This window comes from Thamnophis sirtalis, unplaced genomic scaffold (assembly GCF_051295495.1).
Source record: "Thamnophis sirtalis isolate CommonGarterSnake01/CBP01778 unplaced genomic scaffold, rThaSir2_p1.2 scaffold_2, whole genome shotgun sequence".
Taxonomy (NCBI): Eukaryota; Metazoa; Chordata; class Lepidosauria; order Squamata; family Natricidae; genus Thamnophis; species Thamnophis sirtalis.
Window position 1 is genome coordinate 113,443,336 of NW_028261382.1, and position 67,954 is coordinate 113,511,289.

At 40.1% G+C, this 67,954-nt stretch overlaps 2 protein-coding genes across 4 annotated transcripts; both read left to right on the forward strand.

The window, feature by feature from the left end:
- The first annotated feature begins 3,232 nt into the window (after positions 1-3,232).
- ATAD2 (ATPase family AAA domain containing 2) lies at positions 3,233-39,694 on the forward strand. The gene is made up of 28 exons (XM_087706716.1): positions 3,233-3,516; positions 8,666-8,817; positions 9,618-9,667; positions 11,345-11,513; positions 12,860-12,956; positions 13,391-13,475; positions 14,104-14,214; positions 15,731-15,848; positions 16,693-16,800; positions 17,040-17,148; positions 17,410-17,525; positions 19,468-19,642; positions 19,719-19,807; positions 22,387-22,546; positions 22,945-23,035; positions 25,544-25,858; positions 27,912-28,032; positions 28,623-28,809; positions 29,694-29,879; positions 30,337-30,484; positions 30,573-30,769; positions 31,732-31,891; positions 32,500-32,622; positions 33,147-33,299; positions 35,439-35,828; positions 36,785-36,918; positions 37,746-37,874; positions 39,056-39,694. The coding sequence occupies exons 1-28, from the start codon at positions 3,298-3,300 to the stop codon at positions 39,092-39,094; spliced, it is 4,131 nt and encodes a 1,376-aa protein (XP_087562842.1). The 5' UTR covers positions 3,233-3,297; the 3' UTR covers positions 39,095-39,694.
- A 5,195-nt stretch (positions 39,695-44,889) lies between these two features.
- Positions 44,890-60,157, forward strand: ZHX1 (zinc fingers and homeoboxes 1). Of its 3 annotated transcripts, none has more exons than XM_014054091.2 (4): positions 44,890-45,035; positions 50,376-50,607; positions 52,754-52,911; positions 57,011-60,157. In XM_014054091.2, the coding sequence occupies exon 4, from the start codon at positions 57,225-57,227 to the stop codon at positions 59,820-59,822; it is 2,598 nt and encodes an 865-aa protein (XP_013909566.2). In that variant the 5' UTR covers positions 44,890-45,035; positions 50,376-50,607; positions 52,754-52,911; positions 57,011-57,224; the 3' UTR covers positions 59,823-60,157. The 3 variants fall into 3 exon arrangements, with proteins under 3 accessions (XP_013909566.2, XP_013909567.2, XP_087562844.1); XM_014054092.2 differs by having other exon boundaries at positions 52,754-52,905; XM_087706718.1 differs by lacking the exon at positions 52,754-52,911.
- The last annotated feature ends 7,797 nt before the right edge of the window (positions 60,158-67,954 follow it).

A 67,954-nucleotide genomic window follows, 5' to 3' on the forward strand; every position in this document is an offset into this window, starting at 1 on the left:
CCTCAGTTCTAAATTGCTTTTCTCCTTGATTAGTTTCCACCCATTGCTTCTTGTTCTACCTTCAGGTACTTTGGAGAATAGGATTCTGTCCAGTTTGCCCCTAAAGGGCGAGGCCAAATCTTTTATTAGGGCAAAGACTTTCTTAGGCGAAGGCAGAAGCTGCAAATTAACAAAGTACTTTATAGTTTTTGAGTTAGTGTCAGTTAAACTAATCAGAGAGAAGCATCCTGGAATTAAGGAGAAACTTCCTAACAGAACAATTAACCAGTGGAAAAGCTTGCCTCCATAAACCGTGGACGCTGCTCCATCACTGGAGGTTTTTAAGAAGAGACTGGACAGCCACTTGTGTGCCATTGTATAGGTTCTCCTCCTTGAGCAGGGAGCTGGACTAGAAGACCTCCAAGGTCCCTTCCAGCTCATTCATTCTATGGAGCCTGATTTCCCCACCCCCCTTCCCTCCCATTTTATTGCAACATTATTTAGAAGTGCTCATTTCACTTTAAATAAAGGTGGGTCTGTTTTCATAATTATATCTCTCCAGTCATGTGTCAGTGCTGAAGTTATAAGCATAAACATCAGACCTCTAAATCCTCCTTTCTAAGAGTATTGGAACTACAATTTGCAATCAATGGCTTTCCAGGAGACATAAAGGGCGCCAAGTCGGAGATATTGACACTTATTTATTTTATTTTATTTAATTCTTTAGTTTGTCACTCATGTACAAGATAACAGGAATAGGAATAAACATGAATAAGAGCGCAGGAAATGGGTACAAATAAATGGGGACAGTAGGACAGGGACCTTAGGAATGCTGGTGGACTTATGTACACCCCAATTGACTTCTTAGGAATGGGGTGAGGTCCACAGTAGACAGTTTAAGGTTAAAGTTATGGTTGTTTGAGGATGTAACAACAGAGTCAGGTAGAGCATTCCAGGCATTGACCACTCTGTTGCTGAAGTCATATTTTCTGCAATCGAGTTTGGAGCGGTTTACCTTGAGTTTGTATCTATTATATGCTCGTGTGTTATTATGGTTGAAGCTGAAGTAATCATTGACAGGTAAGACACTTGCCTAGGAGTAAAATCTCAGAAATACTTCTGAATAGTATTCTGTGGATAACCAAGAAAACAAACCAGTGGATTGTTGAACAGTTCAACCAGAGTTCTCATTGGAGGCACAAATGACCAGGCTCCAATTATCTTTCTTGGGATACATTATGCCAAGATCCAGCTCTCTGGAAATGGTTCTAACGCTGGGAAAGGTAAAAAAAGAGTGAGATCCCTTGCTTTTTCATGCTTGCCAGCTTTTAGCTCTATGTTCTATAGGTTTTATAATAATTTGTTAGCCACCCACAGTTGTTGAAAGTTTCGGTAGTTTAATTCATCATCACCTTGGAAAACCCAATGGAAAAGGGCTTTTAATTTTCAGGAGAATCTAAAAATGTGTAAAATACAACCCCCAAATAAATATTTGCTGCTGTTACTATTAGTACATCATGTATATAAGCCATGTAATTCCACCTTTTAAGTATTATGTGGGGGTGTTGCTTCTGTGTTTTTAACAATAGCTGGCTATATAGAAATCAAACAGGTGAAGCTTTTCCTGGCAAGCAGGTAAAGTGATTAGCCAAGTCCCACCTGTTACCTGAAAGAGAATATAAAGCTCTTGGGGTTGTAGAGAAGAGTCAGCTTTCTGATCAGCTTAAGAAAAATCATTCATTTGGGAATCAATGTTCGTGACTCCATCAACGTCTCTTCAGTAAGAAAACATTTTAGATTATTTTTAACTGCTGTGGGAGGACTGGTTAGGAAATAAAATTAAGGGGATACCCCTTTGCTAAAGGGACATATGTCAGGACCTACTCAGCATTAGTGCCCTGATTCTAGTCCCTTGGATGCAAGCTATACTTGGCTCCATAGGAGCAGTAAGGAGTCTTAGTAATTCCAGTGAACAAGGGATCTCATGGTGGCACTGTATATTTGGAGAGGAGCTGGCTTCTCTTTTTTTAAAGCAAAAACTTAACTTTGATGGGCCACCTTAGTCCAATTCAGCGCTGTGTGCCATTCCACTGTACTGCCAAGAAGCACAATTATTTTGACTTTTCACAAGCCAATAGGGAAGTAGGTCCTCCTTATACAAAAGAGTTGATCCTCCAGCTGATTACAATCCCTGGTGCAATTGTTAAAAAGAATAGATAAAATGGTGAAGACAAAAGGAAGAATAAGTGTTTTTATTTTTGCAGCAGAACCTGTTTTTTTTCTAGATGTAAACTGTTTTGGCACCTTTCCTTTGCGGTTAAGGATTTCATTCTCTCCCTTCTGCTCCTCCCACAGATGCAAAATTATATGGGAAATGCATTTTTTTCTTCCATTTTGGTGATGTCGAGGAAAAAGCTTAAAGCATGTACGTGTTTAGTTCAAAATGCCAAGAACCGCACTTAAAAAGGCATGGTTACTTATTTCCCTTTCCGTGGGATCGCCTTTTATATGGCCAAAAGAGCGCAAATAGGCTTCCTCTGGTAATGGATATATTTCTATTAGGTCAGCGGGCAGGAGATTGCAGCGAGTAGGGCTTTGAAACCCAGGTTGGAGAGAGGTTTGCTACAAACTTTAATCCGGTTTGCATAATAATGATAATTCTTTATTGTCCGTGCACAACATATGTACGAGATTAGTTGATTGTTCCATAAAATTGTTCCACCAGAATAGTGGCGTTGTTTTGTCTTGCCCATTGGGAGTACATCACATACAAGTGCAACTTTATATGTATTCTTAAGAAGATTTATACGTGTGAATTTCAAGGCGTTTCCAAACATAAGAGTGAGCTGGTTGCGTTGATACAGAAAACGCGCCTTTCTCAAAGAGTCGTGCAAAGTTTGAAACATTCTCTATTTGAGAGCTTCGCGGGCAGTAGCAGCAAAACACCGCGCGCCAGAGCGCGGACCAATCAGAGCGAAGGAAAACAAGCCGCACTCCAACTTGCCCACGCGCCAAAAACTTTTAGGGCGCAGGACACGCGTCGTGTCCTTCCGCGGCGGTGGATCTATTTAACGGGAGTGGGAAAACTAGCGCCGAGACAGAAGTGCTCCCACCGAGCGTAACCTAGTCAACGGGGGCAGTCCCAGCAAGCCTCTTGAATCGGGACGGATCGCTGAGGCGGCGGCTTGGATGAAAATTAAATCCCGCAGGAAAGAAGGACGGCACGGCGGAGGGATCCGAGGAACGGTTGGTGACGAGATGGCGCTCGGGGTTGTGGCGCCAGAATTCAGAGGCAGTTGAGGAGAGGCGGACATCGCCATGGTGGTGCTCCGTAGCGGTTCGGGTGGCTCTGGCCGCCCCGAGCCTCAAGGCGGGGCCTCTTCCAGATCCCCGCAGTCTCTCTACGAAGCGATGGAATCGAGTTCGGAGTTTCTCACTTTGAGGACCGCGGCTTCGTCTCGGAGGAAACGCTCGGTGGAAAGTCGATCCCTCGGACCGGCCAGCGGGGATCCACCCGCCGATCGGAAAGCCCGGACGGTGAGTTTGGAGAAGGGGTAGAACATAACAGGAACGAGCGCGGGGTTCAAAATACAGGCCGGGGGACGATGACAATCCTCCGGTTGAGTTATTGGATACAAAAATGGGTAATATAAACAAAAAGAATATAGTTTAGTCTCACTCTTAGCCAATCTGGTGCCAGTCGGTTTGTCCATCTCCTGTAGATGGGTTCCCATGAGGATAATTGGAATGAATTTCCATTTTCCTGAGCGCTTTCTATAGTTTAACGCAGAGGACTTCAAACTTTGGCAACTTGAAGACATGTGGACTTCAACTCCCAGAATTCTCCAGCCAGTGACTTAATTTGGGTATTTGGGGGCTTCATTGCCACAAAGCCTTTTCTAACATCTGGTTGAACATCTGGCATCTTCCTTTTCCAGTTTCATCTCATCAGCCGTTGGGTGGCCCTAAGCATTTCTCTGCTAGCTTGTGGAATTAAGGATATTGTATTTGTAACCTGCATTTATGGCTTTGGGGAGGTGGGGATGGATATTGATAGGTGTAGTGATGTCAGCCTCTTCCCAGGTAGACCAGTTCTGGAAATTGTCCATAGGAAGACTAGAACTATATTTTATTGACATAAACTGTAATAGCCCCCCACCCCCAACACAATTACTGGATTACTGCTGAACAAGTAATTACTATTAGGTCCTATTACCTAATTTATCCCACTTATGACTGCAGGATTGTAACTTTGTTGCTTGTATCCTTACTATTGATATTGTTTCCTGATTGCTTATTTGTACCCTATGACTATCATTAAGTATTATATCTTATGATTCTTGAGGAATGTATCTTGTTTTTTTATGTACACGGAGACATATAAAGACAAATTACTTGTGTTTCCAATCACACTTGGCTAATAAAGAATTGAATTCTATTCTATTCTAACAGAATTCTGCAGGTCTAATTGTGATATCCAACTTCTTATATTAGGTTGAATCAGGGAGGCATCTGCTTGAATTGCTTCTGAATATTATGTCCTTTCTCTGCACTTAAAAAAGTGGTTCAGCCCCCTTTGCATAGATAATGTTTAATATTTCCATCAAGGTCTTTTTTCTTACTCTTTATAGCTGACCTTCCAAATTGTTAACCATTGTGGTGTTCTCCAGATTTGCTGGCATTGTTTGGTTAGAACTTTTACTAACTTTTCTGTTGCTGGCATTATTTTTGTAGCTATTCATCCGCTCCTGTACTCCTCCAACTTGGGTAATAGCTGGAGTGGTGATTCAGTCTATAAACTTTTTTTTCTTCGGTTTGATTTTAAATGAAATACTACTGCTGGATATAAAAAAGAAAGAGAAGGGATCCAATATTTGTTAGGCTACAGAAGTACTGGATTGTAACTTCCTTATTTGAAGAATTTTTCATTAAGAATATAGGTTTGAAAAGGGGTTGGGGGTAATGTGCCTCCAAGCTGCAATTGAGCTGCAGTTGTTTCAATTTACGTGGTTGTGTGAATCACTAAAGAGCTTTAGCCATGCAAATTTGGGTTTTATTGGGTACACACATCTTAACTTGTTTACCTAACAAAGAGATATAGCCTTAGTCTATGGACTGAATTGGTATGTTTAGAACTTTATTGTTCCATCAGGGAACTTGTGATAATCATTAAAACAAGAATGTTTTTATCGGGAAGTGCTAAACAGCAGCCAACATAATTTGGTTAGCCAAAAATTACAGCAGCCAATTATTCCAACTAATTTTATTGTGAAGGGTGATTGCATATAATAGAGTTTGATACATTGGCTTATAAAACATCCCACAGGAATAACACCCTTAACATTTAACTTTATTTTACAGCTTTTAAGAATTGTCACCCATCCACTATTCCTCATGCATAAAGGTACACATCAATTCATGGAAGTAGTAAAATAGACACATATTTTTAATCTGTGAAGAAAAGAGATTAATTTCTGACCTCTACAATTTTATAATAAACTTTATAGGTTGCAATTTTGTACACACTATACTGAAAGTTAAACTTCCTAGCACCACAAGGTTACATGGTTTTTAGAGTGCCAAAATATTTTTCTATATTTTCTATATTTACTCCATAGTATCTGCTATGGAGTTTGATGTTAAAATATTAAATACTAACAAGTAATAAATGATATGACAGGAAATCAAATTTATATATCTAGGAAAAATGAATTCATCTTAAAGCACTGTGATTAAAAGTTTTTATTTTCAGCAACTTATAGTATGACAGTGTTAAAGTTAATTAGAAATTTGCAATGTCTTGCACATATGAAATTTTGAAAAAGCTCATGAACAGATTTAAACAGTAATGCATATGCAATGGTACCTTTAAAATTAAGCACAGAACATAATTGGGAAGCTAATTATAAAAAAATACTGCTCATACAATTAACAAATGTTACTTTCTGAAATTTTTAATACACATTTCTATTTTAGAGAATATTCCAACATATTTTATTTCTAAAGTTATTAAAATATAATGTCCCAGTTTGCTATCTGCCTCTAGGAAGAGATTATTTCAGAAATTGAGTAATCTACAAATTCTTGTTGAGTAGGAGGACTGAAGAGTCATTGTGTAGTACTATATCATACTCTAGAAAAGGTTGTAGTCAGAAATATATTTTATAAAACATGCTCTACTTAAGGACTACTTTGAGTGAAAAATAATTTGTAATTATGAAAAAGTATAATTGTTAAATACAACAGAAACTAAACATGTCATTTGTGATGGAAAATTTTATCAATCAAATTTTAATTCTTCAGTTGATAATATTCTAGAAATACATATTCATGCAGATGCTTCTAGTTCTTTAAAAAAGTAATTTAAGCACTTTCTGTAATTCATAAAAGGTAAAAGTGGTCAAGCATATTTGAATACAATGTATCAGAGAAGCTACCATAAATTATACTCATAAATGTTGCTGAAAATATAAGTACATAAAGATAGTCTACAGAGATATTATTTAAATAAATCTTTTGAGCTCATTCAATTTTAATAGATATATTTTCTGGGTAATTTAGTTTGCTGATATATCTAAATAATGTATATTAAATCTGAATAAAGCAGTTTTTCATCAAAATGTACCATATTTTTTGAAGTATAAGAAGCACCTTTTTCCCTCAAAAAAGAGGCTAGAAATTTGGGTGCATCTTATACACTGAATACAGCATTTTTTGCCTCCCGAAACTGCGCCCCCTTCACCAAAATGGCCATGCATAGCTTTTAGAAGGCTTTCAGAGAGCTCCTGGGGGCTGGGGGGGGCAGAAATGGGGGGGAACGGGCCATTTTTTGCCCAGCCCCCAGCAGCACTCTATAAGCTTTCTAAGGGCTATACATTCCCTTTTTTTTAAAATGAAAAACGGCCGTTTTTTGCTTATTTTTGCCCCCACCCCGCAGCAGCACTCTACAAGCCTCCTAAGGGCTATTCATGCCCTTTAAAAAAAATGGGCCTGTTTTCGTGAAAAATGGGCCATTTTGGGAGGTTTGCAGAGTGCAAAAACTTTTTTAAAAATTTTCCTTTTCAAAGCCTTGCTGCGTCTTATACTCTGAAAAATACAGTAAATAGAGTTGAAGTATCTTTTCTGCTGTTTTGCATTTTTTCTTTTAAGTAAGGGCATTTCTCACAATTTTAAATATTGCTGACTAGTTTTCCAGTGTATTGTTACAGTTAATCTGGCAGCTGACAACACACTGAATTATTTATTGCATTGCACCATATTTACGTGAATTGGGGAAAAGGATGTTTTTCCCCATTTTACAACTTTTCTTGCCACATTTGTTAAGTGAATCACTACAGATGTTAAATTAGTATAACAGTGGTTTAAATGAATCTGTTTTGGCATTCTGAATGTAAATCACGTGACCATGGGGATGTTGCAAGGATCATAAGTGAAAAACGGTCATAAGTCACTTTTCAGTGCCATTGTATGGTCACTAAAGGAACTACATTAGTGGACTACTTGTATTGTAAACTGAATCATACTGGTCACTAGCCAAGGGCTCAAACTGATCCAAACTATTCCCAGCTTGGTCTTTCCCATCTCTGAGTCTTGGTAAAGTAAGGGATTATCTATTCTTTAACTCCCCCACCTGCCTCTCTTCCCCCACCCCCTAATCTAACCCTTTTGGCCTCCTTCCACTCTGCTGCCCTTGCTGCCCTGTGCTTCTTGGCCCTGGTAGAGCTGCAGCCCAAACTGATCCTAGCTGTCTTACTGCTTCTGTTGACAATGCATACCCTGCCCAGCTGTTCAGGAGGCAGCTGCTGGCTATGCTGGTCATTTTTCCAGAGGCTGTTCAGCCAAATTGTGTGAGGGCTTGTTCAAATGACATTCAACCTTTTCATGAGCTTTTTGAAATTATGGCTCTATAACTTGAATGGTCCCTGAATGATCATAATTTTAGAACTACCTGTATGTGTATGAAATGAGGTAGTGTCAGAATGATACATACAAACATACATACATACATACATACATACATACATACATACATACATACATACATATATACATTTTGTATTCAAATGCAGAAGTGAATTACAAATATAAAATAAGTTGTCATATTCTCAGATAATGTGTTACGTTCATTTGATGTTGGCTAACAAATGTTTTACAAGAATATGGAATTGAAGGTTCTACATTGATTACCAAACTTGCTTTTAATGAATCATTTTTATCTGTTCTGAGCCATCCATTGTCACTTAGATGAGATGCAAGTTGCATAAATAAATGCATAAATAAAAGGTTGGTTGTCACATTCAATAAGAAGTGTATAATGGTGATAAACTATGCATAAATGGAATTCTTGGTGAGTGGTTCCTTATTCCACAGGACATAAATTGTCTCCTTGTTTAATGAATTTTTGGATAATCTGATAAGAATACTTATGGAAATACCAGAGATATATTAGTTGGAGTTGTGAATGTATATATACAACCTAATTTTGTTTTTGTCTTTTAAAACCTAAGCAGCTTAAGACATCATTTGATGGATCACTTTTGCTATCTACTTTGTTTTAATAACTTACAGAAATATTAAATCAGAATTAAGGTGCATAAATATTTCAAATTAAAAGAAAGTTGTTACACATCAGAGTTAGAACATAATTAACTATGCAATCTTAATTATCCTTATTGTACTGCTTCAGGAGTTCTCTTCAGACAAAGAATGTGGGCATTTTACAAGGCAGCACACCTTAAGATCTATGAGGAAAAATAATCCGCATTATTCAAGCCCTAGCTTTGACAAAACGATGTCAACACTGAGTGAAAATGAGATTAACAGGAAACATTTTACAAGGTATTTTTTTTCTTTTACAGATCACTTGATAAAATTATGTTATACTTGGATCCTTTAGAGCAGTGGTCTCCAACCTTGGCAACTTTAAGACCTGTGGACTTCAACTCCCAGAGTTGAACGCTGGGAGTTGAAGTCCACAAGTCTTAAAATTGCCAAGGTTGGAGACCACTGCTTTAGAGCACAGCAGTGTTATAGGACTTGAAAATGATTTTCTGATTAAAACCTTATTTTCTAAGAAAAGCTTACAGAAATAAAAAAAAATAAAAATGTTTATACCAACAGAACTTATTAGAACTAAGAAAAGCACAAATGTTTTTAAAGGGTGTTTGGAAGACTAGCAAATTAAAAAGATAATTCATATTTTATCTTCTACAATACTGTTAGAACATTTTAATTTTATTGTATCCTTTGAAAAACCAGCCAGGAGCTGCATTTCTTTCTTTCTTTCTTTTTTCAAATTGGAAGTCAATGTTCTGCAATACAACTGTAATTCAGTGAAAACTAAAACTATATAACCAATTTTCAGCATGTTTTTTTAATAAACAAAAACTACCCCCCAAAACCAAAAGACTCTGAAAAAACAATTTAAAAATATATATATAGTAGAGGCAAGGTAACAAAGCAAATAAAAAAATGGAATAATCATAAGTAAGGAAGTATATAGAAACTGAAACAGCACAAACCATTTTTAAGTCCACTTAATTTTTCTGATACTAAATCTTATTCTAGTACTGACCTAAATAAAAGCTATTAATTGAACGTCAAGCTGATAAAAACTTGATATCTTTGCTTCTATGCAGACAACTGGCTAGAATGCAGGCGGGTGGAAAGAATGAAGATGGTGAAGAAGGTAAATCTAGTAAAATATACATTCTATTGGTTGTGGATAGACTGCAGAGGCTCAAATATATTGACTGAAATTTCTAGTTCAGAGAATTGTTGTTTATGCAAAACATCCTTGGGTTTGCTTTTACAAAGGTGGCCTTGGTGGCTTGAGGTTTGAAATATGCAAAATATTCTATTTCAGCTAAACCATGTTCAAACTGGGGTGGAAATATACATTTCCAGTATTTTAGTTTCAATGAAATATAACGGCTGATTTTTTTCCAGAAGTTGGGTAGCAAAGGAGAGAGGAAAGGAGGCCTCTGGAAAGATTGGAGACATGGTGTGAGAGCAGTGGTTGAAAGGGGGAGAAGGAGATGCCCCCCAGCATTAAGGAGGGGAGACAAGGAACATTTGTACTTCAACTTTGTCTCTCCTTTCTCAGCTGGATGTTGTTTCATCTGAAATCTGGAAATCAGCCAAAACCTCTTGGGATTTGCTTGGGCCAAAATTTATCAGTACATTGGTTAATAATCAATCTACATGCTATTCATATTTTTGGGTGACAGGCTGGATGTTTTTCTTTTTTGTCCTCTCAAATATCTTACTGTGTATCATTTTCAGCTTCTTGCATCAAAGTCTATACCTTAGAAGAGTATTTCTTAGTTTGGTCAAAGAACCCTTTCATGCTCTCAAAGAGATTCAAATTTCAAAATTAATTGCCAAGTATTGAAGTTATTTGCAAAATTTTAAAACAATGTCACTCTTCTCATTTTTATTTGATAATAAAAATGTTTTTTAAATAAAGAACACTTATTTTTGATAATTTTTTATGGTTCATTAAATACATATACAAATGGATGCATTTTAATATTTAATGTGATAAATATCCATAAATATAATCATATAAGCAAAAAAATTGGGATTCTCTATAGTTTTTAAAAGTAGGAAGGCACAAAGTTTAAGCAAAAAGTTCAAGAAATACTACCTTAGAAGTTTAGAATATATTAATTCAATAGTAATTATGCGAACAAGTTTCTGAAAAGGAATATTTCAGAGAAACTTCACAGCAAATGGCCAAAGTAGGAGAGATAATTAATACTGTGGAATGGAAACAGTCATGTGGAGATGTGCAGCTGAAACTGAAGGGTGAATATATGTATGTCTATTCCTACCTGTACTTCTATTCACATAGTATCAAGCTCCTAAAATTTTCTGATTTCCTACCACCATGGCAACCTTTAATGCCTTGTGCTATGTCATTTTTTTATTTTTTTATTTTTGCAATCAGGATAAGTCAGCTTTGTGAAAGGTTAGGTAGAAGTGTGCAGTAGAAAAAAAGACACTGGAAAAGAAATGTATTTTATATAAGTATAATCTTTATTGTCATTATACTTAAATACAACAAAATTGGTACAAAGTTACTTTATTATTGTGATAAATAACAAAGTATTTTTGTTTCCATTGACAAAGTTACTTTTAAACAAATGTTACTAATTATATGGATGAGATTTGTGGGTGAAGGATGCTTATCAAATTTACAGGCAATTCAGATATTCTGGGGAACTATCCTTGAACACATAAAAACAGTTTTAAAAAGATCTCAACATAAAGATTGAAAGTGAAGTGAAATTTAATTGACATGATCCTTAATTTAGGAAACAAACGGAAGTGCAGCAAAGGAAAATTCTTCATTTTACTTTAGGAGCTGTAGTTCCTGTTACCAGATCTCTGAAGAAAGGAGTAGATGGGAAGCCTGAAGAACATGCTGCAGAAGAAAATGGGGATGTTGAAGTCCGTCGTAGTTGCAGAATTAGACGAAGTCGCTATAGTACTATGAACCAGTCGGTACTCTTTGACAAACTAATTACAAAGTAAGGTTTTATCTTTTTATTTCCTCCATAATTGATTCCTTCTATAAAAAATAGGAAGCTCCAGTTGATTAATGGCTCTTCCTTTTTGTATACTGGAAGTGGCAAGCATTTTGGAAGACCATAAATTAAATAGGGTCATATCTCGTGTAGGGGCAGAGCTCTGCCCCCAAGGGACAGTTCTTTGCTTCTGAAACAGACACTTTTAAGAACTAAATACAGGTAGTCTTTGACTTACAACAGTTCATTTAGTGACTGACAGTTACATTGAAAAAAAGTGACATCATTTTTCATACTGCAGCATATCCCCATGATCATGTGACCAAAATTCAGGTGCTTGGGAATTGCTTCATATTTATGATGGTTACAGAATCTTGGGATCATGTGATCCTTTTTTTTTGCAACCTTCTGACAAGCAAAGGCAATGGTGAAGCCAGATTCACTTAACCAATTGTGTGACTAACTTAACAGCTGCAGTGATTCACTTAATAATTGTGGCACAAAGTGATAAAAATGGGGCAAAATTCACTTAACTCACTTGGAAACAAATTTTGGGCTTAATTACAGTTGTAAGTCTAGGACTACCTGTAGTGTGGTTCCTACTGAAATTGGTTTTTTCACAAGATGTTTGATGTAGTATATCCTTGCACCATCTATCTTAAATAAGATAATAAAATAAAAATCAAGAGGATATTGGAATGCTGCATAACAAACACCAGTAGCTGCTTTACTAATTTGAGCATGGAATATTCTGGATACCTCGGGAATATTCCCCCATTACCCACTGATTATGTTTTTCTGGGAGAAGTTCAGCACTTTTTAAAACTAAGTTCTCTGACTAGGAATTAGTTGGAGATATCTGGAAAGTGGTTTTAGAATGTCCCTGAGTTTTGCAGATCCACATTATTTATTTTCTGGCAAAAGAGTGCTTTATGACTAACCATACCTGCCTGATAATCATTTTCTCAGAGTACCTACCAACATACTCTAAAAATTCAAAATATACCTGTTTTGGAAAATATTACATGCACCTACATTACAATCTTAGTGTTTGTTTTTTTTTCACTCCAAAATGGTAGGAAATTTTGTATTTGGTGGTGTGTTGTTGTTTTTATGATAGAAGGAGCTCCAAGAGTAAAGAAAAGGGCAAACTTTCTGGAATGGACAACATACAAATGAAAAAAGAAACAAACAAGTAGGGACATTATTGCTTGTCTGTTGATATACACAGGATTGGACCTGCTTTTATTAATAGTTCTAGCTTTCTATGAACTGAATATTGTGGCATTCTTTGTTTAACTGATTCTTTGTTAACATTTTGTTTAATTATACGTTGCTTACTTTGTCAGTACTGCAGAAGCTGTACTACAAAAAATGGACGATATGAAGAAGATGCGCCGTAGACGAATGATGGAAGACCTTGTGGTGTTCAATGGTAGAAAAGGAGTAAGTGCACATTCATTATTGTGGAGGTATCAATATTGCTTTTGCTTTGATAATTTGAACATAACCTGAGAAAATTCTATGTAATTCTAAGATGTACTTTATAACTGCAGGAGATATATTTCTTTCCAAATCATTAAATTAGAAGTGCTGTTTGTAAGGCTTTGGAAGTGGCTGTGACCTGTCTCTCTGCATCCTCAAACTAGATCAGGTCAAAAGCCAAACACATCTGCAAGCACCAGTAGCGGCTTCCAAAGCAATTGAGTAAGATAAATACAGCTCAGAAAGGTGTGCATCTGTACTTTATGAAAGATCTTTTTCAACAGATTTGCGCAGTCCAATAATTGTACTGATTCCATTTACTGAATCTACTGAAATTGTCACCGAAGCATCATGTAATGCTGGATTACTTGAATGAGATTTTATGCTATTTCCAGGGAAACCTTGATATGTACTCTGGAGGGAAACCTGCTATCCAAAGGACAGATGAAGAAACCTCTGACAATCAGGATGGAAGTGCAGGTTGTTGTGCTGCTTTTACTTTTTAGAACTGTACTGTTATATATGAAAATTTGAAGTATGGAGTATGAGTGAGGGATATACTTATGGGTAAATTAATGAAAGATGTTTTAATCAAAAACCTCTGAGAAGTGTTTGGTGAATGTTGGTCATATGTCCGACTGGTCTTATGAATTGATTATCCAGAATTTTCAGGTTAATCTCTGGTGGTCCTCTCAGAAAATTCACTAAAACTCTTCTCTTACTATATTGTACTTTTGCATATGTGTACCTACACCTATTTTCCAGGCAGTTTTGACTCCTGGCAACTGCCTGGACCAGGTCTCTGCAGTTGTTGGATGGTATTTTCAGTGGTTGTGGGCAATGTTTTCAGAAGTGATTTGCCCATTACCTTCTACCAAGGGTTGAAATTATCTGTTTCCTTCAGATCATGATTAGAATTTTGAGGTAGCTTCAAATTGGATCTGGTTTGATATGGACATTGAAACTGCATTTTTTCTAGCAAAAAATAAAACTGATAAATGTGTATGTTTCTAGCTGAAATAGAAAATAAAGCTACATGTAGCAATTGTGAAATTTGTTATGGGTTCAGAAACTATTAAAGCTAGAGCAATTTATTTTATTTAATTAGAATCTTCAGAAGAAGTTGAGGACCATGAAGATGAAGATGGAGAAGAAAATCAAAAGCGCTATGATCTCCGACAGCGAAAAACTGTTGTACGTTATCAAGTTTCAGCAGAAAGTAGGTTTCTTTTATACCATTCCTGGAAATCTCGTTTGTTTATTGTAAATTTTCAAATTTCCAATATCAAAATATATACCGTATTTTTCGGAGTATAAGATGCACCGCAGTATGAAGCACCAAGATTTTGAAGAGGCAAATAAATAAAAAAGTTTTTGCGTTCTGCAGACCTCCCAAAAATGGCTAGTTTTTTGCGAAAACTGGCCCATTTTTTTTAGTGGGCATGAATAGCCTTTAGGAGGCTTGTAGAGTGCTCCTGGGGGCTGAGGGGGGGGGGGAAATTGAGCAAAAAACAGCCCGTTTTTCGCTCATTTCTGCCATCCCCAGCCCCTAGGAGCACTCTATAAGCCTCATACAGGCTCTGCATGGCCATTTTGGTGAAGGGGATGGAGTTTTGGGAAGCAAAAAATGCTGTATTCAATATATAAGACACACCCAGATTTATAGCCTCTTTTTTGAGGGAAAAAGGTGCATCTTATACTCTGAAAAATATGGTATTTAATGTGTGTTGATATCCAATCAAACTCCTCATAAACATTGTAAGTTGAAGGCAAAAAGAGGCATTTTATTCCATAAAATAAAGGTCCATGATTAGTTCTTTTTTAATGTTTTTTCTTATTGAAACTTTCAAAAAGTCATTAGTCAATAAATCAGTGACAGATTTTATCCCTTCTCTACTTGGAATTAGAGGATTGGGGAGGCAGTTGGTTAAGCACATATAGTACTTAAGGACTGAACATACTGCTTTGATCATAAGAAAAAAAATTTAATTTCTCTAGTAAATTCTGCAGTTTTCACATTTCTGGAAGTTAGAGATTGTGATTTGTAATGTTTTGTTGTTCCTGTGTGGTATGCTTTTTTCCCATGGAAGATTTCCAAGTGCAAAAGCATAATATACCTGTGGATTTCATAAAGATTTACTGGGCTTTGTCTTTGCAGGCCTGATTAAATGCAGAGCCATATATTGTGCAACCATGTTAATTAGGAAGATGCTTCAAGCCTTTAACCAGGGAATTTAGGTTTTGCTTTTATAACCTTGATGATGGCTGCTAAAATTAACTCATTTGGCTCTTTGTTTGGTTCTGTTCTATAATTGTACAGATTAGCCGGGTTGCTAGAATCCATTTAATTGTTGCTTATGTTGTTTGGTTGGAATTTAAAAAAAAACATTCTGAGTTAAATTTGATTCATATGTCCTCTATTTGTGGTTGTGAATATATTACTTGGAAAAGTTACTTTTTGCTGCAAATCTGCTTTTGTTTTGCTTTGGGTGAGGGGCTGCCATCTTAACATTTCATGCAGTTGTACATCTTTATTGTGTAACTTTTCAGCCAATGTTGCCTGGATTTGTTTTCTGATTGTCTTTCCAGGAACAAAGTTAACAAATGAACTTTGTACAAGTTAAAAATTAGGCTTATTGTAAACAAATGTTTTGCTACATGTTTTCTCATTCTCTATCATAGAAGCAAGAATATTAGCCTACTTTTTTAAAAAAAATGTTTGATATTGTTAACAGAGCCCAGGCATCAGAAGAAGCCTAAATTATTTTATGATGATGCAGCCTCTCCAGTAAGAGGGAGTTTCTCTTTTAGCCCTGCAGGACCACGGAGTCCTTTCTGTAAAAAGATAAATAGGTATGTTTTTGTGTGTGCAACAGATACAGTTGTAGCAATGTTTCAGATGCTGCTTGTATCCCCCTAATGATTAATTTAGCAAAAGTTTATTATAATTTATTATAGAATAAACTTTACTGTCTGATCTCCTGACCATGGGACACTGCAGTGGTTGTAATTCACTTTTTCAATGTCATTGTAACTTCAGCTTATTCAGCTCCATTGTAATTGAATGGTTGCTAAGTGAGAACTACATGTACAGTATGTCCTCATAAATGTTGTTTTCAAGAGAGATTTGGTTTACATAGTATGCAGAATCAAGTATCAGCTTCTTAATGTAAATTAAAATTATGCTTTGCTTGTCAGTCTATGTTTGTCAGAGTGACTAACCATAACTATATATCCAGCCAATGAGTGGTCGGTTCCGTATCCCGTTCCAACTAGTACGGTTGGAACGGGCCCGGCATCGTCCACATGGATGCACACAGTGTGCGCATGTATCTTGCCATCCGGTGATGTTCCAGTTGTGCAGGTGCTGTATGCACCATGCACAGAAGCGCTGAAAACTTTAAAGACAGGTAAGGAGGGCGGGTCGGCCCTCCAGAGCACCCTACCGATGTGGTACCCGGTGCTGCGGGCAGGCTCTGGTACGCCCGTACTGGGGTGTACTGCCTGTAACCCACCACTGCAGCCAATGTAGATTCATGGAGGAAATCCAACATGGATTTTAGCTACACTTTCTCCTTATTCTTCAACCGTTTTTCTAATCAACCACTCATATCTACACTCATTCAGCATATATTTACTAATACATTAATATTACCACAACAAGCATTTTCATACTTATTTTTTTTAAAAAAAATAGGCGAAAACATGCAATTCATAATAGTGATTCCACAACTTCGTCATCATCTGATGATGAAGAACGCTTTGAGAGACGTAGGAAAAGAAGTCGCAACAAAGCATTGAGCAGGTATTTATTCTAAGTGGGTAGTGTATTTTTCCCAGAGATTACATTGGGGGGGTTCTGTCTAAAATATTGTCAGTGAAAAAAGGTAAATTCTGACTTTCCATAATTAAATGTTACCAGGATTTAACATTAACTATGAAACTACTGTACATCTATTTTTCTATTCAGGGTTTTAAATTTTGGCTAAATTAAATTCTACTTTTTACTTCAGCACTTTCAACAACTATTAATTCTCACTTTAGATGCCTTCCGCTGAATTTTCAAAAAGATGAGTTGAAGGGAATCCACAGAGATCGAATGAAAATTGGAGCAAGCCTGGCTGACGTTGATCCAATGCAAATAGACACTTCAGTAAGGATTTGATGTCTTGCATTCTGACATAAAACTTGAATGTAGATAACCTTATCTTTAAAATTAATGTAACTATTCTTTGGTTATTCATTATGTGACATTGAGTTATTGTTGATTCCTGGATACCATGTAGATTGAGCTGTTCTTTAATATACTGATAATAAACTTAAAAGATACTTTTGAGGACAGTGATAGATAATATTTAGCATTTACTTTGGCTATGATTTTTATTATTTCCATTTGTCAACTCTCCCTTTTTAGGTGCGATTTACTAGTGTGGGTGGACTTTCTGATCATATTTCAGCTTTAAAGGAGATGGTAGTTTTCCCACTACTTTATCCAGAAGTGTTTGAGAGATTCAAGATTCAACCTCCAAGGTAGTACTTAAAATTATTTCCTTTTACTGGATGTTAAAGTCGTTTTAAAATTTGGACTTTCTTGGGATAGTTTCTTAAGACCTTTAGACAACAAGATCATTTCTTAATAAACACTTTGATGCACTATTTAGATCAATTTAAGTAGCAAGTTAAAATTGACAAGGTCATAGTCATAGTAGTTTATAAAAAAAATATACATGTGTTCTAACTTTATATTATATTAATTTATACTATATTATATTAAGAAGTACTCAAACCTTAAAGGAACCTGAAGGTGTCTTTGAATTATTTTTGTATACATTTTTGTAATTTCAAATTAATATATTATTATAGCTAGGCTTCCACAAGAGATAATGCAAAATATAAACAAGTCCGAATTAAGAAAGAACAAATTAAGAATTGGGAAATAAGAAATTACATTATTTACAGAGGTTAGAAATTGAAATAATTATTAGAGCCAAGAGAATGTAAATATAGCAGCCAATACAAAAGCACCAAATATAGAAGAAAATAACCATTAAAAAAATTGGACGAAGGAACAATCCTAAATGCTATCAGTTTTGTCAGAAAATGGTTTAGAATAATTTTAGCTGGAAGGATGGGCCAGTCCTTTGCTATTTCTGGGCTGGATCTAAGCACCCCGAGTGCCACATCCGTCCCGCGGTTCTTGAATTTGACACCCCTGCTCTAGAGGGAAATCATTCATGTTGCCTCCTTCTGAAGAGCTACAGAGATTCATTAAATGCTGCTGCCAATTGATACTTTTGGTTTCAATTCATTCTATCTCATGTCTGCATCTTCTCCTAGAACTCCTGAAATCAGATAATTGATGCATATCAAAAACCTGTGGGTTATTTCAACAACAACTTTAATATTTTGAATAATTATCTATTAATGCAGAAGGCTTGTTAAGAAAGGATAACACATACAAACATTTCAGAAAATTGAAATGATGATATGTAAGATAAAGATCATTAAAATTGCTACCACCTTTGTTCTTGGTATCATGTACAGTCCTATTGTTCTCCATTATCTTTCATGATCATTTCTGTAATTTTAGAAAAGGGTTTATGCCCAAAAGCACCATTGCCACCTCTGAATTTTGACCTCATATGAGAAGAAGTTCACAGAAAATTCTGCATCAGCATTTGAGTCCATAATCATGGACAAAAACCTGCCTGTGGTGCCTGGCTTGGGCAATCTATAATCTAGAAATTTGGGGATCTTTTACAGGAAATTTGTAGGTCCTTAACTACAATTTTCAGATTCCTTATGGAATTTCAAGTGGAAAAATTCTGAGATCTCTTGGTTATGTACATATAAAATTAGCATTCTGGGAAATTTTTGAATAGAGACATACTCAGATAGCTTCACTGCTGAACTGGTTACTTTTATTCTTTCAATACCAAGATTTCTACACAATCTAATATCGATTTGTTCTTCAGTCGTTTGTATATCTTGCCTATATTGTTGTTTGTTTATATGTGGTTTTAACTGTTCGTTATGCACTGCCCAGAGTTGCCTTTGTGAGATGGGTGGCTGTATAAATATGATAAATAAATGTGACTGACTGCTCCACAGTTGGTTTGTGGTATTCCAGAAGTTAAACTTCAAAACAAGAAGTGAGATTTCTTTGTTAAGATGAGTAACTTCTGGAAAATAGCTGGAACAATAGTGAGGACATTCTTGTGTCTGTGAGGAAATATGCCCTGAGCCTCTACGTTTTGTGACCATTGAGGATGATTATTAATTAGCATGCTCATACCTCCAAATTCATAGGCACCGATATTGATAACTAAGAACATCAGTGTAATAAGCTCTGTGCCTTTTGTGTGCTGTTTGTAGGAGGTTTTTCTTAAAAACCTGGTTGCCAATGTCTTAAAGTGATTGGGTAGAGTATGCTGAAATGATTACTTTTAACTGCAAATTTGAATTCTTCCAGGGGCTGCCTTTTCTATGGTCCACCGGGGACTGGAAAAACTCTTGTTGCCAGGGCACTTGCTAATGAGTGCAGTCATGGAGACAAAAGAATAGCATTTTTCATGAGAAAAGGTGCTGATTGTCTCAGTAAATGGGTGGGCGAATCTGAGCGACAGCTTCGTCTGCTGTTTGATCAGGTAAATTTGCTTTCTTTGTGTCTTGAGTTCTGCACAACTACTTTGAATCATAATTAATTTGAACTTCTCTTTTTAGGCCTTTCAGATGCGTCCTTCAATTATATTCTTTGATGAGATAGATGGCCTTGCTCCTGTAAGGTCCAGTAGGCAAGATCAGATTCACAGGTATGTGCTTTGTAATTAAAAACTATAACTCTTCAAAATTTATTTGCACTTCAATATGACAGATTAAATTCAAAAGATTGTAAAAAGTAATTTGACCTTGAATCCATTCTATTTTGAGAAAATTTGTACAGAGATGGTTAAATAAGCAAGGAAACATAGTATTTAGTTATTTGCCTACATAAATAACAGTACTTTTGATCAAGTAATATGCATATTTAAAAATCTGTAGGTTTTCTTTGATTCATTAAAAATAGTAATAAAATAATGTTGCAAAAATACATTGTCATCACCTTTATAGTCTAATATTTAATAGCAATAGCAGTAGACTTATATACCGCTTCATAGGCCTTTCAGGCCTCTCTAAGCGGTTTACAGAGAGTCAGCATATTGCCCCCAACAATCTGGGTCCTCATTTTACCCACCTCGGAAGGATGGAAGGCTGAGTCAACCCTGAGCCGGTGAGATTTGAACCGCTGACCTGCTGATCTAGCAGTAGCCTGCAGTGCTGCATTTAACCACTGAGCCACCTTGGCTCATATAATATATAATAACAATTATATAAAGTATTTTTCCATTGTAACTAGCCCTAAGAAATATGTAGTTTAATAAGGTTAGAGTCGCCTCCTTCCACTTAATTATATTTAGACTTTGTTATTATATCAACTCAAAACCTTTATTTGAATTTTAATCATACTACTACTTTGTATACTTGAAGTAACTTCCTACAATCTTTTGCTTATGGATATATTTAATCTTCCATGAACATACTTCAACTGAAATGTTCCCTAACTTTTCTCTTACACTTCACTATTTCCATTCTATTGAACAATGTTTAATAAACTCTTTAGGTCAAGCATGAAAGTATAAAATATCTGAAAACATTGCAGATTTTAACTGAGGTGCCTTTTATCTGCAGATTATTATATATTTTCTAGCTTTCTCTGTTATGGTGTTATTAAAAAATCTGATCTCAGCTGTCCTTTTTATTTCTTTTCAATGAAATCCAGCAGTTTCATACAGGCTTTTGTGTACAGCTCTAGGAATCCTTCAAAAAATGATTGAACTGCAGTTTTCTACACCAACTTATTAGTAATGTAGAAATGCAAAAATGTTTATTTCTGGAACATCTCTTTCAGAAGGGACTAATTCGGGTATTGTGGAGCTTGTTTGTCTGTTTTGGAACTAGATTGTGTCCAGAAAAAAAAATTTTTTTGTTACAGATAATACACTTCCAGAAACATGTTTGTTTATTGCTTTTAAAGATTTGTGTATTTGTTCATATTAAACAATTCTAGGCAACTCACAACAGCAATAAAACCTAATAACTCTAAAACTTAACCATCAAACAATCAAAAACCATAGCCCCATATCAACTCCTTAGGACAGCTCTGGAGCTGCATGTAGCTCTTTCATCCCTCTGTTGTGGCTCCCTGTCTCCAGTCAGTGCCACAATTTTGAGAGGACCTTCCGGTTGAGGGAGGGGTTAGCACGGTACGCCAAGAGGTTCTGTGGCAACTAGCAGGTTCTCTGGTTGGGTCCACAATTGATAGGGCTTTCAGTTGGGACAGGTAGATTAAAAAGGGGTGCCAAGCTATGGTGGGGGAAACCGGACTTCCAGTCAACTCCAGAATTGAACGGGGAGCTTCTGGTTAGGATCTTAGTGGCTCCCTGTGTTTTCTGTGGGAAACTGGTCCAAATGGCTCTTTGAGTGTTTAAAGTTGCTGTGCCCAATCTTAGGATGTTCCACAGCCAACTTTAATTGCCTTCAGTCCATCCTATCCTATCCCAGCACCTGGGTGAAAGGGTATTCATAAGGTAGGGGCGGCCATGGAAAAGGCATGCTTCTAAGGTCCCTCTAGGTCAGGATTTCAGGGAGGAGATCTCAAGCTTGCCTACCTTCTCCAAACTGGAACAGGCAGATATTCTTAGGGAAAGGCAGTCCCACATATAATCAGGTTCCATGTAGGGCTTTAAAGATGATAACCAGCATCTTGGAATTGCACCCGGAAGAAACTGGGAGCCATTGCATCTTGCATAAAGAGGTGTAACATGGCCAAAGTTAGGAACACCCAATATTGTTGCTCCATTGTGGACCATTTGTAGCTGTAGAATAGTGTTCAAGAACAGCCCCCATATAAAGCATCTTGCATTCATTCAAGCAGGAGTGTGTAAAGCATGAGTGACTGGGAGCAAGGACTCCTGGTCCAGGAAAGAGCAAAATCCAGAACTGCTCTGCATTGTCAGGTTAAGCAAAAGTCAGTTTCTCTTCATCCTCTCAGCCTCCAGAGATACCAGTACTGCATCAAGGACCTATACTTGAAAATGAACCGAATAATTAATCATATTAGCAGCATTTATTTATTTATTGGTACATACTTCATGTATATTTTATGTTTTTGCTTTATGTCATTGTCTTATCAAAGACAGGAATCCTGAGGTGCACGTTAAGCAAAACATAGTCCTGAGTCTGAAAAGGATTGTGAAGACCTGCTGTAAAATCACTTTTCTCAGGCATTTAAAACAAGTCCTGTGGATTCTACCATGTAAAGGATAACATATTTTAAATTTTTGTTTTTAAGCTCAATTGTGTCTACATTGCTTGCATTGATGGATGGCTTAGACCATAGAGGTGAGATTGTGGTGATTGGTGCTACAAACAGATTGGATTCCATAGACCCCGCTTTGAGACGACCTGGACGTTTTGACAGAGAATTCCTATTTACATTACCAGATAAAGAGGTAAGAAATTCTACTACTGATGAAACAATCTTAGGAAACAATCTTATTGTTCATTCTGTAATTCCATCCATCTCTATACCACTGTGGGTCGCTAAATACTGTATTTTTTGAAGTATAAGATGCATCTTTCGCCCCAAAACAAGAGAGTGAAAATTTGGGTGCGCCTTATACACTGCATAAAGATAAAAATCACATAAAGCTTACACTGTTACCTTTTTCCAAAGTTATTTTGTTATATAATTAGAATTATGTTGAGGAATTGTAATAATGAACAGTACAGTAGTTTTGTCTATATAAAAACTGATGTTAATGTAAGCATAGAGCATTCATGAATGGGAACTGGAATATTGGATATCTTAAATTAAGAAATCTTAAAAACCTTTTTTTTATGTTTCTAGGCAAGAAAGGAGATTCTTAAGATCCACACACGTGAATGGACCCCTAAGCCATCAGAAATATTTCTACAAGAGGTTGCTGAAAAATGTGTTGGTAAGAACAGGAATTCAAAATATTTTGCACAATCCCTTTCTAAAGAGTATTGTTTTGTATAGTTGCTTGGAAATATAGCTTTACATGTTTTGTTTTGACCTGATTTTTGTAATTATTTAGAACGTGTGCAGGTACTTCATTATATACTTGCACACGTTAATGATTAGCATCATCTCTGAGCATCTATTTTTGTGCAGTGATTAAGATGCTGGATCAGAAACTGGGGGACCATAAATTCTGGTCTTCCCTCTAGGCATGAAAGCCAGCCAACTTTTGGCTGTTTTTTTCCTTAGCCCAACCCACCTCACTGGAAGGATGGTGGTTTTGAGGACAATAAGAGGGGAAAGCAGTATGTCTTGAGTTGTACAGAATAAAGATGGACTATAAATATAACAACAATAATAACTGTTGATTCTCCTTAAATCCAATAATAAAAGACTACTGCTGCATAAGCCAGTGTTTTTCAACCTTTTTTGTGCAAAGGCACACTTTTTTCATGAAAAAAATCACAAGGCACACCACCATTAGAAAATGTTAAAAAAATTTAACTCTGTGCCTATATTGACTATATATAAAGTAATTTTCCCACGGCACACCTTACACTATGTCACGGCACACTAGTGTGCCGCGGCACAGTGGTTGAAAAACACTGGCATAAGCAATTGGTCCCACTCTTGATCTCCTTTTGCTGTAAAGAGTTTTCCTAGTATTAGCTGGAAACTAGCCATGTGCATACAAAGCTCAGAATAACTTCTGCCACGATTTATAGAAGGGTATTTTTTTTAGCAGAAAAAAAATAGGCAAGGGACACGGGTAGTCCTTGATTTATGGTCATCTATCCAGTGATCGTTCAAAGTGACAATTGGCCCCCAAAATTTGGGCCCCAGCTCTGCACTTTTGGATACCTTACACTTTGCCACAAATACTGCTGCTCCCCAACTGACTTTTGCCATCTTCTTCCTTCTGATGATCTGGGATCCAGATGCTGGGTGAAGGTGTAGCTCTGGCATGCAGAAGGTACCAACAGATGAAGGTGGATGCTGCGTACTTTTCCTAGTAAACTAAACATATTAAGCAGAATACAAGGAAGAATTGGCTTTTCCAGCAAACCGGCCTGGCCTGAACAAAATAAAATAAATGATTGATTATTGTTAATTTTAATTGAATTTTAAAAATGTTATTGTTAATCTTAATTGGGTTTGTTTTTTGGATACTCTATCTAATTTTTTTTAACTTTTGTAATATGTGTTTTTTTAATGTATGCTGCCCTGAGTCCTTTGGGAGAAGGGCGGCATATAAATCCAATAAACAAACAAACAATTTCTAATGTATTGCAGTGGGGTTTTTTTTTCACTTTAATTGACTGCCAGGAAGCAGTGTATGAGGGACTGTAAATTATATATAAATAATGCTTATGAAATGATTATATATAAATAGCAGAGCAATTTGACACATGTACTTAATATTGGTAGAATGCTTACCAAAGAATGCTAAATCCCATGAGACCATCTTTCTACTCAATTTATTATAGTGAAATGGAAGTTAGATATGTTAAGGGAACCATAAAAATGACTTGTATGCTGATGGCTTGGCAGATATAAAAAGTGGATATCGTTAAACAAGGGAATCGTAAAGAAATGAATGCTAAATATGAACTCTGAATACAAATAGCAAGTGACTAGTATAAAATATTTGAAATATTCATTATTTAAGAGAATAAATTAGGATTGAATTGCAAAACATATATGAGGGAGGAATGAAGATCAAGAAGATAATAATTGGGGGAGTACATGTGTTCCTTGGAAGTTTTTAAAATGCATTGTGGGAGCAAAGATGGTTTGCAGGAGTAATGGACACTGTAGTCAGTATAACTTTTTTTCTTTTTCTTATCATCAAGGTAAGTGGGGAGGTGTTTACCTAGTAATCTTCAGCTGTTTTTTTTTAGTCATGTTTTGACTCCTCACAGCTGCCTGAACTAGTCCCTGCAACTTTCTTGGCAAGGTTTTCAGAAGGGATTTGCTCTTTCCTTTTTTCATAGGTCTAAAAGAGAGAGACTGGCCCAAAGCCACCTTAGGCAGAAAGCTGGCTTTGTGCCTAAGGCAACACTCAGAGTCTCTTTGTTTCTAGCCTCATGCCTTAATCATCATACCAATCTGGCTGTCTTACATGACAATGCTTATTCTTATAAGAAGTGGCATGATAGATATGCATATACCTATTGTTTTTGCATTCATTCACAAATTTATATATTTATTTTTTAAATTCTCACTTTTTATGCCTGTCAGTTACCCAGTTGGGAAATGCCACTTTAGAAACTTCTATAAAGCATAATGCCCAGGTGGGTTTAAAAAAAAACATTTCTGTGTTCAGTTGTAGGTCTTGTGATGGTAGATTCTTTGTTTCAGGGAGAAAATAACTCTTCCAATTTCTTACATGGCACATATATCATTAAATGGTTTTAAATGGCTTCTTTTAAAGATATTTTAATACAAATGTTTTTCTTTATAGGGTACTGTGGGGCTGATATTAAATCGATATGTACTGAGGCAGCCTTGTGTGCCTTGCGTCGACGTTATCCTCAGATTTACACCAGCAGCGTGAAGCTGCAGTTAGATATCTCTTCTATTAACATAACCGCTAAGGATTTTGTGGTTGCTATGCAAAAGACTATACCTGCTTCTCAGCGGGCAGTAACCTCACCTGGTCAAGCGCTCTCTACAATTTCAAAACCACTGCTTGAAAATGTACTGCAAAGAATTATGGAAGTTGTACAAAATGTATTTCCACATGCAGAACTGGCACAGAAAGGAGGGAATAAATCAGGTATTTAAATTTCTTATTTTCTGAAACAGAATATTTTATCTACCGTAAAATTAGGACTGATAGTTGAGTCACCTTCATTTTAATAAAATACTAGTATTGAAAGATTGCCTTTTCTTCTCTTTGAAAATAGGACAGAAAAGAATCAGTGCAGATTGATCTTTTGGTTAGCCAGATTAATTCATAAAAACACTTAAAATTCAATAAAGTTTATGTACTTAGAGTTTGGGTGGAGGTATGTATGTTTGCTGTAGAATGGGTTTTGTACAAGCTAAAATGTTAGCATATCCTTCTCTAATTCATGTTGTCCAGATGTTTTAAGAATATAGCTTTGTGGCTTCCCAAGCAACATGAAAGCCACACAATTAGAGAAGCTGTTTTAATGTAGCCATTAACAAATTACAAATAGGTTCAAAATGCTGGACAATTAGAGCCATTTTTGTCTAGTGGTTAAGACACCAGGCTAGCAAGCAGGAGACTGGGAGTTCCAGTCCTGCTTCAGCCTGGGCCAACCACTGTCTCTTAGCCCAACCACATCACAGATTGTCCCGAAGGTGCTTTTTCAGGGGCAACTGGACTTCCTTGTTTTTTCTTTTGAAGGTGTTTCACTTCTTATCCAAGAAGCTTCTTCAGCTCTGATAGGACAGTGGGGAATGGAAGGATTTACATTCCTTGCAGACAGCTGGTAATCTGCATCCTGTTAGGATCCTTCCATTCCCCACTGTTCTGTCAGAGGTGAATGAGAGCTTTTTGGATGAGAAGGGAAATGTCTTCAAAAGAAAAAAACAAGGGAGTCCAGTTGCCCCCTGAAAAAGCACCTTTGGGACAACCATGACCTGAATGACTGAGAATCTCTACACATCACATATTGTTGTTGTGGGGAAAATTGGAGGAGGAAAGTGTGTTGGGTATGTTTTCTGCCTTGAATTATTTGTAAAAATAATAAAGGCAGGATAGAAATAGGTAAATAAATAAAATATCTAACTGAAACTCCTTCCTCCTCATTTCTTATCAGTATTTATCTAATAATAGGAATGCATATTGTACAATCACTTAAATCAAATTTTATACAGTCATTGACCAGCAAATAAAACAAGCACCCCCCCCAAAAAATATATTTACAATAAAAAAAAATTGCAAAATATCTAAGAAGGGGTGTAATGGCTCAGTGGTTAAGACACAGCTTGTCAACTGGAAAGCTGACAGCCCGGATTCGAGACCTGAGTGCCGTTGAGCTCACACAATATTACTTGCAAAGAAATAAAATGAAATTGATGTGATAATAACTTAAGATAAAACAAGTTGAAAAGAGCAGGATATTGTGTAAGGAATGGAGATGATAATTCCTGACAAGTTAGAGGGACAATACAAAACAACATGTTCTATTGTTCCAATTATTCCTCCACCAATATATTGCTGCATTTTATCAGTGGAAGGAAAAAATTGGTACAAGAAATCAAAATAATATTGATGAGGCCACATAGGTTTGCCAGTGAAACAAATGGCCCTGTCTGTTGTTCCTTTTTCCCATAATGCAGCACACAGCAGAGGAAAATAGAAGCGTGAAGAACTAGCTTACAATGAAACACCTCTGCAGTTTATATGGCCCTTAGTGAATAATTGCTTCCCAACATTAGTTTTCCTGCTAACTATTTTACATAGAAACCATGAGAACTGATTAAAGGTTGTGATTCTAATTGCATCAAAATTCCAAGCACATTTTATTTTGTGGAATAGAATATACTTTTAAATAAACCAGGTTATTTAAAATGTAACAGCAAACAAAAATTAGTATCTAAAACAGGTACATTTGAGCTGTAATTTAATAGGATATAATTCTACCCTGGGGCCTTTTTTTCATTTTATTATATTTTCACTAGGAAGTTGGTATCAGGCTTCTTGACAACTTATTCCTTTTAATTGCCTGTGTTTAAAAATCAAAAATTGGCCTTAGAAATAAGATTCAATGACCCAGTGAGAAGAAAAAAATCTTAGCCTTAGAAATAAGATACAACATTCACATGAAAATCTTTGCCTCTTGTTGTTTCATTTAAAGATTTTGCTTATCATGTGTCAGAAGATCTGCTATACAGCGATGAAGAAGGACCACCAGTATTTGAAACAGGACATTTTCAGAAAGGTTCTGAAAAACAGACACATTTTCTTAATTTTAATAGGTGGGTGATTAATGGCAATCTTTTACACCCCCCCCCAAATAAACCCACCCTAACATTTACTATTTTCATGCATGTTTTAGGGTTTTTTTCTTTACTGAATAGGATTTATTTGTTGCCTTATATTTCTTGATGAGTACTAAATTTAAAAGGACGGTATTATTTTTGCAGAGTTTTTGGATGAACTTGTGCATAAATATATGAATTAGAACATTGAAAAGTAGAGTGAGAAAAGGATATTTAGTGATGCTAACACAGGTTAATTTTTAGGCAGAAAAAATGGAGCTATTTAGCTTTGAATTTTTGGTGTGCATACAGATATTTTAAAAAAAACCTACAGGTCATGAATACTTGCAGTTTGTGATAGCTTAGTTGTTGAAGCATTATACATATCTTTATATGAATGAACTGAAATGCTTTATTACACCCTTTATTGTTTTGATTTAAAACAATCAAGGGCATTGAATATTTAAAATTTGTTAAGTAAAAACAATTACTTGACGTTTCAAACTGATCTTGGATCTTACATGATTGAAAAAGTAATATTTGAATTGAGTTTCGAGCTCTTTGTTTCCTTTTTTTTCTTTTAATAGAAATGCTTGTCACCAACCAACATCTTGCCGACCAAGACTCTTAATTAGTGGTGAGCCAGAATATGGACAAGCCTCTCATTTGGCTCCAGCAGTTATACATGCTTTAGAAAAGTTTCCTGTTTATACACTAGACCTTTCTATCCTCTTTGGTGTCAGTTCCAAAACCCCTGAAGAAACATGTGCACAGGTATTTCATTATTCTGTACTACTTAGTTCTTTTTAAGTAGTTTTGGTTCCAATTGCCTTTGTAAGTCAAGGACTACCTATAAACACTCCCTATTTCTATGGAGAATATCAACCTTGGAAATGGATGCTACCTCTTCCCCAGGGGTTACCAAGATAAATTTCCAGGAAGTAGAAATTACTTTTTCCTGAAGAATTCAGTATGAACGGATTGGAGAACAGTCAGTTTTTTCCTGTCCCAGCATACGCTGTTTGCTTCTGCCAACTTCTTAGTAATTCTGCCTGCAATCTAAGAGGGCAGAGGCTGGAGGTTGGAGAATTTGTCTCTTCCATGCCAGAGTCTTTTGTTACATCAGGGTCAGTTTGACTGAAATGCAGACAATGCCTGTTGGTTGTAAGTTGTCCAGTCTGTTTTGCAAAATACTACCTGACTTCAGATGGAAATTCAAATTCCAAAAATTGTGGCTATCAAACAACAACAACTTATTCCTAGACAGGATACGGACCAGATTTATCAAGCCTACCTGGCAAACCAAATAAGGATACAATGATTTTAGAAATATATCTTTATCGCTAGCCATGAGTAAAACCATAATCTTGAAAACTAAGTGTAAATTCTTATTAGAGGCTTAATTGAATCACTAAAGCCAAGTCTTTTTAAAATGTTTCATTTCCATAGTTCTTCTGCTTCTTAAATTAAGCTGGTCTGCTTTCTTACCTTTTTTCAGTCTTTCGTACATTTAAAAACTTGATTTTATCAACTGAAGCCATCATAATTGACTATGAACTCTGGGGGGATATAAGTACAGTTTAAATTATGATCTGTTAATTGACTAGGTAATCAGTGCACATCTGAATTTTAATGATTAAAATGTCTTCTTTTTCTAGTTGATCTGTGAAGCTAAGAGAACAGCGCCAAGTATAATATACATTCCAAATATTCACATATGGTGGGGAACGATTGGACACACGTTGCAAGCAACCTTTACTACATTATTACAGAACATTCCATCCTTTGCTCCTATTTTTCTTCTTGCAACATCAGATACACATCATGAAGCTCTGCCAGGCGAGGTATGTGCAATTTGTTCATGGGATAATCTATTATACCTTATTGTATCTGATTTTGCCCTTATCTAGCAACACAAGAGTAAGATAAGGAAATTAAAAAAAAAAAACCACCATCCTAATTCACCATCCTTAATGTTTTTTAAGAGAATGGGGGTTTCTTTTTTAAAATAAAAGTGTATACACACACCTCATACTTAGTGTTGCTTGCTTATCAAAAACTCTGTTGCATTACCGCAATAAAGATTGATACTCTATAATAAATTGCTAAATTGGCTAAATGTTTCCCACAATTGTATTTTCAACGCTCTCTATTTTTGTCAGACTTTCTGCATGAAGCAATAGTAGTTCAATAGTTCTAGAATTTTGCGAGGCTACAGACACAGTAACTTCAGTTACCTTTTGATTTTTTCATACATTTCTTCTCTTATTAATTTGTTTTCCATGATGCATCTTTTTTTAGGTAAAGAAATTATTTGTTAATGGCTTTAGAGAACCATTTGGAGAAGTGTTTGAAGTTCATTTGCCGAGTTTTGAAGAAAGAAGAAAATTCTTTGAGAGTTTAATTCTCCATGAAGCAATTAAACCACCGGTGTCAAAAAAGAAAACAGGTAGATGTGCTGCAAATACCTCAGATGAAGCTTATTGTAGGATGATTTGTAAATAGCTACATGTTTACAAATCCATTTTCTTTTTAAGTTTTGCAGGCGTTGGAGGTATTACCAGTAGCTCCCCCACCTCAACCACGGCAGCTGACAGAACAGGAGATCAAGCAACTTGAGGAGCAGGAAGAAGATACTCTACGCGAACTCAGAAATTTTTTAAGAAATGTGACACACAGACTTGCCATTGATAAACGCTTCCGAGCCTTTTCAAAACCTGTTGATTTGCACGAGGTAACAAGTTTCAAAATAATTTGCTTTCCTCTCTTGTACATTCCTCAGTGTAATCATTGACTATTGTTGATTATATTAAGTTTGAAATTTGCCAAATGTTGCTATTAGATCAGTGGTCTCCAATCTTTCTGGCTCGACAGACCAACAGTGGTGGCGAATGGGAGAGGGATGATTTTGTTTGTGCGACGCCACTTTCACAAATGCAACTTTGCCTGCGTCTCAGCCACCCATTAATTCTGACTGGTTCTGAATGGACTGCAGCCTGGCACCGGGCTGCGGATCAGAGGTTAGGGACTCCTGTATCATAAGGTTATAATTATCAGTTAGAAAAAGTAATGAATGCAGACAAAATTTACATCAAAATGCTAAGCTAAATGCTGCTGAAGATGAATACTGTAAATGGTAAATTTGATTTTAAAATATTAAAATTTGATCTCAAACTATTAAAAGTGTTCTCTCTCCCTCTGTCGTTTTCCTTTTGATCATAACCTGCTTGCCTTACCTTTTGAGGGATAATATAAGATACCCCTTTTTCTTCTCTCCTCTGAAAAGGAAAAATTGACCTGATTTGGAGAGCTTTCATTTTTATTCTAAAATCAGGAAAATTTACACTTTTAAAAATTAATTGCTTGATAGTTTCTCTGGAAGCTCTAAAATGGAAGCTGGAGTTATATGTGGCCTGTGGACTCCAAGTCTCCTATTCTCCCAGGTTGCCATATGTAATTGGTTACATTTCCAGAACTGTGCAGTTGACTAAAATATTTTTGGTCTCTCCTCCCCCCCCCCCCCCCTCAAATTGAATACAAAATACGATCTTTAAAAGGTAGTTCAGAAGCATTCATGCCAACATTTTTAGTATCAACCATTCTTAAAACATACAGAAAACATACAGAAATGTAAACTTATTTTACTCCTAAAGGCAGATAATATATTCAGACGTTTTTCTTATAATGCTCCTGTAGGTACCAGACTATGTCACAGTTATCAAGCAGCCGATGGATCTTTCAACCATTATTTCAAAAATTGATCTTCACAAGTATCTGTCTGCCAAAGATTATCTAAAAGATATTGACCTTATCTGTAGCAATGCATTAGAGTACAATCCTGATAGAGATCCTGGAGGTAAGCCTTAATGTTTATACATAAGCAAATTATGATACAAGTAATCTCCAACTTGCGACCACAAGTAAACCCAAAATTTCTGTTGCTGAGACAGTTGTTAAGTAAATGTTGCCCCATCGTTTACTTTTCTTGCCACAGTTGTTACGTGAATCACTGTAGTTGTTAAGTTAGTAACATAGTTGTTAAATAAATCTGGCTTGCCCATTTATTGTCAAAAGATCAGAGAGTGATCACATGGTCTTGAGATACTGAAACCTTCATAAGTATGAACCAGTTGCCAAGCATCCAAATTTTGATGATGTGACCATGGAGATGCTGCAACAATTGTAATAGGGAAAAACAATCATAAGTCACTTTTTCAGTGCTAGTTTTAGGTCACTAAACAAACTCCACTGTATATTACATTAAATAAGCAGATGTTGTTTTAAAAGCTTGCAGTACCCAACTTGTTCTTTATCATGTTAAAAAAGAAGGAATTAAGAGTAGTGTAACTTAAAACTGAAATTGTACTATTAAAGTTCATACTAACTATTTCTGAAATATTCACAGACTTTTCTGTGGAACTATTAAATTTCATGACAAAGTATTTTCTTGTCTATTTGTTTTAGATCGTTTGATTAGACATAGAGCCTGTTTTCTCAAAGATACAGCCTATGCAATAATAAAGGAAGAAATGGATGAAAATTTTGAACACCTTTGTGAAGAAATTCAAGAATCACGCAAAAAAAGAGGTGGGTTTTCTCATTATTTGGCTCTTCAAAAAAAACAATTACAGTATGATTTTAACACTGTTATATAATAATAACGTATTGCATTACTGTGACTGAAATAGAGTGAATATGCCTGTGCGTATTCTATGTATAAGAAACATTTTATTTCTGCCTAGAGGACTTAAAGCAGTATCAATAGCAATGACAATAGCACTTAGATTTATATACTGCTTCACAGTGCTTTACAGAATTCTTTAAGCTGTTTATAGAATCAACATATTGCCCCCAACAATCTGGATTCTCATTTTACTGGCCTCAGAAGGATGGAAGGTTCAGTCCACCTTGAGTCAGTGAAAATTGAACTGCTGGCAATTGGCAGAATTAGCCTGCAATACTGCATTCTTACCGGTATGAGATGCCTCTTTACAAGAATCCCTGTCTTTAGAACGTGGCATCATCCCCACATGTATTTGTTGTTCACAACATATTGGAATAATTCAACAAAGTGGGTAAAGGATTCTTACAATGTATTGTTACTTTTAAAGGTTGTAGTTCTTCAAAATATGCTCCATCCTATTACCATGTCATGCCAAAGCAAAGTACCACATTGCAGGACAAGAAATTGGATTCTGAATGTGGTGACAAGATGAAAAACCCACCAATACCTCTGGATTCTAGTTCTCCTTTCATTCCTAATGGTAAGTGCTAATTCATCTGGTCTTGCGTTGTACGCCAAGAATGGGCATGCTTGAATTTTCTCTTATTGTCTATTTCCACTAATTTAGTGGATTGTTCCTCCTCTAATTTCTTAGCCTACAAATAAAGGATACATGAACGTTTTTATAACCCACATCTACTCATATCCTACTGATGCCACTCTGGAATCACTTTACTATTTAGTCACAAAGGACAACAAAAATGATTACTGGATTGCTTTCTTCTGGCTTCTTTCTTGAAATGCTGTCCTTTTGCTATGTGAATAATTTGTGAAAGGAAATTGGCCATTTGACCCTACAGAAAACTTTTAAGTTCTTTCTCCCAATAAGTATTTTATTTTGCATCAATATTTGGTTACTGGTAGGTTGTGCTTTTCCCCCCCAAAAAACCCATCTCTCGAATCTTTATATTCTTTGAAAATGTGCAGGTGGTCTCGATTTATGACCACAATTGAGCCCAAATTTTCTGTTGCTAAGTGAGACAGATTGAGTTTTGCCCATTTTATGACCTTTCCTGCCATAGTTAAGTGAATCCCTGCAAGTTGTTAAGTTAGTTATATGATTGTTAAGTAAATCTGACTTCCTTGTTGACTTTGCTTGTCAGAAGTCACAAAAGGGGATCACCTGACCATGAAACACTGCAACCGTCATAAATATGAGTTAGTTGCCAAGCATCTGAATTTTGATCACATGACCATGGGGATGCTGCAACGGTTGTAAATGTGGGGAAACGGTCATAATTCACTTTTTTCAGTGCCGTTGTAACTTTGAACGGTCACTAAATAAACTGTTGTAAGTTGAGGACTACCTATATACACCTGATCTTAAACTAAAAAGCTGAGGAGCAGGGTATACATGGAAAATGTATCTGGTTCTTTCAGATAATGCAAAAGAGTTCCTTAGCGTCACTTTCATTTTCTTACCAGGTTGTCAAAGTCTCTTATTTTCTTCTGGCTGGATGTCATATTCCAGTGGGGGAGGAAGGGATCAACCCCAATCTCACCTCCTGCTAAGACTTCATGGCAAAAGAATGGGCCTCTTTGGGCCTCAAAGTGGCAGCTGCATGACACTAGTAGCAACATTTCTTCAATTACTTATTCTGACACACTGCTGGGTTACTCAGCCAAGGAAAGGCCAAGGGACTTCCAAGCTGCAAAAGCGTTTTGCAAGCAGCTGCTGCAATAACTGAACAACATAACCCATAGTATTCTTCTGGCAGTTGTAAAGCAAGGACATTGCATAGCCTTTTCACAATAATTAGTTGTGGTCACCTTGATGGAGTTGAGATCCAGAAATGGAAACATTAACATAACAGGCTGTATTTTTCCATCTGTTCTTCCATTTTGTTCTGAAATCAATGTGTATCAGAAATGAATGTCTTTTGGTTGGAATGTGCTTATCTTGGAATTTATCTGCACTAATACGTGTGGCCTTTTTGTGTGGAGGAAAATGGCTCCAACATTGCTACAACACAAAGAAGGAATTCTTTTTGATTTTCAGCTTTTCTGTAGGGGGACAAGGGGACAAGAAATTATTTCAAGCGATGGGATTGAGATTTTAAAGTTGTATTTTAAGAATTTAAAATGGTTTTTTCTCTTCTGCATTATTACATTGTGTTGATAGTGTTGTAAGCACACAATTCTTCATACTTAGTTTGAAAAATGCATAAAAATGAATAGGAAAGCAGAAACCATAGCTTGAGGCACTTTCAAAAAGAGAGAATGTCTGTCTTTTATTTGTTTATTTTACCCTTCTTCCAAATTCTCTTTAAAAAAATTTCATTAAAAAGGTCTTTCTGTGCTGATCCTAGAAATGGCATCTATAAAGCATGTACCATTATGTCTTTGAAAGATATGAATGGTTATCTAAACTATATTAATACATTTTTCCCCAGATAAGGAAGATGTTGGAATTCAGGTCTAGCTTCTTATAGTTACATCAGACTGTTTAAACGAATACAGCAGAGAAGGCAAATAGTCTTTTTATGTGCAAATTCGTGTGCAGATTTTTTTTGCATCTGTAGTAACATAAGTACCATGCTAGTTTCCCATAGTATTCCCGAAACTTGTTAGTTTTAAGAGAAGGAAAAACTAGTCAATTTGTTTGTATTTGTTAATGTAGCCCTATCAAAGAGAAAACTAAGACGGAAGAGTCGATGGTGCCTGGGCAATCTAGCAAAGCGGAAAAAGATTTTGCATTTCAATAAGGAGAACAAAGCCCCAGGAGAAGAGCCAGATGAAGCGGAGAGTGATGGAGAAGAATGTATGGAAAATAATAACTCCAGTATGGAGCAGACTGAAGTTGAAAGAACACAGACGTCTCTGAATGACTCTGAACCTGTGCCTCCGGAGCAGTATATCAGTATATCTGATGCAGAGAATGAGCTGTCAGCCATTCACAATGATGCTAAGTGTAAATTTGTCAAGAACAACAAAGACTCTGAACTTTCAGAACCCCAAAAAGCATGTAATGGTGATGCAACAGAACATTCATTAGATAGGGATGCTAATGGTGAGTGGAAAGCATCAAAATAGACTTTGAAGTAGTGGTTCCCAACCTTTCTGGCTCAATGGACTGGCTGTAGGGAGATGGTTTCACATGTGCAATCTAGATTCCGCACATGCACAGATGAAGCTTTGTGCCTTCACCCGCTGGTTGCGTGGCCTTGTTCTCAACAGGCCACGGACCAGTGCCTGTCCATGGACAGGGAGTTGTGGACCCCTGCTTTAAGGAGAGTGTTTAATTCTACCTCACATTCTCTTAAACATTGTAGCGCTCTCTCCATTCTAGTGATTCTACCAGCTAAGTTTAAATTCACATTGCAGTGCCTGTCTAAGAGTATTAGTTAATTAGTTTCATTCAGTGAAATTGTGATTATTTCATTAGAATTATATTGCTATAATTAATATTTGTGGGGTAGTTACAGAACATCATCAAAAGAAAAACAACATTATAGTATTATAAAATATTTTCCTTTAGGATGATTTTATTGCATATACAGTATGATGACCAAAATCTCTATATGTGGCCCACTTAGGTAGAAGACCTTCCCCCCACAACTGCTAATACAGAAACCAATACCTGAATTATTGAAAAGAAAGCCTTAGGAAAGTAAGGGCACTTTTGGTTGGGAATCCCTAATATCCCCATTTGTTGACTGTAGAACACTTCCAAGTTCTTTTAGTGAAGTTTGACAATACAGTGGGCAGATTTTGGTGTAGGCCAAGATATAACCCTGCTCTTTCAGTGTTTTCCACCCCTAATAAGATAAGATCAATCATCTCATTGATTAATTATTTGATGTGACCCTATATATTGCTAGGCTTCAAATGGGATATTGTAGGATACTAGGTAGACTAAACTATTCTATAGGAACTCTACTACTAGATATTACTTCTAAGCACCACAAGGCTTATTCATTTACTATATATTAGTAATAAATCCTACTTTTTCTTTTATTATTCTAGCTGTAGGTATGCTTCGTATGACCCGTGGAAGGCGTTCACAGGTAGAGCAGCAGCACCTCATAAATGTTGAGAAAGCCATGGAAATTCTGTCGGAGCAAACACCACCACTCATTGTGGATCAAGACAAGCTGAATGTATGTCTTAGAGAAAACCTGTTACTGAATTGGCAGTCTTCCTTCTCTATTATTTACTTTTGTGTATCTTAATATAGCCTACACCTGAGTGCAGAGTGTCTTGCCTTCTGTTGTGTGCATGGGGATGGGTGGGTCTTTTTTTCTGAATAATTTATAGTGTTAAATCTGCTAAATGTTACATCGCTATTAGATCACAGTTTCTAATAATCATAAATGGAGTATAAATGATGCTGTGTATTTTCTATACAGTGGCACTTTCCAGTTCAGTGAATTGAAATGTGCTAGTACTCAAACCAAAATAATATTTTGGAAGTTACAAACTAAGATGTTAAATAGTTTTGGGAAAGGAGAACAGACATTCAGGTTTACAAATAGCTTCACTGCTAAGATCATAAAGGAAACCTATTTTATTTTTTTAAATGCCCTTTTATTCCATATAGGAAATTGCTCCTGTGTTTGGGATATCCCAACTCTCAAATGTCCATGTGTTTTAATTTTGACAGTTGGCCTATCATGAGTGATGTGTTTTTCATGGTTTTGGTTAAAAATTCAAGATCTGCTTATCCGTGAATAGACTCATCCTCTAATATATACAAGTACTTTTAAAAAGTATTACTCTACATACTTGCTCATATGCCTGTTCACATATAAACCAAACCAGGAAAGGTGTGTGTGTGTGTGTGTGTGTGTGTGTGTGTGTATACAGTATTTTGTTACTTAAAATTCTTATCTGCAAGTATACAGAATGTATGGAAGTATAACCAGCCTTTTGAAGGAAATGCTCGGTCTTATTTGAAGGAATAAATAGTAGTATCTGTTTTCTCCAGGAATTACTGAACATGGTTGTTGACAAAAGTGGAGACTACACTATACTTGAGTTGGAGAAACTCTATGCCTTACTCAGTCAGTGTATTTACCGACATCGTGGAGACTATGACAAAAGCAAATTGATTGAGGTACACTATTTGGCATGAATGTGTTCTAGTGGTAATTTAAATCTGCATCTGCATTCTATATTACTAGTATTCTCTCATAGTAGATATCAAAGTTTGCATTTTGTTTTATTGCAGCTTTCCTGTTGTACTAGTGCATTAGTCTGTTGCTTGAAAAAAAAAGTCAAAAGAGTAATTATACACATAAATTTATTGGACCATGTGATTCCAAGTTTGTCATTTTACATTGGGAGGAAACATGCTTCCAATTGCACTTCTTACAATCTATAAACATCTTCTTGGCTCTCTTGTATTTGCATCTATTTTGTTTCCTTTTGTGGTGACCTATTCCATAGTAGTTCGGTTCTCCATGCGGATTTTGGTTAAGCCTTTGCTATAACAAGCTGTCTTCAGCTTTAAATCGTTATTGAGAGCTGATGCCTTTAAATGAGATTGCTTTATATCTGGGCCGTGGCCTGTTAGGAACCAAGCAGCTCCACTTGCACTTTGCGGCAGGTTCTTTTGCTCAAAGTTCCACTTATGCAAGTGGTGGAGCCTGCGCTTACGTGCACTTGCCATTCACACAAATCGTGTGTTTTAAGTTTAGAGTTAAAGTTTATCGCCTTGGATTAATTATAGGTGATAATTGGTCAAAAATGGTATGATTTGCATTTGCCTCCACAAATTGGGGAAAGGTGCTTGATTTCTCCAGTACAAGGTTTCTTTACACCTAACTTTTTTTTTCTTTTAAACATTGAAAATTTGGAAATGACATTGTTTTGATAGCTAATTTGTGATTGTGAATAAATAGCAGAACTTTCCATTGTTTTTTTTAATGTGTCAGTCCAGTCTTGTTTTGTTTCTTCCAACAAAACAAGAGCTGGAAACTTGAGCAATTGGCTCGGTATCTGGCAAACAAGCCAGAGAACCAACATTGTGTCTTATCAGAAGAGCCACCCTGAAGTGATGAAGCTCATTCATGCTAGTCAGAATTCTGACTTCACCTGAAGTGCAAATGCTGGCAATTTCATGAGATAAGAAAGGAATCTGTCCTTGAAGGGAGATAGAAGATAATGCCTGCTTGCCCCACCAAACCCTCTGCAACACAATTTACAATTCAAAACTATACTTCCAACAATAGAAGGAAGTGACACAGCCAATTAAAATGTTGCTTGATTGCTATGTATTCTTTTTTCCATTTTCAGGCAATGACCAGAGAAATTGAAGCCTTCAATCCATACTAATTCATAATTTCTAATATTTTCAAATCCCTGAAATCCTATTGGAAATTAATGTGAGAACAAATATATGTGCACAGTAAGTTTTGTCTAATGTAGCATTTCTAGATTTCTACCCATATGGAGGACAAGCCATCGAGAAGAAGAATTATAGAAGACCAATGGATGGGCCAGTGCATCTACTAGTGCTTGCTTTTTGCTCCCTCGTGGAACTGAAACTCTTACAACCATCAGGATTTAATCAGTTTAAAAAAGAAACAGCCTAATCTGTCAAGCTACTTATGTGGGGAGCATGTTGGTCTTTTGAAAAATACATTTTTCTGTAAATTGAATAAACAATATTAATTTATCCCAATGTTCTTTGATCAAATCATGTACATATGTTGAATTGCACATGATGCTTAACTGTATCATCAAATTGCTTTGACTGGAGATGATATTTTTGGTTCTATTAGCTCAGTTGAAGCTGCATTCGTGGGGTTGGTGGGTTTTTTTGCACTAATTTCTAGTGGTAATACCGTTTGTACAATCTTTGTAATGGTCCAAATATTATGTAATATATAAATATGTTAAAATTGTAATGGACAAAATAAATTACTCTTGATATTAATTATCAATGGTATTTTTTTTCCAATTACATGTACTGGTTGCAGCCTTAGCCCCAAATCACATTTGCCGAAGATTAAAATAATCACTGTTGTTCCTAGATTGGTACTAAGGAGAGCTCTATACTGTGCTGTTATGGAGATTGTGCCCATTGACAGCTCTCTGCATAACTTCCTTGCAAATGCAGGTAATTGAAAGCTTACCAGGGCTGGGGATACTACAGCACAGGTAGTCTTCACTTTTGCAACCATAATTGAGCCCCAAATTTCTGTTACTAAGCGAGACATTTGTTAAGTGAATGTTGCTCTGTTTTTCAACCTTTCCTGCTGTAGTTCTTAAGTGAATCACTAGAGTTATTAAGTTAGTAACATGGGTGCTAATGTTATGGCCCACCAGCAGAGCTGGCAGCAGATTTGGACAGTGAGGAGGTTGGGGAGGAACATGGGCCAGTCCTGGAGTCTGGGGAAGGCTCTGTATTGGAGGCAGAGATGGAGCCAGGGCCGCCTGACAGTTATTGGCTGCCTTTGGAGTTGGGCATCAGTGAGGCAGATGAACAGCTAGAGCCTGTTCCCAGTATGTTCATGTGCAGAGTTACCAAACAAAGGAAACAGCTAAAGAACAAGGGTCGACTTGGGAGTAAGGCCATAGGTGGAAGATGAATGGCTCCTCCCATAGGGAATAAAAAAGCGAAAGAGGAGTGGAGTTTGCAGGAGACAATTAGTTCACTTAATTGGTTTGTGGCTCTCAGAGACACCTTGCCAAGTTTTGAAGATATTGGCCTGGCAGTTCTTCAAGCCAGATAAGGTCTGTGACTATAAATTCGCCCTTGAAAGTCTTTGCTGGATGTGAATGAGAGAAATTCACAGTAACATAATAAAAGGGGTTTTGTCAGGACCAGGAGTTTGCTTCATGCTCTTGGGAATCCTCAGTCAGAACAGTTAAGTGGATCTGGCTTCCCCGTGGACTTGACTTGGCTTGTCGGGTGGTCACAAAAGGAGAATTCACATAATCGCCGGATACTGCAACCGTCATAAATATAAACCCATTGACAAACATCCAATTTTTGATCACGTGACTATGTGGGTGCTGCATCAGTTATAAGTATAAAAAACAATCCTACGCCACTTTTTCCCCCCGGTGCCTTTATCTTTGGTTACTAAATGAACTGTTGCACGTTGAGAACTGCCTGACATGAAATGTTACTCCAGTCCCCAGTATTTTTTTCACAGGGGGGAAAAAGGGGAACTACTCCATTGCTTCCACTTTGAAATTTCCAGCATGGAGGCTAACATTATAACGAATGTGACTCCAGATGTTTGAAGGCTATGAAAGTTGCCCAGAACCATGGGAAATGCTAAAGAACCTTTGTTTTCCATTAGAATGTGCCTAGCACTCAATTGTCTTTAATCTTCAAAACGTTTCCTCAAGGTTTATTATAAACTACACCTTTTGATTTTGCCCTCTGTTGTTTAACAAAAAAAGGTTCATGCCCAAATTAGTTTTTAAGTAAGCGGGCATCTGCAAATTTGAATGTTAGATCAGGGAGATCAGCATAGTAGGAGTTCGCTTTAAATTGTTTTTATAAGCTAAGTAAAATAGTACATTTACATTTGGAGTGCATAAGTATAATTCCTCGTGTAATATCTAATTGGATAAGAGCCAAGGTGGCGCAGTGGTTAAAAGCAGCACTGCAGGCTACTGCTAGATCAGCAGGTCAGCGGTTCAAATCTCACCGGCTCAGGGTTGACTCAGCCTTCCATCCTTCCGAGGTGGGTAAAATGAGGACCCAGATTGTTGGGGGCAATATGCTGACTCTCTGTAAACCGCTTAGAGAGGCCTGAAAGGCCTATGAAGCGGTATATAAGTCTACTGCTATTGCTATTGCTATTGCTATTGGATGAATAATTAGGAAAGTGATCTCAGGGTTGTGTAGATGGGGGGGGGGGGGAAGCAGCTGCAAGCACCATCATTTGGATCATCCGGGATGAGAAAACTGGCAAGATTGTGAAGCTTTCATCACGGCTGAATTTGCACAACACGCTAATCCAAAGCCAAGTAAATAACCCAGGTCAGCATATTTGTGTACAGTATCCAGCTGGAGCTTGGCTTTTCTAAGTGAGCCATCATGTTTTTAGCTAGATCGTTCCCAGAGCTTCTGGCACTGCCTTCACGTGAATTATTCAGAAAAAAAATGTAAAATATTGATGTGCAACAGTGCAATCCAGTTTGCATCTAGAATGAACCTTTGTGGTCCTTTGTGCCACAAATGGCTTTTAGGAGTGTTCGGTTGTTCTTTTTTCCTGGGCACTGTTCTTTTGTAGTGTTTTAAATGGCTTTCATATTGTACGCCACCCAGAGCTATGAGAAAGCTTTATAAAATCTCATAAACCAATACAAAACGTGCAAAATACAGGAAATGATTGAAATGGAGCAGCTTAGGGCAAATCCCCCCCCCTTATTTATTGCAAATCATGGTGTGTGGTGAAACTGACAGAGGAGGTTTTCTGTGCTAAATGCTGGAGACCTTCACTCTGATGCTCTTCAGATGACCTGACCGACAAAATCCCCCCAATACTGATGCCAAAGCATGGCGCAACCAGCAATCCATGAGCAGGGAGCAGATGTCTATGGAGATTCTCAGTGATCCAGATCAGTGGTCTCCAACCTTATCAGCTTTGCTGGCTGAGGGATTCTGGGAGTTGAAGTCCACAAGTCTTAAAGTTGACAAGCTTTGCTGGCTGAGGGATTCTGGGAGTTGAAGTCCACAAGTCTTAAAGTTGACAAGCTTTGCTGGCTGAGGGATTCTGGGAGTTGAAGTCCACAAGTCTTAAAGTTGTTAAGCTTTGCTGGCTGAGGGATTCTGGGAGTTGAAGTCCACAAGTCTTAAAGTTGTTAAGCTTTGCTGGCTGAGGGATTCTGGGAGTTGAGGTCCACAAGTCTTAAAGTTGACAGGCTTTGCTGGCTGAGGGATTCTGGGAGTTGAAGTCCACAAGTCTTAAAGTTGACAAGCTTTGCTGGCTGAGGGATTCTGGGAGTTGAAGTCCACAAGTCTTAAAGTTGACAGGCTTTGCTGGCTGAGGGATTCTGGGAGTTGAAGTCCACAAGTCTTAAAGTTGTTAAGCTTTGCTGGCTGAGGGATTCTGGGAGTTGAAGTCCACAAGTCTTAGAGTGGACAAGGTTGGAGACCCCTGATCCAGGTCATTTCCTGATCCAGCTTCTTCACTTCTGCTTCTTGGATGAGAAGCAAAAAACGTCTTCAAGGAAAAAACAAAGTCCAGTTGCCTTTTGAAAAAGCACCTTAGCCCACAACTCCTCTATGCATCCTACATAACCTCCTTCTGCAGAAGAGGATTTACAGACAACCCGAAGCCCATAAAAGCGTGATTGATTGCTACACGGGGTAAACTCCCAAGACTGATAAATCTCTTAAGGGCCGCCTGAATTTTTGCAGCCCCCGTTTGGTGGCGCCAATAAGAGCAAGGCCAGAATAGACTTCCAGTAAGCTTTGAACCGCTGCCCTAATTTTCCAGGGACTGCTCCGATCCTCCCCTTGTCTATGGAGATTCTCAGTCATCCAGGTCATAGTTGTTCCGAAGGTGCTTTTTCAAAAGGCAACTGGACCTTCTTGCTTTTCTCTGAAGACGTTTCGCTTCTCCTCCAAGAAGCTTCTTCAGCTCTTGCTGGATGGTGGGGAATGGAAGGATTTATATTCCTTGCAGACAGTTGGTCATTTACAAGTCTTCTCCCCACCACTCTCCCCCCCCATCCAGTCAGAACTGAAGAAGCTTCTTGGAGGAGAAGCGAAATGTCTTCAAAGAAAAAAAAACCAGAAAGTCCAGTTGCCTCTAGGGGGGGGGAAACACCTTTGGGAATCCTCCCCCTGGGTTTGCACCTTGAAAGAAAGCCCGGGACCACTAGGGATCTCCAGGGCACAGAGCAAGCAGATCCGCCTTTCCCTCTCATCCCCTTTCCTCTCCTCCCTCCCCTTTTCCTTCACTTCTGTTGGAAGAAATGCCCCATTCACAAAGGTGGGGGAGGCTGAGGTTTTGCCTGAGTTTCTACTTTTCTTTTTAGGGGAAATATTCTGCCTTTTTAATATTTTCTAAAATATTTCATTTCTCTAGCAGAGAGGTGGGTTTTAACTTCCAACATTTTCCTTTTCCTTCCCTCCCTTTCCTTCCCCTTTCCTTCTTCTGTTCCCTTCCCAATTCTTCTTTCCTTTCCCCTTCCCTCCCTCCCTTTCCTTTCCTTGCCATTCCCTTCCCTTCCGCTTACTTTTCCTCCCCCTTTCTTTTCCTCCCTTCCCTTTACTTTCTTCCCTTTCCCTCCCCTCCCTTCCCCTTCCCTCCCCCTTTAGTTTCTTCCCTCTATTCCCCTTCCCTCCCTTCCCCTTTCCTTTCCTCCCCTTCCCTTTTTTTCTCTTCCCTCCCGCTTACTTTTCTTCCCCCTTTCTTTTCCTCCCTTCCCTTTCTCCCCTTCCCTCCCCTCCCCTTTCCTTTCCTCCCTTCCCCTTCCCTCCCCCTTTACTTTCTTCCCTTCCCCTTCCCTCCCCTCCCTTCCCCTTCTTCCCTTCCCCTTCCTTCCATTTCCCTTTACTTTCTTCCCTTCCCCTTCCCTCCCCTTTCCTCCCTTCCCTCCCCCTTTCCTCCCTTCCCTCCCCTCCACTTTCTTTTCCTCTCTTCCCTTCCCCTTTACTTACTTTCTTCCCTCCCTCTTCCCTTTCGTTTCCTCCCTCCTCCTCCTTCCTTTCCTTTTCAGCCCCGCCGAACGCCGCCGCGGCCAATCAGGCGCTTGCTTTTCTTTTGCTCCAGCTGGCTCACGGGGAGGCGGCGACCCCTCCTCTCCCCCCGCCTGCTTTCCCACACTCGAGGGACGAGGGCGGGGTAGAAAAGCGGGGGGGGGGACAGTTACAGACGCTTGCAAGAAGAGGCCGGCCCCGCCCCTCCTTCGCGTCGAGCACATAGCGGGATCCCCCCCCCCACCCCCGCCGCCGCCGCTTGTAGCGCTCGATCCCTCCCCCCTTCTCTCCCTCCCTCCCTCGTTGAATAAAACCGGTGCATTTCACAGCTCCGGAGGACGCGCGTTACTTTCCAAGGGGGGATTTTTGCAAGCTGGGTGGGGAAAAAGTGACTCGGGAAGAGGGAAGTTTGTTTGCTTTTTTCCCCCCCCCTTCTCCCTTCCCCCCCAAAAAAAGCTGGATTCCAGTTCAAAGTTCACAAAGCATCCCTCCCCCCTCCCCTCCCAAAAAGTGCAGTAGATTTTTTTTTTAATGCAAGATGGCGGACTTTCCCTGAACGGCCACAATCCGAGGACTCCACCGCAGCCTGCAAACATTGGCGAGGTACGGCTCTTTTTTTTTTCTTTTTTTTTTGCAGCGGATCTTTGGCGCTGGGCGTCTCAAGCGAGTCCGGTGGTCCGAAAAAGGTTCTCTCCCCCCCTCCCTACACACACACCCGCCGGGGGCCACTGGGGGCTGAAGAACGGGCAAGGCAAAAAAAAAAAAAAAGACCCTCGCCCGTCTTTCCTTCCATGCAAACAACCGGAGATCTCGAAGCCGAGAGAGAGACAGAGAGAGAGAGTCCAGGCGAGCAGGTTCGCTTCTGCCGGGGAGATCCCCTAGGGATCCGGAATCGCTTTGGGGAGGGAGCAGGGCGAGAAGAGCCAAGGGCGGCACACCCCCCCCCATCCCATCCCCCAGATTTTCTGCCATGGATCCCTTCCTTGGGGAGCGAACTGGGTGGGAACCCGAGTAAGGAAAAGAGGAGGAGGGAACACCCCCCCCCCCAAATTTAGAGATTTTAATAGCCAAAAATAAAGAAAAGACAGATAGATCCCAGGAAGTCTTTCCAAAAAGTTGGCCTCCTTTGGCAAGAAAAACCTTTGGAAGCCCCCCTCCCCCCCTCAAAAAATAAGCCTTCCGCCTCTATTGTCGGAGCATGTTGTGTTCTGGGTGTTGTGATGAATCAGAGGTTGTGGGGGGAAACGGGAAGGACAAGGGAGGGTGGTGGTGGGGCCAGACCCGGGCCTGTTCCGGGAAGGAAGGGAGAGCTAACTAAACCTGGGTGGAAATGTTCCCACCACCACTTGGGACTTGTGTGTGTGTGTGTGTGTATGTGTGTTTGTGTGATAAATAGAAAAGAGATCGCTGTGCTATGCGCGGATGCCTTGCACGACGGGCTGTTGGGTTGGCCAACGCCAACAGTGCGTCTACACCAGTAAAACAAAATGTGTAGAAGCTGCTGCAGCTTAGGGTGCCCTCTGCAAAATCCACGGGCTGTCAAGGAGAGGTAGGGTTGAGGTGGGTGAGTTTGAAACTCTCCCTCCCCGAGGCTGGAGGGGAGGGGAACAGGCTGCAATAAATTGAATAGTTTCCGTGAAGGGTTTTACTGCGATCTGTTCACTGTACACAGGTAGTCCTCAACGGCCGGCCGGCCGCAATGGAGCGCAAAGTTCCTACTAAGTGAGACATTTTTAGCTGAGTTTTGTTATGTTTTACGATCCTTCTTGCCATAGTTGTTAAGAGAATCACTGCAGTGGATAACTTAATAATCTGTGGTTACTTTATTTTGTAATTAGTTTAGTTTACTTTATTGTCATTGCACCTTGTGCAACGAAATTAAATGCGATCTTCAGTGTACAATGACAGTTCAGGTTGTGGTTGTTAAGGAATCGTGTGCAGTCATTAAACACAACACAGGTGGTGGCTGGTTTCCTCATTGACTTGACTCATTGGAAGCTGGCAGTGAAGATCACAAGTGGTGATGATGTGACTGTGGGAAGCTGTAACTATTGTAACTGTGTGCCTGTTGCTAAGTGCCCCAATCATGATCCTGTGACTGTGGGGACACTGTGACAGCCACAACTTCCAAGGACCGGCCATAAGTCTTCTTGTTGAGCACTGTTGTAACTTCAAATGGTTGCTGAACAAGAAGTCACTAAGCGAGGACTACCTGTATAGTCAAAAGCCCTTCCCTGTCTTTCATGGTTGACAAAGCATAATAATACCTCTGATGACAACAATTTAATAATAATAATAATAATACGTTACGACGTCCTAGGCCCCTGGGTGAGGCCCGACTAGTAACCAATGCCAAATCCAGCGAAACAACTGTCTGCTGTGATACAATTGTATAATAATAATAATAATAATAATAATAATAATAATAATAATAATAATTAATATTAATATTAATTATTATTAATAATTATTAATAATTATGGTGGGAACATCAGCCTGAAAAAGTCACCGAAAATCAGATGGTCAAGATCTTGTGGGATTTCCGTATACAAACCGACAAAATACTGGCGCATAATACACCAGACATCACACTGGTTGAGAAAAATAAGGTCACAATCATAGACATCGCAATACCAGGTGATAGCAGGGTCGCCGAGAAGGAACATGAAAAAATCGCAAGATACCAGGACTTAAAAATCGAAATTCAACGACTATGGCACAAACCAGCAGTGGTAATTCCAGTGGTAATTGGCACACTGGGTGCTATTCCAAAAGCACTGGAATTACATTTAAAAGAGTTAGAAATTGACAAAATCACCATCAGTCAAATGCAAAAAGCCGCACTGCTTGGATCTGCACGCATATTACGAAAATACGTTACGACGTCCTAGGCCCCTGGGTGGGGCCCGACTAGTAACCAATGCCAAATCCGGCGAAACAACTGGCCGCTGTGATACAATTGTACAATAATAATAATAATAATAATAATAATAATAATAATAATAATATCCTCCGACGTTACCTTAACAGTTCCTAGGTCCTTGGTTAAGACTCGAGCTGTTGAGTTACCAACCAGCCCCAAAGGCTGAATCTCACCAAAGATTAACCACATAATAACAACAGCAACAACAACAACTAACTTACTAATAACTTAGTAATTTGGTTGTGAAGTGAATCTAGTTTTCCCGTGGACTTTGCTTGCCACAAGTTTTCAAAAGCAGATCACCTGACCTTGGGAAACTGCAACCGTCCTAATTATGAATCAGTTGCTAAGCATCTGAACTTTAAATCGTGTGACTGTGGGGATGCTGCCATGGTTGTAAGTGTGAAAAATGGCCATAAGTCACTTTTTAAAGTGCTGTCGTAACTTTGAACGGTCACTAAATGATCTGTTTATTGTAGGGTTTTTCTTATTACTTCTGGCGTACCAAGATCTCCACGCTTATGGTGCTTAGTCAGGACTTTGAGGTGGGCTTCCCACCTCCAACTCTGTAATCTTGGGGTTCCAGATAGAATCCCTCCCTTTAGAATCCCTCTGGAACGAACTCCCCGTGGAGATTCGAACCCTCACCACCCTCCAGGCCTTCCGCAAAGCCCTCAAAACCTGGCTGTTCCGACAGGCCTGGGGCTAAAGAGCTGTTGCCCCCCCCCCCGTCTCGAATGGTATGACTGTTGTGAGTTTTAAATTATATATTGTTATGCTTGTTTTTTTAAATTTTTGTCTGTATCCCCCTTCCCCGGTTCGAGTTGTGAGCCGCCCTGAGTCCCCTTTGGGGGAAAAGGGCAGCATATAAATACAATAAACTGAAACTGAAACTTTTGGGCATCCACCTGTCTCTGGACTCCAGGTGACTCATTTGTCAAAAAGATTCATTACGGTAAATTTAAAAAAAAAAGAGTATATGGGAATATCCTTTAGCATGGAATAAGGTCTTCTGCCTTATACAGGGGATTGGACTAGAAGACTTCCAAGGTCCCTTCCAGCCATATAATTCTATGTTCATTAATATTTTCAAGGCTACGTGGGCCATGCTGATGTTTAGAACAATAATCCTGGAAGAAGTCAAGAGTTTTCTTGAGGTGCCCCCACCCACCTAAGGGGGGGAAAAACATAAGCTGGGATGCTACTTGATTATCTGGGCCATCGAGAGCAACTTCTTGTCTCTTAGAAGGGAAGTGTTTTATAATAAGCCACTATTCATTCCCATGGCAACCATGGAGACTGTAGGATTAAAGTATAGTTGGGCTATGGGGAATTTTAAATTTTAGGTTGCTGGAGAGCACAAGGGGATGGAGTGTCCACATTTCACTCTCTGTCCAGTCAGTATTCATTCTGTTGCCTCTTGCAGGAAGATACTTGTGAGGTCCAGCAGCCAGTATGTGTAGAACAAGGGTGGGGAACGATGGCCCTTTTATGACTTGTGGACTTCAACTCCCAGAATTCCTGATCTATTCGCTCAGGAATTCTGGGAGTTGAAGTCCACAAGTCATAAAAGGGCCATCGTTCCCCACCCCTCAGTTAGGCTATTTAGCAGTGACAAAGTCACATTGCTAAGGATGCATCACAAGGAGGTTAGTCTATATGGCACTATGGCTGTGGGAATGTCCCGCAAACTAGTTTAGTTTAGTTGCACATCGTACAACCAAATTAAATGCCATCTTCAGTATACATTAGAACTATAAAAACAAAAACAAACAGACATCCTTCACATGCTATATATTGCATTAATATTGCACTATACCGTAGAATTCAGTATAGTTACTGCCCTGGGATAGAAGCTGTTTTTCAGCCTATTTGTCCTTGTTTTTATTGTCCTGTACCGTTTGCCAGATGGTAATAGTTCAAAAAAAGGGTGCCCAGGATGAGATAAATCTTTAAGAATGTTTTGAACTTTCTTAAGGCAGCTGGAGCTATAAAGCTTTTCCAAAGTGGGGAGAGGGCAACCAATGATCCTCTGGGCAATGACGTTATCCCTATATGTGAAGAGATGCCCCCTCAGAAGTTTCCTTAGATTCCTGCAAGAACTACATCATCTTGAGGGGACTGTTCTCTAATGCAGTGTTTCTCAACCTTGGCTACTTGAAGATGTCTGGACTTCAACTCCCAGAATTCCCCAGCCAGCGAATGCTGGCTGGGGAATTCTGGGAGTTGAAGTCCAGACATCTTCAAGTGGCCAAGGTTGAGAAACACTGCTCTAATGATCTACATACCTGGGCAGAGGCTTAATCACTCTACTAATTGCTCATACATAATTTAATTTTATTCATCGTTTTAATTCACCATTCGTATTGCATCAGTTTTTAAAATAATTCACAGTTCTGGTGTTTTATACAGGTAGCCCTCGGCTTACGATCAAAATTGAGCCCAGCATTTACGTCGCTATGACAGTCATTAAGTGAATTTTGCCCCGTTGTTGACTTTTCCTGCCACAGTTGTTACGTGAATATCCACAGTTGTCAAATTAGTAAAGCAGTTGTTAAATGAATCTGACTTCCCTGTTGACTTGCTTGTCAGATGATCCTGTGACAGCGCAATCGTCATGAATACAAGTCAGTTGCCAAGTGTTTAAACTTTGGTCACGTCCCCATGGGGCTGCTACAGTGGGTGTAAGTGTAAAAAATGTTATAAGTCACTTTTTCAGTGCTGTTGTAACTTCAAATATTCGCTAAACGAACTGTTGTGAGTTGAGGACTGCCTGTATTTCAATACATATTTTATATGTTGTTTTTGTGAATTTTATGCCTTATGCATTGATTCTTTTATGCCATACAGAATACATAAATAAAAATCTTCTTGTCACTCTGTCTTGGGGGTGACAGAAATCTTTCCCATAAATTAGAGGGAAATGATTCTTCATTCCTACACTACCAAATTGTGTTTCCTGGTCTTAACGTAGCCTGGTTGTGCTATTTATCAGAAGTGTGTGCCATTTTGTTTTTCAGACGAAGCGATGATCACTGTGGGATAAATGATGCTCATGCTTTCATCCCAAGGACTGATGGATAGAAACAGCTGGAATCTTGGAATAGCAATAGCACTTAGACTTGTATACCGCTTCACAGTGCTTTACAGCCCTCTCTAAGCGGTTTACAGAGTCAGCATCTTGCCCCCAACAACCTGGGTCCTCATTTTACTGACCGAGGAAGGATGGAAGATTGAGTCAACCTTGAGCCGGTGAGATTTGAACTGCAGCTAGCAGTCGGCAAAAGTAGCCTGCAATACTGCAGTCTAACCACTGGGCCACTTCGGAAGAGACTTAAATCAAGCATATGCAAACAGAAAGTTCTAGAACTCTGGAAAAATACCTGAACTCATAATAGGTACTCTTGGGCTACAACTAGCTTTATTTGAGGCAGGGTTTATAGGGAGTCCTTGACTTACGACTAGTCACTTAACAAGCATTTAAAGTTACAAGGGACCCTTAAAAGTTACTTTGGAGGTATGAAAGCTTCACATACCTCTCTGCAGTCATGTAACTGCATTTTGGCACTTGGCAACTGGCTCAAATTTAAAGACATTTGTAGCATCTCCGTGGCCATGATTTGTGGTGTTTTTTTGCCAGCTTACAGTGTTTGCTTCTGGTTTGTGGCAAAAAAAAAATGCCCATTGGGGAAATTTGCTTTAACAATTGTGATATTTGTTTAACAACCACAGTGCTTGTTTAAATGACCAAAATGCTGAAAAATTGAGAAAAATTGAAAAATTAAGTCGAGAAACTCTCTGTATTGTAGATATTATTAACGTTTTAAGAGTTGTATACTTAATATGTGATTGGGTAACTCATATTTTTCACTCCTGCATTTACATGAGGGTACAGTAGAGATAAGACCTGTTTTAAACCCATTTGGAAATGGAACTTGTGGAGATCCTGGGGAAGGAAAGGGGTTTATGAAGATCAGGAACAACTCCTCTCATTGATAGTAAGAAGAATAGAGTTGGAAGGGACATTGGAGGTCTTCTAGGAAACCCTACACCACTTCAGACAAATGGTTATCCAACATCTTCTTAAAAACTTCCAGTGTTGGAGCATTCACAACTTCTGGAGGCAAGTCGTTCCACCAATGGCTATTAGACAGACTTAAAAAAGTCAGCCTCTCATTTTCTTCAGTTAAATGTCTGCCTTTTCTGCATGATTATCAGCTTAGAACAGTGATGGTGAACCTCAGGTGCCAAAAGCGTGCAAGTGTGTGTTATCGCACATGCGTGTGTACCAGGAGTAGGTTCCTGTCAGTTCTAACCTCTTCTATAGAAGAGGTTCCACAAATCTACAGTGCCGTTTAGAACCGGTTCCAGCTCCCTCCCCTCCCCCCGCCCATCTGCACATCATCAACATGAAGAGCGAGAGGAGGAATTCTGGGAGTTGAAGTCTACAAGTCTTAAATCTGTCAAGTTTGAACACCCCTGGGGGGTTTTTCCCTAAAGGGTTAGGGGTGCAAGGGTCTTGTAACTTGACAGCTTTAAGACTTGCACACTTCAATGCCAGAGTTTCTGAGCCAATATTTTGGTTGCTAAGCAAGAGCGTTCTTAAGTGAGTTTCACCACATTTTTCGTTGGCCACGCCCACCCAGTCACATGGCCAACAAGCCACTCCCACAAAGCAGGCCACACCTACAGAAGAGGTTCTAAAAAAATTGAAACCCACCACTGGTGTGTACCCACCCCCATAAATGCCCCCTCGCATTGTGCCCACCCTACGCATACACACATGGCTTTCTTGGAGCCTGGGAGTGCGAAAATGGCCACCCTCCTGCCCCGCTCCCGGCCCTCCAGAGGCAGGAAACAGCATGTTTCCCAACTTCCGGTGGGCCCGTTTTTCACCTTTTCCAAGCTCCAGAGGCTTTCTTGGAGCCTGGGGAGGGTGAATACAGCCTCCCCACACCCTTTTGAAAGGCCAAAAATCAACTGGCGCGCACTGATGTTAACAGATGTGGCTCCGTGTGCCACATGTGACATCCATGCCATAGGTTGACCATCACTGGCTTAGAACTATAATTAACCTATCCATCTATGTTCAGAAATGAATTCTTGGAGGGAAAACAGTGTTAGGTCTGAGTGGTCCTTGGTGCCCTCTGAGCTTGGTTGTTTTCTTGCAGACGTTTCATTACCCAACTAGGTAACACCATCAGTTCTAGTGTTAGGTCTAGGCTTCAGAAAAAGGAAAAGAGTCTTATGGCCCTTTAAAGACCAACAAATACAATGCGATACACCTAATCCTCATTTAGTGACCAAAATGGGACTGGCCACTGAGTAGTTATGCAGTCTCTTAAGTGAAACCACAACTGTGCTTATCATCTTACTTCACCTTTCGTTTGCTTTACAGACCTGCAAAGATCCTAATATGAGGATGGGTCACTGAATTACTTTTTCATCACTATTGCAAGTCGCTAAATGAGGAGTCGCTAAACAAGGACTACTGTATAAGTTTTTGTTGACTTCGACCACTTCTTCAGGGGCAAATGCTACAGAATTCAAGTAAATGTGTGTAGGATCCAACCTAATAGCCACCAATCCTGTTTGTTGCCTTAGAAAAACGCCCCATTAATGGGGCATTATGATTAGTGAGACTTCTGTTAAGTAAATCTATTTACTTAACAGAAGTCTTATGAGGTTTTTACACCATAAACACTCTTCCACCTTACTCCACCACCTGATTTCCTTCCTTAGGCTTGCTTTAAATCTCCTGATTTCACAGCTTCCTCTTTCATTTATTCATTTTTTTCTTCAGAAGAAATGCAAAATATTGAGTGGAGTCCTTGACTTACTCACTTCATTTAGTGAATGTTTGAAGTTACAATGACACTGGAAAAAAGTGACTTAAGACCATTTTCCACACCGTTGTACCTTGACGGCATCCCTGGTCATAGTCACGTGATCAGAATTCAGATACTGGGCAACTGACTCATATTTATGACAGTTGCTGTGTCCCGGGGTCACATGATCCCCTTTTGAAATCTTCTGACAGACAGCTGAGGTAAAATGCAGAATCCTTTCCTTATTTTCTTTATTCCCTAACCGGATCCAGAAGAATGGAGTGAAAAAATTGGCTTCCAATGCATGGAATACATATGTCTTATGTATGCAGAGTTGTATCTCCAGACATAAGCGGTATATAAGTCTAACTGCTATAAGGCTACTCAGCATTTATCTTAGGGGCAGCAGAAGCTCAGAGATAATTATTTACAACTTTCAGGGCTAAACCCATCCTAAACAGGTTCTTTTCTCTCACAGACTGGACGTAAGACAGGCTAATGATATAATCTCAATCCTGTTAAAGGAAACTACTGCTTCAAAGAATTACAAGCCAGTATTACCTGAATACTGAATAGGGATGTGGTGGCTCAGTGGCTAAAACGCTGAGCTTGTCGATAAGAAAGGTCGGCAGTTTGGCAGTTTGAAACCCTAGTGCTGCATAATGAAGTGAGCTCCCGTTACTTGTCCCAGCTTCTGCCAAACTAGCAGTTCGAAAGCATGTAAAAATGAAGGTAGAAAAATAGGGACCACCTTTGGTAGGAAGGTAACAGGGTTCCGTGCTCCTTCGACATTTAGTCATGCCAGCCACATGACCATGGAACTGTCTTCGGACAGCGCTGGCTCTTCAGCTTTGAAATGGAGATGAGCACCGTCCCCTAGAGTCGGGCAAAAACATCTATCAAAGGGGAAGTGATTGTATTTTGAAATCTGTAGGACAGGAGTCCCCAACCTATGAGCCACGGCCTACTATTTGGTCACCAGGCCATGTGAGTAACTGGCCGGTGTGTGCACATGTGCGGGCTTGGCCCCACTCGTGCGAGGGGGGAAGAGGGGCCAGTTTTGTGGGAGGGGGATTGCACATGTGCACATGCATGCACACGGACGAGTACAAGTCCCATTTGTGCAGGCGCCTGTGGTCCCACTCACACAAGCATTGTCGTGGGTGCTCAGAGCCTCACTCGGGTGAGCAACAGGTGTTCACGCTGTGCATGTGTTTGCCCCTCCCACAAAACCATCTCTTTCTCCCCTCCCTCCACTCCAGGGCTCCAACCCAGAAATCTTGGGGAACTCTGCTGGAGGAGACATTCCTTCTTCTGCATTGTGGCTTTGAGTGAATGACACAGTGATCTTCCAGACATGCAGTTTGTCCGGCTAGCACGGGGGTATCAAACTCAAATTTCATTGAGAGACGCATCAGGGTTGGGTTGGACCTCGGGGACTGGGGCGGGCGTGGCCAGCTTGATGTCTCTCATGTCGAAGGCATCTGTGCAGTTTGTTTGGCTAGCACGGGGGTGTCAAACTCAATTTCATTGAGAGACGCATCAGGGTTGGGTTGGACTTCGGGGACTGGGGCGGGCGTGGCCAGCTTGATGTCTCTCATGTCGAAGGCACCTGTGCTGGCCCGACTAATCTTCCAGCAAAAACAGGCTCCCGAGTTCTGTTTTCGGCTGGGACGGCCCTCTGCCAGGGAAAACACAGCTCAGGAGGGCCCTCGCGAGCTCAGTTTTCAAACTGGCAGAGGCACTGTGGGCCGTTCCTTTGCTGTTTCTAGGGTAATAGCAATAGCAATAGCAGTAGACTTATATACCGCTTCATAGGCCTTTCAGGCCTCTCTAAGCGGTTTACAGAGAGTCAGCATATTGCCCCCAACAATCTGGGTCCTCATTTTACCCACCTCGGAAGGATGGAAGGCTGAGTCAACCCTGAGCCGGTGAGATTTGAACCGCTGAACTGCTGATCTAGCAGTAGCCTGCAGTGCTGCATTTAACCACTGCGCCACCTTGGTTCCAGCTCTGGCCCGCAAGCCTTGAGTTTGACACCCCTGAGCTAGCAGAACCCCACCTGGCCCAGTGACAGCACTTTGCTGAGTCTCCTGGCAGAAAGACATCTATTTCTTACCATGGATACAGGCAGTTCTCAACGTACGTCTATTCAATGATTGTTCAAGTTACGATGGCGCTTAAAAAAAGTGACTTAAGATAGTTTTTCACACTTCACAACTCTTACAGCGTCCCTGCAGTCACATGAACCATATCCAGCCAGCCATCTGCACATATTAATGACCGTTGCAGTTTCCTGGGGTCAGCCTTCTCAGGGGGCTTCCAACAAGCAATGGGGGAAGGTGGCTTCTCTTAAACAGCCGCGTGATTAGCTTAGCAACCATTACACAGTGGGTAAAATGAGGCATGACCGAATGGCTGCATCTCACTTAGAGACTGAAGTTCCGTTCCTAATCGAAGTCATAAGTTGAGGACTATTTGTCACCTGATCTCTTTTGAAAATTAGAAGGGATTGAGTGCAAGACTTTGGGGTTTCTGCATGTGTGCATGCATGCTATGAACCTGTGACAGACTCTCAACCTTAGAACCTTAATAGAAGCAAGGATTCTTATTCTATTCTATCCTATCCCATCCCATCCCTTAATAGAAGCAAGGTTTCAGTCTTAGGATTACATTATTTACGCTAGTTAAAATTCAGGCTTCCTGAAAGATGCGCACCATTAAGTTCTTTGCAGGAACTTGTTGCATGCCAGATGATAATCCTCCCTAGGAGTTCCCAGAGTAAGTGTTTTATGGTGCAAGACCTCTGTTTGGCAAGATTTCTGTCCATACATGAGGAACAATAAAGGAAACGGCTCAGAACAGCTGTTCCAGTTTGGTGGACTGGCGGGGAGGGGGAAGAGGAGATAGTTTTGTACAAGCGGCAGGACTCCCGCCCAGGGGTGGGATAGAAAATTTTCAGCAACCGGATCTCTGCCAGGTTGGTGGGTAGGTGTCGCCATGGTGGGTGTGGCCTACTCAGCCTGCTGCACCATGAGGGAGGGGGGCATTTTCATCCTCACCAGGCTTCAGAGGTTTTCCTTGAGCCTCCGGGAGGGCGAAAATGGCCTCCCCTGGGGTCTGGAGGCTGGAAACGAGCACGTTTCTGGAGTTCCCGGAGGCCCATTTTTTGTCCTCCCCAGGTTCTGGAGGCATTCCTTGAGCCTCTGGGAGGGCAGAAACAGCCTCCTTCGAGCTCTGGAGGCTGGAAATGAGCCTGTTTCCGGACTTCCGGGAGGCCTATTTTCCACCTTCCAGAACCTCCACTCGGACCCTGCACTTACCTGACATCCAAAATGGGCTGCGTGGAGACTCCTGGGATGGACGCAGCAGGGTGGGTGGGGCCAGCCAGTTCTTGCAAGTACCGGTTCGGCGAACCAGATGTAAAATTAGCATCCGGTTTGCCTGAACCCGGTCCAAACTAGTTGAATCCCACCCATGCTCACGCCTCTCATGCACACGGCTCCATTGGCACAAGCGGGTGCACATGCCCTCCACTCACACCACTGAAGCTGTGCCCGTGCACTCACACAAGTGGTGCATTCTGTGTGTGTACGTTTGCCTGCTGCTTGCCTGCTGGTTCCGAATCAGCCGTGGCCTGGGGGTTGAGGATCCCTAGCTTAGAAGGAGGTCAATATGTCTTTCTTGGTTTTCAGAATCTGAATGAGATTGATTCAAATGCATCCTCATATAATGTCCTCATATAATGTCGTCCTATAATGAAAACGTCTTTTTTTTAAAAAAAAAATCTCATTTTCCCCCTTTCCCTTTTCTTTTTTTAAATCCAGGGTGCACGGAGAGTTGTTAAGAAGTTGCTGCTCGTTGCCTCTTCCTTCGGACGGCAAATTGTTGTCTGACTGAATTGCACTATGACGATGCTGCTAAGGGCCGAAATTGGGAGAAGCCGCCCTGCAGGGCTGTAGTGCCCAAAGCCTCTTGGAAAGCTTGAAGGATTGAAACTTGAATTGGGTTTGGCTCGTTGCCTTTTCGTCAGAGAGGGAAATGGCGAGCAAACGAAAATCCACCGTGCCTTGCATGGTCCCGGCGAGAGAGCCGGAGATGGATCTAGAAGCCATATCGGATGTTGAGGAGGCCGTACCGGCGATGAACTCTGCGGGAAGCGTGTCAAGCGATGACAACTCTGGAGAATGTGCCGATTCAGACAGCCAGCCAAATAAAAAAGTTGAAGGCGGCTACGAATGCAAATACTGTACCTTCCAGACTCCCGATTTAAACATGTTTACTTTCCACGTGGATTCTGAGCATCCCAACGTGGTCCTCAGCTCCTCTTATGTCTGCTTCGAATGCAAATTTGTGACCAAACGGTATGATGCTCTTTCGGAACATAATACCAAATACCATCCTGGAGAGGAGAACTTTAAACTGAACATGGTCAAACGTAACAACCAAACCATCTTCGAGCAAACGGTGAACGACCTGACATTTGACGGGGGTTTTGTCCAAGAGGATAAAACGGGAGAAGAATCGGAAGGCTCGGAAAGCCAGTTGACCGGCATCTCCATCAGCAAAACACCCATTATGAAAATGATGAAGAATAAGAATGAAACGAAGCGGATTGTGGTTTTTCACAACGCCGCCGAGGGTGATCCCACGGAAGAAAAAGATGGGGACACCGACGTGGAGTGTGAGGAAATTGTAGAAAAAGGAGCCACCGCAGGTTCAGATACCAACACAGATAATTCCTCAGCTGGGGAAGCGGTCGCCACAGTTGTGAACCCCACGGCGGTGATTCAGCCTGCTCAGGTGATCACCACTCTCGCCTCTCCACCGACTTCTAATTTAATTTCTAAAGTCTTGATCCCTATTAATAGCATCCCAGCCTATAACACCGCTCTGGATAACAACCCTCTCCTGCAAAACACTTACAATAAATTCCCATATCCAACTGTGTCCGAAATCGCGCTCCTGGCTACTCAAGCTAAATACACGGAGGAACAAATCAAAATCTGGTTCTCCGCCCAACGCTTGAAACACGGGGTGAGCTGGACCCCGGAAGAAGTAGAGGAGGCAAGAAGGAAACAGTTTAACGGCACCGTGCATACCGTTCCTCAGACAATTACAGTGATTCCAGCCCATATTTCGGCAGCTGGCAATGGTCTGCCTTCCATTTTGCAGACTTGTCAAATCGTCGGCCAACCGGGCCTCGTCCTTACGCAAGTGGCGGGAACCGGCACGCTTCCCGTGACGACCCCCATCACCTTGGCGATGGCAGGCGTCCCAAACCCAGCCCAACTGCAAAAAGCCCAGGGCCAAGCTACACAGCCCGTTCCCGAAAGTAAGCAAGTAGCAGCTGTTCCCGCGCCTCAGCTTACGAAATCGGAGGTGGTGGCGGCTGCAGCCACTACCAACATTGATACAATTCCCTTCCGGGCGAAGAAGACGAAGGAGCAGCTGATGGAATTAAAAGTCAGCTATCTGAAAAGCCACTTTCCTCTCGATTCGGAGATAATCCGTCTGATGGAAACCACAGGGTTGACCAAAGGGGAGATTAAAAAATGGTTCAGCGATACCAGGTACAATCAGAGGAATTCAAAGCACAATTATCACAATAATCAGAACAGTGATTCTTGCACTATCGTTATTGACTCCAGCGATGAAACGAGTGAACCTCCCATGCTGGTTCAGCCATCCCAGAAACAGTTTTCGGCGGCCTCCGATTTGAGCGCTCAGACGTTTAAAGACAAGACTGCGGAGCAACTTAAAGCCCTCCAGGACAGTCTCCACAACCACCCGGTCCTTTCTGAGGATGAACTGAACAGGATAAGTTCGGAAACAAAGCTGTCCAAGGAAGAGATCGAGGCTTGGTTTGCAGAACAGAAAAAAACGAGCGGTTCTGCAGAAGAAGGTGAGGAGTTGCCTGAAGGTCATCCCGAGAGTCAGAAAGAAATTGCTGCAGCGGAAACTTCTGGAGGTGAAGGCTCTGGAGTTTTGAGGGCAGGGAAGCAGGCCAAAAAGTCCCCGGAGCAGTTGCATATGCTCAAAATGTCATTCATCCGAACTCAGTGGCCTTCTTCCGAGGAGTATGACAAGTTGGCCCAAGAAACGGCGCTTCCTCGAACGGACATCGTGAGTTGGTTCGGGGACACTCGCTACGCCTGGAAAAATGGCGGCTTGAAATGGTACTACTACTATCAAGGGAACAACGCAAACAGTGCCAATGGTCAAGGCCATTCCAGGCGGAGGGGGAGGGGAAGGTCCAAGGGGAGGGGGAGGGGCCGCACCCGCGGACGGCTGGCGTCCAACAAAAGGCTCAAAACCTGGGACCGAACCCCAGTCATCAAGTTTAAAACTGGAAAAGCAATCCTCAAGGATTATTACCTGAAACACAAGTTCCTCAATGAACAGGACCTTGACGAACTGGTGGCGAGATCACACATGGGCTACGAGCAGGTCAGGGAGTGGTTTGGGGAGAAGCAGAGGCGAGCCGATCTTGGCCTTGAGCTGTTTGACGAAGAAGACGAAGAAGAGATGGTGGACGAGCAGGACGACGAAGAGGAGGAGGAGGATGAAGAAACAGACGACAGCGACAACTGGGAGCCACCACGGCACGTTAGGCGTAGGCTGTCAAAATCTGACTGACCTGGACGTCCTTGGCATTGTCAGAACGCAACCTTGCCATGTGGTTGGCCTTGCCAGGCGATGGGCGCTGACCTTCTACGTCTAGCAATTGCCTACTTTTGAGTTTGCTCCACGTCGAAGGCAGCGTTGAGAGAGTGACTCTTGCACCCGACGCAAACTTGTGGAGCAGGAATGGAAAAGCAAGTCTGGAACTTAAGATTTCCCAAGTTCTCCAGAAAGTTAGCCGTTGTCCAATATCTGCTGATAAGAGGCACGTTGAAGGGACTATGCGCTCAGTTGCCTTGTGTTTGCTTCCAAAAATCCTGTAAAGAAAGAGGTTCGGGTTTTTTTTTTTTTTTTTTTAAGAAAACGATAACCTCTTTGGGCTGAAGGAATTGTCACTAAATGAAAAGAAAAGTGCTCGTGGCGTCCCTATTGCTAAGCTGCATGTCAGTTTTCTTCCCTCCAAACATAACAAAGCCTTCACGAGAAACTTGAGGTTCCTGAAAAGTCGTCCCTAAGAAGAGAAATAAGATTGGTTGGCTCTCTTCCCAGCATACAAGATGATGAATCACAGATTTCAGTTACAGGAAGGCAGATTCTGGTAGAAGGTTGAAGGGAGATTAAAAAACAACAACAACCGGTAGTTAAGAACAGTTTCTCTAGAGAAGTTGATGGGCAAGTTGAGACTAAACCATCATTGGTTGGACATGCATTCATTTGGATTCTTACCCTGAGAAGGTGGCTGGCCACAATGACCCCTTTGGCGCTCTTGAGTCTAGAAAAATAAGATGATTCGGGGAGAAAGGTTACCAAAGGTGGGAAACCATGATAGTTGCTTGTGGTTTTTGAGGTTTTTTTTTTTTTAAAGAAAAAGAAGTGAAGAGGAAAGGACTATCTTTGTTACATGCAGAACCTGTGTACTAGGTTTACAGAACTCCTGTTGAATGTGTCCCTCTAGCTGTGTTCAGGGAATTGGGGTCCGAAGTATGTTTTTATATTAAAACTAATCCGTGTATATCATATTTAAATACTAGAATCAATTAATGCAGCCAATACCAAAAAAAACTTGGCTTTGATTGTGTAATTCTTTTCCTCCCCCTTCCGTCTATCCAAGAAGCATTTTCAGGGAAAAAACCCATTTTCCCCTAAAGTTTTGAGGGACGGTTTCTTTAATGAAAGCTTCATGGCTGAGAGGTCACCCAAGGCGCCTTATGGAAAGCGAGACTCATGACTTTTTATTTTTTATTTTTTTTGTCTTCAGAATGCCTTTGTCGTCTTCTACTTCCTTGTCTCAAGAATCTTTGGACCTGTGTTTCTCAAGCTGTGGCAGCTTGGAGCTGTGTGAACTTCAACTCTCAGAATATGTGAAGTTGGGTCGACTTCACTTCCCAGAATGTTGAAGTCACAATGCGTAAACTTCAACTCCCACAATTCATGGCTGCCAGGGGAATTCTGGGAGTTGAAGTCCACATATTTTCTGTTCTGACCTGGGCTTCCCAAGAGCATGAAGCAAACTCCTTGTCCCGACAAAAAACCCTTTTATTAATTTACTGTGAATTCTGCTTATTCACATCCAGCAAAGTCTTTCAAGGGAGGATTTAGAGTCACAGACCTTATCTGGCTTGGAGAGCTGACAGGTAGATATCTGCAAAACTTGGCAAGGAGTCTCTCAGAGTCACAAACCAATTAAACATACTAATTGTCTCTTGTACACCCCCCCCCTTTCACTCCTCTTTTATTTCCTCTCGGAGGGGCCCATTCATCGTCCACCTATGGCCTTACTCCCAAGTCGACCCCTGTTCTTAGCTGTTCCCTTAATCTGGCAACTCTGTGCATGCACATACTGGGAACAGGCTCCAGTTATTTGTCTGCCTCACTAATGTCTGACTCTGAAGGCAACTGATAACTGCCAGACGGCCTTGCCCCCCCCCCCCCACCTTGCTTCCAACACAGAGCCCTCATCCAAGCTTTCCCCAGCCTCCAGGACCTGCCCATGCTTCTCCCCAACTTCCTCATTGTCCAACTCTAGTGCCAGCTCTGCTGGCCGCTGGCAGGCCACAACATCTTCAATTTGCCAAGGTTGAGAAACTCTGTTTTGGACACTAGAACTTGGTTCTGGTGCCCCTCCTAAGAGAAGATGTATGTCCACCTGATGGGGAGGTAGTGATTGCGCCCAAGCAGAAAATAATCCATGAATCACAGGTTCCTACCAAGCCATTTTCAGATGGGTATCTCCCTTTCCTCATCCGAATGTACCTAGCAGTTGAGATTCCTTAACATTTCTGCCTGCCACAAGAAGACGAGAAGGTGTTAAACACAAGGTTGGGATTGAAACTAGTTTGGCAGGTTGACAGCTAATCTTGGTGGGTCAAGTCTCTCTTTAACAGGATGTCAGTAAGGCACCTGCATGGCTGGTCCTTGGTTCCAGAATGTTTCCCCACCCCCAGAAATAATCACAATCATTATATATATACCAGGGGTTGTAAAAATCTGTATATCGGCTCGTCACAAGACTTGTGACGAGCCGATTGACAGATGATGGAAGCAGTTAGCTTCCTCCCATAATTGGGGCTTACCAGGGGTTGTAAAAATCTAATAGATACCTTTCACCCTGGCTTCGCTGATAACGGATAAGAGCCTGTGGCCTAATGGCTAAGAAGTCTGCCTAGTATGTAATATAGCCCAGGTTCAAATCCCAGTAAGGGTATGGCTAGCTGATGAGAGCTAAATAGCTTGAAATAGATCTATACTAGTCTCCCTTTATTTATCAGCACAAATAAAAAAAAACACACACACATATATATGTGTGTGTGTTTGTGTGTGTGTATGGAGGGAGGGAGGGAAAGTAGAGGCAGATTGACAGAAGCAGAGTTTGAAGTATTGTAGCACACACACCTTGTTCCTTTTTTGTGCATCACCACCTATAAAAAGAAAAGGGGTCAACGCGTTGCTTTTGTCATGCAAGAACTAGCAACCGCTGTTGCCTAAATTACCATGTGAGCTTTGGCCATAATTTAGCATACTTGAAGATTCCATAAGCAACTCAGTTGGCTTTACTAAGTCTGGGCTTGCAGATTTGTGGACAGTCAAACTGACAAGCAACGCAAAGGGGAATTAGTCCTTTCGATTAACTTAATGCCCAAAGATTGTAATCCAGGTTGTCCTTGAGTTACAACCATTGTCTTAGAGACTGTTCAAAGTTACAACGGACACTGGAAATTTGACTTATGACCAGTCCTTGCATATAACAACTGTTCTTACATCCTCAGGGTCACGTGATCAAAATTTGTCAGCCAATAGGTAGTTACCAGTGGTGGGTTGCAGGCGGTATGCCCTGCTGCCCGGAGCACCGGGTACTGCTCCAGTACTCCAGAGGGCCCACCCACCCACCCATGCTCCTTACCTGTCTTTAAATTCTTCAGCACTTCTGCGCACGCGCATGGTGCGTACAGCGCCTGCGTGATGCTCCGCTAAGCAGCTGCAGCATCACAGAAGCGACGCTGGATGGCAAGGCACATATGTACTGTGTGCGTGTGCACTGCGTGCGTCCATGAGGACGCCAGGACCATTCCGACCGTACCAGTTGAAACGGGATCCGGAATCCACCACTGGTAGTTACGCTTGTCGATGAAAAAAATAGGCAGTTTGGTGGTTCAAATCCCTAGCGCCATGTAACGGAGTGAGCTCCCGTTACTTGTCCCAGCTTCTCCCAACCTAGTAGTTCAAAAACATCATAAAAAATGCAAGTAGAAAAATAGGAACCACCTTTGGTGGGAAGGGAACACTCTTCCATGCACCTTTGGCATTTAGTCATGCTGGCTACATAACCACGGAGACCTCTTCGGACAGCGCTGGTTCTTCAGCTTTGAAATGGAGATGAGCACTGCCCCCTAGAGTCGGGAACAACTAGCATCGAGATGGCGAACCTGTGGCACACGTGCCACAGGTGGCACGCAGAGCCATTTGTCAGGGCACGTAAGGAATTGTCCTGTCAGCTGGCCCGCTGAGTTCAGCCTTTTTTAAAGCCATTTTTCACCGTCCCCAGGCTCCAGAGGCTTTATAGGAGCCTGGGGAGGGTGAAAACAGCCCCCAGGCTCCCCGGAGGGCCTCCAGAGGCTTCAGGAGCTTCCCTGAAGCCTTCGGATTACAAATACGAGTCAGTTGCCAAGCACCTCAATTTCGATCATGTGACTGCGGGGATGCTGCAACAGTCATAAGTGTGAAAAACGGTCATAACCCACTTTTTTCAGTGCTGTTGTACCTTTGAACAGTCACTAAAGAAACTGTTGTAAGACAAGGACTACCTATAGTAGTCTCATTGATTGCAATTGCAACTAAAGGGTGCAATGCAGAGTTTCTAAAAGCCATGCTCCCAAGCCGCACACAGTGGAGATTCGTGGCTCAGTCCAGGATCACCCTTAGCAGAGATCCTCAGTCAGCCGTGCAGTCTTGGAACCTGAGATTTACGGTTCCACCACAAAACCGCGGAGGACAAAATTGCGCTCGACGAAAGGGCGCATTTGACGTCATCACAGCGCGACGAAAACATCGCGCTGTGATCGAAAAATGTAAAAATAAAGCAAAAACCTTACCCTAACCCCCCCAAACCTAACCCTAAACCTAACCCTAAATCTAACCCTAACCCTTAACCTAACGCTAAACGTAACCCTAACGCTCTAACCCTAACCCTTAACCTAACCCTAACCCTAACCTTTATGTGAATCAGCTTGCTTTAATTTTAATTTTATTTCAATTTTTAATTTTTTTCGTCGCGTTGTGATGACGTCAAATGCGTGCTTTCGTCGAGCGCGATTTTGTCCTCCGCGGTTTTGACGGGTCACGAGATTTACAACAGAGATTGAATTTAAAAAAAAGAGATTGAGTAAAAAAAAACAACAGATTCCTACAAGAGGTTTGTTTGTTTTTTAACAGAGATCCAGCGTGGGAAATCGTAAAATACAGTATTTCCTGCTATTTGGGCTTTAGCTTATTGCTAAATCATCCCTGTATTTCATGCAATTCATTGTTGCTTAATCCACCTTCCTTTCCAGTTACTAGCTCAAGTGAGTTAATTTCTGCAACTAGTTGAACTGGCTTTTTATCAAACTGAGGGAATGGAATTAATTCTATGTGCAACACAGTTGCTCCTGCTCTCTTTTAGAGTTATTTTTGAGTGAAGCTTTCCGCCCCCCCCAGTATGCATTAATCTAATTGTTTTAGATTAATTAATTAATTGATTGATTGATTTGTTTTAGGGGTTTCAATGTCAATGTGGGCAGCTGTGTTTTCTCCAAATTTTAGAAGGGTCAGCTTCAGAATATAGTTATGACCAGGGGTGAAATTTAGCAGGTTCTGGAGAACCAGTAGTGGAAATGTTGAGTAGTTTGGAGAACTGGCAAATACCACCTCTGGCTGGCCCCAGGAGTGGGGAGGGAATGGAGATTTTGCAGTATCCTTCCCCTGTCATGCCCACCAAGCCAAGTCCACAGAACCAGTAGTAAAAAAAATTAAATTTCACCACTGATTATGACCATCACTTAGTTGAAGTTACAGCAGTCCTTGAAAAGGGTACCTACAACCCAGATTTGAAGTTATGATGGCCACTCCCCATGGACACCTGACTGCATTTTGGGTGCATAAATATATGTATTTATACTTATTAAGCATTTTACATGAAATAAAAGACGCATCTAAAGAAAAGCAAGAAAAAAGGGGAAAGGTGCAAGAAAAGGAAAAGGAACTATAGTTATGCAATGATTTTCAAGCCCCCTACAATAGATAAAGTACAATCTTATATGAACGGAATAGGCTGGGGAATTCTGGGAGTTGAAATCCACCTATCTTAAAAGTGGTCAAGCTGAGAAACTGCTTTAGGGTCTCCAGACCAGCAATGATTTCACATAATAGTATTGATGAAAGAAATACCCTTCTGGGTTCAGCTCCAAGTGGGGAAAAAGACACTGGAGACATGGAGGCTGCTTGGAAAGTTGGTTTATTTGTGGACAGGACCACATGGCTTGAACCCTGAACAGAAAAGGTGATCACATGCTTCAATGTTGGTGGAGAAGAGAAGGGAAGGAAAAGGAAGAAGGGAAGCTGAGTCCTTGGTTTTATGCCCTCTCTGGTCTTTGATCTTGAGCTTGTATTCTGATTGGTTGTCAGACTCCCATGGGCCCATGCAGGGGGCAACTCTCTAGGCTGCGTTTTGAATCCAGGTTTGGTTGAGTTCTCAGATGCCATGTGGCAAGTTGGGTAAAGTGCCAAAATTATCATGCCTTAATCCCATCACTCTAAGGCTGAAAGGGAGAACTCTTTATTATGTAAAGTGGAGTAGCTCAGGCTTTAATGGCTCATTGACAAAGGGGGATGGGCAGGAAGCTGCAAGCAGCTATTCTGTCTTTTAAAACATGTTTCTTTCTTTTCACATCCAGAGAAATATTCTGCCTTTTCAATATTTCCTAGGATATTTCATTTTTCTGGGAGAGGGCTGGGTGATAACTTCCTACAATTGATCAAGAGAAAGCAGGAACTATAGGATGGAAGTCCCAAAGGTGCTTTTTTTTTTTTTCTCCCCAGAGGCAACTGGACTTTCTGGTTTTTCTCTGAAGATGTTTCGCTTCTCATCCAAGAAGCTTCTTCAGCTCTATAGTATGGGAGACTACTGTCTTTCATCCAGTCACGTTTTAATCAGCTTGTTGTGTGAACTGAACTAAACATGCTGGCTGGGGAATTCTTAGGTTGTCCAGCTCAAGAAATGTTGAATTAAATTTTTAGCACAGTTAGCTATATGAACTGTCTCCCCTGAGTCATTTGAAATGCAGTGAAAAGAGCTACAAGTTAATAAGTTGCATGAGGACTGGAAAAGAGCTGATGTGGTTCCCATTTTCAAAAAAGGAAAAAAAAAATAGACCCAGGAAACCATAGACCTATCAGCCTGACCTTAATACCAGGAAAGATTCTGGAAAAGATAATCAAGCAACGAATTAGCAAACACCTAGAAGTAAACAAAGTAATAGCCAAAAGCCAACATGGGTTTGTAAAAAACAGTCCATGCCAGACTAATCTTATTGCATTCTTTCACAAAATGACAAAAATTAGTGGACCAGAGGAATGCCGTCGATATAGTTTACTTGGACTTCAGTAAGGCATTCAATAAGGAAGACCATAACCTACTAATAGATAAAGTAGAAGAATGTGGGTTGGACAGCATCACCACCAGATGGATTCGTAACTGGTTGACCAACCGCACTCAATGTGTAGTCCTCAATGGAACTGCATCTACATGGAGGGAAGTATGCAGTGGAGTACCCCAAGGCTCTGTTTTAGGCCCAGTACTCTTCAACATCTGCATCAATGATTTGGATGAGGGAATAAACGGGGAACTCATCAAATTTGCAGATGACACCCAGCTGGCAGGAATAGCCAACACTCCAGAAGAAAGGCTTAAGATACAGAAGGATCTTGACAAACTTGAATATTGGGCGCTATCTAATAAAATGAAATTCAATGGTGAAAAGAATAAGATTCTACATTTAGGCAAGAAAAACCAAATGCACAGGTACAATATAGGTGGTTCCTTGCTCAGTAATAGTAACTGTGAGAAGGATTTTGGAGTCCTAGTGGACAACCATTTAAATATGAGCCAGCCGTGTGCAGCAGCTGCCAAAAAAGTCATCACAGTTCTAGGCTACATAAACAGAAGGATAGAATCAAGATCATGTGAAGCACTAATACCTCTTTATAATGACTTGGTGAGGCCACAGTTGGAATACTCCATTCAATTTTGGTCACCACAATGTAGAAAAGATGTGGAGACTCTAGAAGGACTGGAGACTAAAACATATGAAGAACGGTTGCAGGAACTGGGTATGTCTAGTTTAATGAAAAGAAGGACTAGGGGAGACATGATAGCAGTGTTCCAATATCTCAGGGGTAGCCACAAAGAAGAGGGAGTCAAACTATTATCCAAGGCACCTGAGGGTAGAACAAGAAGCAATGGATGGAAACTAATCAAGGAGAGAAGCAACTTAGAAATGAGGAGAAATTTCCCGACAGTTAGAACAATTAATCAGTGGAACAACTTGCCTCCAGAAGTTGTGAATTGCCCCAACACTGGAAGTCTTTAAGAAGATGTTGGATAGCCATTTATT

Excerpts from the sequence above, each read along its gene's own strand:
- ATAD2 (XM_087706716.1), top strand. The coding sequence starts at position 3,298 with ATGGTGGTGCTCCGTAGCGGTTCGGGTGGCTCTGGCCGCCCCGAGCCT. Across the intron at positions 30,770-31,731 it reads AACCTGTTGATTTGCACGAG|GTACCAGACTATGTCACAGT; the intron begins GTAACAAGTTTC and ends ATGCTCCTGTAG. Across the intron at positions 37,875-39,055 it reads ACAAAAGCAAATTGATTGAG|GCAATGACCAGAGAAATTGA; the intron begins GTACACTATTTG and ends TTCCATTTTCAG.
- ZHX1 (XM_014054091.2), top strand. The coding sequence starts at position 57,225 with ATGGCGAGCAAACGAAAATCCACCGTGCCTTGCATGGTCCCGGCGAGA.